The sequence below is a fragment of the Salvelinus alpinus genome, chromosome 3 (assembly GCF_045679555.1).
Source record: "Salvelinus alpinus chromosome 3, SLU_Salpinus.1, whole genome shotgun sequence".
Classification (NCBI taxonomy): Eukaryota; Metazoa; Chordata; class Actinopteri; order Salmoniformes; family Salmonidae; genus Salvelinus; species Salvelinus alpinus.
In genome coordinates, this window is record NC_092088.1 from 15,175,248 (window position 1) to 15,246,142 (window position 70,895).

General features: G+C 44.6%; 5 protein-coding genes across 10 annotated transcripts in view; 3 read left to right on the plus strand and 2 right to left on the minus strand.

The window, feature by feature from the left end:
* The window catches only part of LOC139570083 (voltage-gated potassium channel regulatory subunit KCNG3-like), a 7,494-nt gene extending 2,531 nt beyond the window's left edge, over positions 1 to 4,963 (plus strand). The window contains exons 2-4 of the mRNA XM_071391593.1: positions 774 to 948; positions 1,335 to 1,401; positions 2,099 to 4,963. Of these exons, the coding sequence (XP_071247694.1) occupies positions 774 to 948; positions 1,335 to 1,401; positions 2,099 to 2,683 (827 nt within the window). The 3' untranslated portion in view covers positions 2,684 to 4,963. The remainder of the gene's footprint in view (positions 1 to 773; positions 949 to 1,334; positions 1,402 to 2,098) is intronic.
* An 875-nt stretch (positions 4,964 to 5,838) lies between these two features.
* On the plus strand, positions 5,839 to 8,714 carry cox7a2l (cytochrome c oxidase subunit 7A2 like). Its single transcript, XM_071391598.1, has 3 exons — positions 5,839 to 6,110; positions 6,444 to 6,578; positions 8,252 to 8,714. The coding sequence occupies exons 1-3, from the start codon at positions 6,036 to 6,038 to the stop codon at positions 8,393 to 8,395; spliced, it is 354 nt and encodes a 117-aa protein (XP_071247699.1). The 5' UTR covers positions 5,839 to 6,035; the 3' UTR covers positions 8,396 to 8,714.
* A 1,203-nt stretch (positions 8,715 to 9,917) lies between these two features.
* LOC139570084 (phosphatidylinositol-glycan biosynthesis class F protein-like) lies at positions 9,918 to 15,428 on the minus strand. Of its 3 annotated transcripts, XM_071391595.1 has the most exons (7): positions 15,185 to 15,396; positions 14,652 to 14,914; positions 14,464 to 14,555; positions 14,249 to 14,365; positions 12,159 to 12,267; positions 11,920 to 12,048; positions 9,918 to 10,340 (listed from the first exon to the last, which is right to left on the minus strand). In XM_071391595.1, exons 2-6 carry the CDS (start codon positions 14,877 to 14,879, stop codon positions 11,935 to 11,937), a joined length of 660 nt encoding a protein of 219 aa, XP_071247696.1. In that variant the 5' UTR covers positions 14,880 to 14,914; positions 15,185 to 15,396; the 3' UTR covers positions 9,918 to 10,340; positions 11,920 to 11,934. The 3 variants fall into 3 exon arrangements, with proteins under 3 accessions (XP_071247696.1, XP_071247695.1, XP_071247697.1); XM_071391594.1 differs by lacking the exon at positions 9,918 to 10,340 and having other exon boundaries at positions 11,168 to 12,048; positions 15,185 to 15,428; XM_071391596.1 differs by lacking the exon at positions 9,918 to 10,340 and having other exon boundaries at positions 11,168 to 12,048; positions 14,652 to 14,909; positions 15,185 to 15,414.
* Positions 15,405 to 19,133, plus strand: LOC139570086 (cysteine-rich PDZ-binding protein). The gene is made up of 5 exons (XM_071391599.1): positions 15,405 to 15,624; positions 15,978 to 16,043; positions 16,135 to 16,189; positions 16,282 to 16,394; positions 18,608 to 19,133. The coding sequence occupies exons 1-5, from the start codon at positions 15,609 to 15,611 to the stop codon at positions 18,670 to 18,672; spliced, it is 315 nt and encodes a 104-aa protein (XP_071247700.1). The 5' UTR covers positions 15,405 to 15,608; the 3' UTR covers positions 18,673 to 19,133.
* A 21,330-nt stretch (positions 19,134 to 40,463) lies between these two features.
* LOC139570087 (F-box only protein 11-like) lies at positions 40,464 to 53,578 on the minus strand. Of its 4 annotated transcripts, none has more exons than XM_071391601.1 (21): positions 53,259 to 53,578; positions 51,714 to 51,868; positions 51,243 to 51,324; positions 50,990 to 51,134; positions 50,645 to 50,774; positions 50,391 to 50,474; positions 50,150 to 50,282; positions 49,953 to 50,059; positions 49,754 to 49,865; positions 49,506 to 49,612; positions 46,779 to 46,916; positions 46,464 to 46,681; positions 44,931 to 45,111; positions 44,714 to 44,836; positions 44,470 to 44,555; positions 44,029 to 44,360; positions 43,809 to 43,916; positions 43,198 to 43,278; positions 42,719 to 42,827; positions 42,473 to 42,571; positions 40,464 to 42,250 (listed from the first exon to the last, which is right to left on the minus strand). In XM_071391601.1, the coding sequence occupies exons 1-21, from the start codon at positions 53,344 to 53,346 to the stop codon at positions 42,121 to 42,123; spliced, it is 2,748 nt and encodes a 915-aa protein (XP_071247702.1). In that variant the 5' UTR covers positions 53,347 to 53,578; the 3' UTR covers positions 40,464 to 42,120. The 4 variants fall into 4 exon arrangements, with proteins under 4 accessions (XP_071247702.1, XP_071247701.1, XP_071247703.1 ...); XM_071391600.1 differs by having other exon boundaries at positions 51,714 to 51,871; XM_071391602.1 differs by lacking the exon at positions 43,198 to 43,278 and having other exon boundaries at positions 51,714 to 51,871; positions 53,259 to 53,577.
* Positions 53,579 to 70,895: the final 17,317 nt, after the last annotated feature.

Here is a 70,895-nt window from a genome sequence, read left to right on the forward strand (position 1 = left end):
CTTTTATTGTCCCCAGCATATGGTGCACTTGTGTAATGATCATGCTGTTTAATCAGCTTTTTGATATACCACACCTGTCAGGTGGGTGGATGGTCTTGGCAAAGGAGAAATGCTCACTAACAGGGATGCAAACTAATTTGTGCACTACATCTGAGAGAAATAAGCTTTGTGAGCGTATGGAACATTTTGGGGATCTTTTACTTCAGCTCATGAAACATGAGACACTTTACATCTTGCGTTTATATTTTTGTTCAGTATAGCTTGATCAAATTAATTTACAAACATACCTCAATCACCAGAAGCTAAAATCAACTCAAACAATGTGTGTGTCGCTCTACACTCTCTCTCCTCCGCTGGCAATACTGCACACACTAGAGTAGCGCCTAGGCATCTCTTTGCTCCTTGCACCTTGGAAAGAACCACTGACTAGGGAGAATGGAAGGGGGGGGGGTACTCTTTCCCTGGTCCAGTCAGTGTGCCCCCTCCGCCAAACACCACTGACAGAATAAAAAAATTAATAATAATAATGACAAAAGATGTGCTTAAAAATGTTTAGTAATCAATTAAACATCTGAAAAATAAACAAATAGGACAAATCTGAGTTGCCAAGTGCCTTTTTGCCCCCTATGGGTGTTGGGAGCCCCATCTCAAATGTTAGTTAGATAGTTAAACACCTCTGTCTGTGTCTGTGTCACGGCCTTTGAGTGTGATATGTTTGACACATGTAAAACAGACCTTTGTGTGTGTGTGTGTGTGTGTGTCTCTGTGTGTAGGATCAGGGTGGCTAGAGTGGATGCGTCGGACCTTTGAGGAACCGGGGTCATCGGTTGCGGCTCAACTCCTCGCTTTGCTGTCCGTCATCTTCGTCATCATCTCCATGGTGATGCTGTGTATGAGCACGCTGCCAGATTGGAACACTGCAAAACACAACACAGTGGAAGAGCACAGGTACACACACACACTCACAAAAGCGCACGCACGCAAGCAGGGGTCATTGAATTTCAGTCGAACCGGGGTGTTAGTGTGTGTGAGTGTGTGTATGGGAGTGTGTGTGATGATTGTGGGCTTCTCGGTAAGATTGATCGGTGACAACAAGCAGCCGGATGCTGCACAGCAGACAGCCATTGGCTTTAATTTAAAACATTCAATATCCGCACACACAGACCTCTAATAACCTGGCTGCGAATCAATAAGCAATCAGACGTAGCGACAACAACAGGAGATGTTTTGGCTGGTTAACTCTAACAGTCCTCTTGTCTTCTCTGTGTCTCTCCTTTCCTTTCCCTCTCTGTGTTTCTCTGTGTTTCTCTTTTTATACCTCCTTCTTCTTACAGGATTGTGGAGGCGGTGTGTATCGGTTGGTTCACAGCGGAGTGTGTGGTGCGTTTCCTCGTGGCTAAGGTGTGTTATCTTCTTGGTTCCACACACTAAAATATGATTGTTCCTCAAGGGTTCTTTGGTAAGGGTGATGGTTCTATGTGGAACCATAATGGCTCAAAGAACACTTGGAACTCTTCAATGGTTCTTGAAAGTTCACAAAATGGTTCTTTGTTCTTTTAGTGATAATTAAAATGTAGGGCGGCTCATTCAAATATTTTGGGGTGTGGTTTACGTACAGCTCCTTTTTGTGCAACAATGAGTGAGAGTGTCATTCCAGTTTATCTAGTGTGTTGTGTTTTGTCATTACGTATTATATATGACTGTGGCTAGTGATTGTGTCTTGTGAAAGACTTACGTATGCCTTGTGTAATTTGAGAACAGTTAACTAATTCAGTCAGTGGTTCCCAATTTTCTCCTCAGGGACCCCCATATGTTCCAGAGGTAGCTCACTTGATTCAACTTGTCAATTAACACAATAAAACACCCATGGAATTTTAACAATATAATATGGCTGACAATAATTAAAAACCCTGTATGGTTCTACAAAAGGATCTAAAAAGAACCTTTCAGATTGAGAAAGGTTTTTTATAGAAACATTCTCCATAAAAGTTCTCGAAAGACCATAAAAAATTATTCTATATAGCCCCAAAAGGCTGGAACTTTTCCTTCTTTTTTCATTACATTAATTTTCTAACCCAAAAATCTAAATCTAATCCAGGACAAGCTGGTCTTCCTGTGTCGGCCGCTGAACCTGATTGACGTGGCGGCCATCACACCTTACTACGTCTCCATGGTGATGCCAGGCGGAGCAGGGGGATTGTCAGGCGTCGCCGGGGTAACGCTGAGGGTTCTGAGGATGATGCGTGTGTTCTGGCTGGTGAAGCTGGCCAGACACTTCCTGGGACTGCAGACTCTGGGGATGACGCTACGCCGCTGTCGTCATGAGATGGCCACCCTCGCCATTTTCCTTACCGTTGCCACGGCAATATACAGCGCATTGGCTCAGCTGCTGGAGCATGGCCTCGACCCTGACCACCGTAACCTTGACAACCGCAGTAACAGAGGAGGAGACTATGCCAGCATCCCAGCTGCCGCATGGTGGGCTGTCATCTCCATGACGACCGTTGGTTACGGTGATGTTTACCCGGTAACGGTTGGTGGGCGCATGCTGGGCGGGCTGTGTGTGGTCAGTGGCATCGTTCTTCTGGCGTTGCCAATCACCTTCATCTACCACAGCTTTGTTCAGTGTTACAACGAACTGAAGCTCCGCTCCGCTAGGTACACACATACACACACACACTGAATATACAGACAGACAGACAGACAGACAGACAGACAGACAGACAGACAGACAGACAGACAGACAGACAGACAGACAGACAGACAGACAGACAGACAGACACACACACACACACACACACACACACACACACACACACACACACACACACACACACACACACACACACACACACACACATACACACACACTGAATATATACAGACAGACAGACAGACAGACAGACAGACAGACAGACAGACAGACAGACAGACAGACAGACACACACACACACACACACACACACACACACACACACACACACACACACACACACACACACACACACACACACACACATACACACACACTGAATATATACAGACAGACAGACAGACAGACAGACAGACAGACACACACACACACACACACACACACACACACACACACACACACACACACACACACACACACACACACACACACACACACACATACACACACACTGAATATATATATACAGACAGACAGACAGACAGACAGACAGACAGACAGACAGACACACACACAGACACACACACACACACACACACACACACACACACACACACACACACACACACACACACACACACACACACACACACACACACACACACACACACACACACACACACACCCTCTCATCTACAGCTTTGCCCAGCTGCCTAGTTGAACTGACCCCTTCGGCCCCTCCCCCTGAACATGGAACTTTAATGAACTAATAGACTTTTGGACGTCCCTCGTGTCTCCACCAATCCTGTGCCGCCATCTGGAAGCAGGGTAGATGACAGAAGACACACAAAGACCATAAGTCTATGTTTGCATCATATCTCCATGGAAACTACTTTCGCAGAGACAGCTTTTCCCATTTGTGTAGGTTTCAGTCTGAAATAAAAAAGAGAGAGACAAAGAGAGGATGAGATAGCCTGACAGAGATAAAAGAAACAGACAAAGACAGTCGGCATGAGCTCAGCATAAAAGATCAACAGAGACTGTGTGCGTGTTTGTGTGTGTGAATGCATGTGTGAATTTCTATTGATTTTCTCTTAGCAAACTACAAAGTGACAAATTATGTGTTTCTGGTCTCTATTGTCAACAGGTTTCTCGCCTAGTTCAGTTAATGTATGACTGTCAATCATAGCTGTGACGCTGCTGCTCATACACACACACACACACACACACACACACACACACACACACACACACACACACACACACACACACACACACACACACACACACACACACACACACACACACACACACACACACACACACACACACACACACACACACACACACACACACACACACAGCAGACTGTTCAGACCATAAACTGTAGCTACAGAATTGTTAACGGGATATGTGATGCTCCATACCCATTGCAGATTGGCTAATGGAAAGCCTCACAAGGAATTTTTCAACTAACCTGTTCTTGGAGATACTATAAGGAAGATACTTTTTTCGTTCTCGATTCAGTAAAAAATGTATCTTAGAAATGATTTCTTGCAAAGATGTTTGGAAATGCATGATGTCTGGCTGCTAAAATGGGAACTCCTCACTCGGTGCAAAACGTGAACTTAATATCTTTCTGAATATTCTCCGGTAAGAACAGGTTAGTTGAAAAATTCCTTGCGAAGCTTTCCATTAGCCAATCTGTAACGGGTATGGAGCATCACATATCCCGTTAACAATTGTGTAGCTACATAAACCATAGTTTCAGACTGGACACAAGTCTGCAGATGATTGGCTGCCTGTGCCTGTGAGTCGCTGTGATTCTGAGAGGAGAAATATGTGAACCAAACACACACACACTCCCTCTCATCCCCCTGTTCATCCCTCTCTCACTTCCTCTCATCCGACTCCTTGCTTCCTCCTGCTGCCCCCCCCACCCCTCAACCTTTATGTAGCTGCACTGTTATTAGTGCTTTATGATTGCAATTACAAATGCTTATAAGTTGAACACTCATTCAATCATCCAACTTTATTGGCAAGCAATTTACAGTTGAAGAACATTCTTTGTTTTTGATAGGGAGCATATCTAGGTGCACTTATTTATATCCCAATGTTTAATTGACAGTTAGCCTAATAAACTAATTATAAACCTTTATAAAGATAATCTAATTGTAAAGTTTTACCCTGTCTTCTTTGGTACTGTCACAGTTCCTTCCACCAATTTAATGTTTTCTTTGAACATTTGAAAAACTTTGTAGAAATTTTTTTCCCATCTCAAGAGGTAAAAAATAAAGAAAATAAATACTATAGTAAGTGTCTATTAAGTGCCAAATAAAGTAATAGTGTTGACTGTAACAGGGTTGACTGTAACAGGGTTGACTGTAACAGGGTTGACTGTAACAGGGTTGACTGTAATAGGGTTGACTGTAACAGGGTTGGCTGTAATAGGGTTGACTGTAATAGGGTTGACAATTTCATCTTAAATCAGCCACAATGCCCATTGTGACATAGGGAATGTAAGTGTGTTGTGTGCAACAGGGTGTGGCAGTTGAATGCAAGCTTCACATTATTTTTTATTTTTTTACATTGTTAAAACATTTATAGCCTGTCTATCAATGGGTAACAGAGTTGACGTGTTATGCTCGACACGCTCAGTTTTCCACCACAAAACACCAGAAAATGGCCCCAAACAGTAGAACCAGCTCACCTGCTTTTAAACTATGATTTGGCTTTTAGATGTTCAATGTTTTTTTGGGAAAAATATTTTTAAAGGAATAGTTTCACCATATTAAATCGAGAGTTCAGTTCACATAACAGGGTTGCCCTTGAAATAAAGGAACAGGTGTAGCCTGTGTGATTCAGTAAATCACATAAAATAAAAAAATTATCTTCAGAAATGACTTTCTCAAAGCAACAAAATAACTAGGGCTTTACAATGACGGTGATAACTAGCAGAAATATTGGGGTTATGTGAGTTGAAATCTTCCTAGAAGTCACAGAGGGTGCACAAAGGGAATTCTGAATTTTGGCACTTTAGCAAGTCTTTATTCATATAACAAATCTGATTGATTTAATTATCCGTGTAGTCTATATTAAAGAGCACTTCATTTAATATAACAGGCTTTTTAAATGTAATATTGGTGAACAATTTCAACTTAAAATATCAAAGGGACGCAATACTCTTTGGGATTGTGGTTTGGCCATGGGGTGGACATAGCTGTTACATTTCTGAACGGGCAGTTCAGAGACACCTCAGTGCGTCACTTTCCGTCGACGCTGCCTCGGGAAAGACCCTTTTCGCCGGGTGTTTTTGTCGAGGGAAGCTGTGAGTTTTGTAACAGTAACTACTCGCCATCTGACCTGTCCTTCATCTGGCAACATGACATACTACAAGTTCAGCGGGTTCAGCCAGAGGTTGACAGGGTCGGCACCGGCCACCGCCTACAGTCCGCAGGTAAGCCCAGGAGAGCCCTAGTCGGACAGTGAGAGGCAGGGTACCTGGCGTTAGTGACCTTCATTAACTAACGGTGCTGCGATCGCTGACAGATCAGCGTATCCGAGAGGCCCGAGCCTAAACGTGAAAAATGTATTTCTTTGAGTTGTGTTAATGGGGATATGAATATTAATACTTTTTAATCTTGACAATGGCTTGTGTAGCTAGTTAGCAGCGTCCCTCCTGTCCTCACTGAGTTGACAAGCACCTGGTTATTTTACTTGTAAAAAGGTGCTTCAAAGAGTTGTCCTAACTTGTGTTGGTGTTGAGATAAAACTGTGTGTTCTGTTCCAGGGTCTGAGGTCTGGTTTGCCAGCAGAGCCTCCCACCATGACGTTTGCTACACCCACCAAGATGGTGTCAGAGTCAGGGCCCATGGTGGAATACCTAGGGGTGAACAAGGTGCCATACTTCCAGAGACTGTTCCAGGTACACACACTCACTCACTCCTCTCACACTCCCCCTTTCTCTATCCTCTAAACCTTTTCCCCTTTAGGAGACTGATAAGATTTGGCATGGGTCCCCAGATCCTCAAAAGGTTATACAGCTGCACCATCGAGAGCATCCTGACTGGTTGCATCACCGCCTGGTATGGCATCTGACCATAAGGCGCTACAAAGGGTAGTGCGAACGGCCCAGTACATCACTGGGGCCAAGCTTCCTGCCATCCAGGACGTATACAATAGGCAGTGTCAGAGGAAAGCCCATAACATTGTCAGAGACTCCAGTCACCCATTAGACCATTTTCTCTGCTACCACACGGCAAGTGGTACCGGAGCACCAAGTCTAGGACCAAAAGGCTCCTTAACAGGTTCTACCCCCAAGCCATAAGACTGCTAAACAATTAATAAAATCGCCACTGGACAATTTACATTGACCCCCCCTTCCTATTTGTACACTGCTACTCGCTGTTTATTATCTATGCATAGTCACTTAACCCCCACCTACATGTACAAATTACCTCAACTAACCTGTATCCCCGCACACTGATTCGGTACCGGTGCCCCCTGTATATAGCCTCGTTAATGTTATTCTAATTGTGTTACTTTTTGTTATTCGTTTTTATTTTAGTCTACTTGATAAATATTTTCTTAACCAACAGTGCAGTTCAAGAAGGGTTAAGGGCCTGTAAGTAAGCATTTCATGGTAAAGTCTACACTTGTTGTATTCCGCGCATGTGACAAATAAAGTTTGATTTGAAGCCCAAATCATACAGGGCGGTGTCCATCAACGATGTGAAGTTGTGTGTAGCGAGCATTAATTCACATACACTGCATAACGTAAGTCAGCCATAATAAACAGTTGTATTCTCTCTCGAAATCGCAGTTCCTCGAGTTTTCCAGGCGTAGCCCACCTAGGAGGCTAAATGCCTATGATGGAAATCAACACTCATATTCTGCCATTGTTGTTGTTGCTATTTTTACTGATAAACCCTAGCCCACAGCCCAATATATTTTAAACTACAGCTTTAGCATAGTATCTCTTCTAATTCTTTTCTACAAATCACCCACTCAATATCTAGATCTGATTCAATTCATTTGAAACAAGGCCCTCCCCAAACATGCACTTAATTTGAACTTCATCAATCGAATTGGCTGTAAGCTACAATGGCGATAGCCTATTGTCAATAAATTACTTTGACAATAAATGACATCGATAACGTGATGTGTAACTCCGAAACACAATCCAGTTGATAAATGTATAGAATTTCATTGCATTCATGCATTGTTACACCGTTTATTATAAGCACTATCCTATACATAATGTTGGCACTGGCAGTCAAACTTAGCAACACTAAGTAGACACTTTTTAACTATACATGTCACAATTCAATGTTACAGTGCACGAACACTCTATTTTCGGACAATTTATCGGCTAATTTGACCAGCAATGCTCCGCATATACGCACGGAAAAATAAACGTTCTTTCTAATTTTACGCGCTATATGCTCGTGTCGCCGCTGACGCTCGCGGACGTCTGTTTTCTCTTTTTCACTCTCATGTATTCTATTTCCAGCTGAGCCGGCTCGTTCACGCACGTAAAATAAAACTCTGCCTGTGTGATTTGTGCTTAACAGTCCCCTCTCTCTGTCCCTGCCTCAGACGTCAGATGGCGTTCCAGTCCATCTGAAGAGAGGTGTCCCTGACAGACTGTTGTACCGCACCACCGTGGCCCTGACAGTAGGAGGAGCACTTTACTGCCTCGTGGCCCTCTACATCGCTGCACAACCCAGGAAAACGACCTAAACCCAGTCCAGCCCTATATCCCCAGCCAAGTTCACCAGGGGTCTGTTCAGAAGGGCCCAACATTACAGAAGTGTTCAGATTCTTTATAATATTCTGAAAGTTTCACCTCACTGATGACACCCCTGGCTTGGCCCAGGATCAACTAACCCGACACCTATCACATCATCCACGGCTCAAAGACTGAAACTATACAGAGCAAATATGTTGATAATGAGGAGGAACAAAAATATGAATGTAATTATATGAGAACGTGTGATGTCTGTCTGTCACATTTGTATAAAAATAAGTTGATAAATGTGATAAAACAGTTAAATACCCAGTGATCCTCTGTCCTTTATTGGCATGGTTCCCAAAGCACCCAACTGTGTCTCGTCTGCTCCGAGGCACAGATCTGGGGATGGGTACCAAAGAAATTCTGTAGAATTGAAGGTCCCCAAGAACACAGTGGCCTCCATCATTCTTAAATGGAAGAAGTTTGGAACCACCAAGACTTCCTAGAGCTGGCCGCCCGGCCAAACTGAGCAATCAGGGAGGAAGGGTCTTGGTCAGGGAGGTGACCAAGAACCCGATGGTCACTCTGACAGAGCTCCATAGTTCCTCTGTGGAGATGGGAGACCATCTCTGCAGCACTCCACCAATCAGGCCTTTATGGTAGAGTGGCCAGACGGAAGCCACTCCTCAGTAAAAGGCACATGACAGCCTGTTTGGAGTTTACCAAAAGGCACCTTGAATGATTTGACCTGAATGCCAAGTGTCATGTCTGGAGGAAACCTGGCACCATCCCTACGGTGAAGCATGGTGGTGGCAGCATCATGCTGTGGGGATGTTTTTTAGCAGTAGGGACTGGGAGACTAGTTAGGATCGAGAGAAAGATGAACAGTACAGAGAGATCCTTGATGAAAACCTGCTCCAGAGCACTCAGAACCTCAGACAGGGGCGAAGGTTCACCTTCCAACAGGACAACGACCATAAGCACACAGCCAAGACAACGCAGGAGTGGCTTCGGTACAAGTCTCTGAATGTCCTTGAGTGGCCCAGCCAGAGCCCGGACTTGACCCGTGATTATTATTATTTGACGCTGCTGGTCATCTATGAACATTTGAACATCTTGCCCATGTTCTGTTATAATCTCCACCCGGCACAGCCAGAAGAGGACTGGCCACCCCTCATATCCTGGTTCCTCTCTAGGTTTCTTCCTAGGTTCCGGCCTTTATAGGGGTCTTTTCCTAGCCACCGTGCTTCTGCACCTGCATTGCTTGCTGTTTGGGGTTTTAGACTGGGTTTCTGTACAGCACTTTGTGACATCAGCTGATGTAAGAAGGGCTTTATAAATACATTTGATTGATTGACCCTGAACCCCATCCAACCTGACAGCTTGAGAGGATCTGCAGAGAAGAATTGGAGAAACTCCCCAAATACAGGTGTGCCAAGCTTGTAGCATCATACCCAAGAAGACTCGAGGCTGTAATCACTGCCAAAAGTGCTTCAACAAAGTACTGAGTAAAGAGTCTGAATACTTATGTAAATGTGATAGTTTTTATTTTACCATTTGCAAACATTTCTAAAAAACAGTTTTAGCTTTGTCAATATGGGGTATTGTGTGTAGATTGAGGGGGGGAAACGATGTAATCCATTTTACAATAAGGCTGTGGCTTAACAAAATGTGGAAAAATTCAAGGGCTTTGAATACTTTTCGAATGCACTGAACAACATTGGCTCTCTCTCTGACCGACAGCTTTAGAATGGATGTGACAGACCTATTCCCACACAGCTTTATACAGCCTACAGACTTCTGCACCACAGGTCTGCCAGAGTAAGTGTGTGTTTCTGAAAGACCTCCGTCTGGTGCAGTCTGAGCTGCTGTTCACTTGGCTCTTGGACGCCCTTCGTCTCTTGTGGAGGGGGTGGCTGGCTGTGGTGTTATGCCGGATGCTCCTCTTTGCCTCTATAAGCCATAGAGACATGTCAGGCTCTTTCCTCATTTTATTTGCTAAGGTTTTACATCTACAGGTTCCCTTGGCTTGGCTGACACTAGGCTGCCCAGCTTATTCCACAAGGCTACACATACAATACATCTACCCCGTCTCTCCTCGTCCAATCCGGTGTCTCTCCCTCCTTCACCCTTTCTCTGTGATTGTGTCACGACGACCCACTACAGCTCTCTATCGTGTGTTCTATTGTTCCTTCTCTTAGAGAGAGGGAGAGAGTGACTGGAGAGAACAGCATGTCAGTAACTCTACCTGTCACCAAGACGAGGGAGAAAGCTTGAGGTAAACAGAGAAAAGGCAGTGTGGAGGGGGGAGAGGGTAATAAAAGTGAGGGAGAGCTTGTATGATCAGACCGCTGAAGACAAATGGTCATGAAATATTAATCCCTCTATTAGAGTATTGACTCAATCCACAGCCCATTTCAGAACCCACTCACTCCCTTATTGCACTCCCTCCCCCCTTTTCTCCTCTTTCCCCCCACTCTCTTTCCGCACACTCTACCCCCTTCCCTTTCTCCCTCCCCCGAACACAAGGTAAAGATTGGAGCAGTTCTCCAGGGAGGAACAAAAGACAAATTACCTTTCAGTACACAGCAACACACACACAGCCTTGCCATAGTACAGAAAATGAATCAATGAAGTCGTGATATTGAAAGATGGCAGCTAGAGTAATTGGAGCCGTGTGTAATGCACAGCTGTGGCGGTCACTGTTTTGTTGTCTGTAATTACCCAGTTACAAGCCTATTGGATCAACCATAATCAGAGGAATAGAAAGAAAACGTCTGTAGAGAACTAAGACTTTATTTGTCAAAAGGGGGAAGTCGGGAATCTTTTTTTAGGCAACATACAGGAGAGAATCTGTTCACTCCAACAGTCCAGTACATATTCAGATACCAATGGAATACAGCAGGATTACTACAGGGATAATTAGTCAGCTGCCTGGAGGACTGACATATAAACCATATGCACGTACAGAAACGCACACTCTCCCCCCAGTCCATCACTTCCTCACTCTCTCCCCAGTCCATCACTTCCTCACTCACTCTCTCCCCAGTCCATCACTTCCTCACTCACTCTCTCCCCAGTCCATCACTTCCTCACTCACTCTCCCCCCAGTCCATCACTTCCTCACTCACTCTCTCCCCAGTCCATCACTTCCTCACTCACTCTCTGCCCAGTCCATCACTTCCTCACTCACTCTCTGCCCAGTCCATCACTTCCTCACTCACTCTCTCCCCAGTCCATCACTTCCTCACTCACTCTCCCCAGTCCATCACTTCCTCACTCACTCTCTCCCCAGTCCATCACTTCCTCACTCACTCTCTCCCCAGTCCATCACTTCCTCACTCACTCTCTCCCCAGTCCATCACTTCCTCACTCACTCTCTCCCCAGTCCATCACTTCCTCACTCACTCTCTCCCCAGTCCATCACTTCCTCACTCACTCTCTCCCCAGTCCATCACTTCATCACTCACTCTCTCCCCAGTCCATCACTTCCTCACTCACTCTCTCCCCAGTCCATCACTTCCTCACTCACTCTCTCCCCAGTCCATCACTTGATCTTGTAGGTGAGGTGTTTGCGGTGCCAGTGGATCCAGGCGGGAGCGGCGACTAGCCCAGTCAGGTAGCCAATCACTGCACCCAGACTGCAGGAGACGGGCCACACCTACAGACAATTGTAGATAGAAAATCAATGTGTAGAACAGACAAGGCTTGCTGATATGAAAGTAAGGAATTGTGTCAATCTACTCATGGCCTTTCTGTGTGTGTTCTGACCTGCCAGGGCCGGTCCCAGTCCAATGGGATGGGGAAGGCTCCTAGCCAGGCTCCGACAACACTGCAGCCGACCACCATCTGTAGAGAGGTGTCCCACACCGACATGGCCCTGAAACACACACACAACTATTGTGTATTGTGGTGGCAGCATCATGTTATGGGTATACTTGTCACAGGCAGGGACTATGGAGTTTGTTAGGATCAACAGAAATATGAAAGGAGCAAACGTAAAACGTTACAAGAAAACCTACCTGTCTTCTGAAAACGTAATCCTATGATAGGGTTTTATTTTTCTGCGGAACAATTACACACATTTTTATGTAAAAGACGCACCATAGTGGCTTTCTAAGAGGTGCTGAGTGTTCCTGAGTGGTCTAGTTTCAGTGCTGACTTAAATCTGCTTTAAAATAAAATCAGAGACAAGGTTTAAATACCGCTGCCCATCAATGACTCCCAACCAAATTTACTGAGCCTGAGCGATGTTGACAAAAGCTATGGATATATGTTGCCCTAAGAGTTGTGCAAAGTTGGTAGAATCTTAATGAAAATGATAAACAGTGGTAATTACTGACAAAGGAGCTTCCACCTAGTATTAACTCAGGTGGGTTGAGACTTAACCAATTATGTTTCAGTTAGGTTTTTTTCTTAATTTGGAAAATGTTCTATAATTTAAAAAGTATAGGTTGTGTAGATATGTAGGAAGAATTTTTTAGATTTCATTTTAAGCCAGCAAAATGTGACAAAAGTTCAAGCGGGTGTAGACTATCTATAGGCACTATATAGATATTTAACACACAAATCATCTTCATTGTGAAGCTTGTGATGTAGTTGTGAAGACTGCCTCCTAGTGGACATACGAGAGAGAGCAGCAGAGAGAAAGAAGGAGTTGGAGAAAGAGCTGGGTGACATGGCTTAAAAATCTTTTTTTCCCTAACGTATTCACGATATCTCGAAAAACATATATATATATATTTTCTAAATAAGCTTTGTTGCACAATTAATTATCAATACACTACATTTCAAACAGTCGGGAATAATCAAATGAATTCAGGTACAATTGTACCTAGGCCTAAATATAAGCCTTCAACCCTAATTGAATTATTTGATCAAAATAGTTTAACCTGCTTTTTGTTGTTGCTGCAATAAATCACTTATCTGGCTCTCAAGTCTGTCTATGAAAATGCATTTTTTGTAACAAATGTAAGCTGAAGCATACACAACCACTAATAATGACCAACTTCTGGTAGCAGGTATTATAGGAAATGAACACAGGTCTCAAACAATCTCTCTAGCACAAGCCCACCTGCTAGTGAGTAGCCAGCTAATCTTTATATTTATATTAAAGCCAACTTGTATCTATTTGCTTGCTAACCAGGTAGAACAGTGGAACTGTACACCCGCCTGTCGGTCTCCAACTGTTTGAACAACATTGCCTGTTCCTTATATAAATACGTATTTTTATGCTCATGGCACATTTACAAAACACAGACTAGACAGCCAGCACATAACAGTCTGGCTAAAATGCTGCTAGCGGTACCACAATGCCACACGTGAAAAACTGAGCATACAGTACATTTTTCACAATCATGTTCAGTGATACTCCCGTCTTGTAGGCTCTGCTCTGTTCTACATTTTGGGAGTTGAGACATAAAAAGGATACCTTTACAAAGTTGAAGTTCTCTATTACAGTAAAATAATGTCTCAATGTGTTTTGGTGTCCATATCACCGATTCTGTTGGACCAAACCTCAAACGCAAATAGCGAGTTGAAACCGCTTGTTGTCAGAGAGGAAGAAGATGCTCTTTCATTGTTGTTGTTGTTGTGAGTGACAGGGGGAGGGGATTGGTGTCTATGTGCAAGTGGGAAGGTGCACAGTGCACACAGCACAGACGGAGGAAAGGAGATGAGACCAATAAGACAAACACTCAGAAAAACATAACCTAGATTCTTGCGATAAAGGTATTTGGAACTTTGCTCTAATTTCGAATTATCACCCAGCCCTAGTTGGAGAGAGAGTTTGACTAAAGAGAGAATACAAGGATCAGGAAATGCATGAGACCGAGAGAGTCAGAGGTAGATAGAGGTAGTACCCATGTCGGCTGAACACTCTTATCCAAGCCTGGACGTTGGGCCCAAGGACACAGACACACCTCAGAGTGGTCAGACTGGTCAACAACACCGCCAGAGAGAACGTCTCCAACGCAGTCCTAACACAATGAAAAGAGTCAGAAACAAAGACTTACAACACAATCTGACACACCCAATCGTGGCAGTTGGAAACACACATACTCTTGGCAGAACTCACTCCAGTAGCGGTGCTCCATACAGGATCACTACAGTGTGGAAGGACAGACAGGAGAGGAGCAGGTAGAGACAGGAACGTACCAACCTAGACACCTGAGGGAGCGGAAGAGGAGATTATCAGCTTATACTGTTCAGTACTGGTCTGATATAAAACTGATCATAACCTCAGATGTGTGTGTGCCTCTGTACCTTGTAGGTGATAGTGTGTTTCTTGGTGGGAGAGCTGACCCCCAGCAGCCAGAACAGGGTGATGTTGACCACGGCAACGGCCCCGGCAACAGAGTACAGCCACAGCAGGTGTGTCCCGTACACAGAGAAACCTGGCACTAGCACCGCTGGCACCACTGTCGCCATAAACACCCCTGACGCCATGATGGCGTGGCTGGACGCCATCTGTCTGATCTCCTGGTCCCACATGGTGTTGGAGAGAGGTCTGGTCAGGTCTACCTGTACTGAGATAGGAAATATGGTATCATGTTACATCGACTGAAAGGAAAAGACGTAGCCGTTACAGGGCGAGTACACAACCACCTGTACAATAAAGGCATGGTTAAAACATGCAGACTCAGGGCTGGCAGACAGAGCTGGTTGCATTGTTAATCATTCATCATAATAGTTTGAACCACTAAACCCCCTGGCAATAACGTTAACAGCTATTAGCACAAAACAAACTAACTAGGGAAGATACAAGCAGTGCCAGTGGATATTCTGAATCGCCTTACATTGAGAATCTCTTGCTTCTGAGATGTTGCGACGTTGACGTTTTTTGGCTGCTAGCTACTGTTTTTGTGGCCTAGCTAGCTTCATCCTTAGACATATGACAGTAGCTACTATTCTAAATGAGACAAATTATCTATACGTGAAAGTTTTTCTACATTTCACATAGACACGGACGATAATGTAGTGTTCATTCATCAGACTCACTTCCGTAAACACGGTGCCGAGCAAGGTCAGATGCTTGGACCCACCCTACATTGACTGACATATCTGGCAGCCAATAAGGATTTACCCCACCTGGGAGATCAACAAATCAGAATCGGATGTCCCAGATTAACAGGAAGTTTACAATCTTTGTTGACACACGAGCTACACATTTAGGTACAATTTCTTAGCGAAATTGTTGATTTTTGTCTAAACAAAGAAAAGATGGTTTGCGACAATTGTAAGTACGACCTTTTCAGGATTATTAGAATTTATGTCCGTAAACCATGTTATAAAGCTTACGTTAGAAAACGATGCTGTGTTAGCCGATGGCAGTTATCTTAACGTTACTCTGGCTAGTTAGCTGGCTAGCTAACGTTAGCTGATTCTGTTTATCTGAGCAACAGTATCTAGCTAGAAACTATTGCAGAAGGCTTGTTTTGTTGTTTAGTCTACGTAATTAACATGCCCTATTGTGTATGCGAGAACGAACGAGAAGTGCTTGTGTTCCCATCTCGCCCCATCTTTTTTCTTAATTTCTCCTATTTCTTAACTTTTCTTCCTCGTCCTCTATCTCTTCTCTTTTTCTCTCAGGTGAGAAGAAGCTGGGCAGGGTGATAACTCCAGACACATGGAAGGATGGAGCGAGAAACACTACAGGTAGAGTATTGTAGTTACAGAATTTTGTATTACAATGTTTAGAATTCTTTGATACTCCTAATTCATTACAGTATTGTATTATGTTTATTAGAGAGCGGAGGGCGGAAGCTGAACGAGAACAAGGCTCTGACATCTAAGAAGGCCAGGTAAGACCGTTGTTGTTTTTGTTGAATGATGGGAGCGGGTTGATGTTGTAGATGGTCAGTAATATGTCACAGTAATATGATTATGTCAACAGGTTTGATCCTTATGGGAAGCCAGGAAAGTCAGGCTTTGGCATCTGCAGAATCTGCAAGAGCTCTGTTCACCAATCAGGATCTCACTACTGCCAGGGCTGTGCCTACAAGAAAGGTATTATATCTACCTAAGCACACACAACATGTTTTATTACATTTTGGTTTCTCTTTCAGAAGCAAATTGTGTGACACTTTCACCTGATAACAATCTCCCTTATCTGGTTTGGCAGATGATTGGATGGCTTTTAAACATCTTCGAAATATGGGTGTGGCTATGATCCGTAAATTGAAAGCAGACCACTACCTGAAATATACTTCACAAAATGTAAATAATCCATCCAAATTTTGGCAAGTAGTGAAAGGTTTGGAGTGCAGAAAAGATACACAGCTTCCTAAACAATTGTTGGTCGACACACAGATTGTAACTGAGAGAATCTCCATTCTGAAAGCCTTGAACCAGCATTTTTTAGATGCAGGCAGTTTATTTGAAAAGGTCAAAGGTATAATTGAGCCCCCTATAAATTTACCTGACACCCCTGTGCACTCCTTCACCAGGTTCTCCTTTTCATCCTTCTCTGTTTCAGAAGTGTGTAAAGCCCTGAGAGAAATTGATTTTAAAAAATCCCCTGGCCCTGATGAACTAGACCCCCGCCTCCTACACCTAGCCGCAGACATCATTGCTCCCCCTTAACATGTATTTTTAACCTCACGCTTGATGTTATGGAAATCTGCTTTTGTACTGCCTCTCCTGAAAGGTGGAGATCCCTCGCTAACTATCGACCCATATCAAAATTGTCTGTACTGTCAAAGGTACTGTAGTCCTTAGTTAGTAGGCAGCTAAAGACCTACTTCCAAGAAAACAACATCTTAAATGGAATGCAACCAGGTTTTAGGTCTGGCCACAGCACTGTTTCAGCAACATTGAAGGTTTTAAATGACATCCACTGTGCTCTTGATAAGAAGTTACATTGTGTGTCTGTTTTTATTGATATGTCGAAGGTTTTTGACACCGTGGACCATGCTGTGTTAGTGCAAAGGTGAACATGTTGTGGAATTACTGGTCATGCTCTAGATTGGTTTATAAATTACCTATTAAATCATACACAATGTGTAATGGCGGATGGTTGTAAATCTGAGTCCATAGAGGTGTGCTCAGGTGTTCCGCAAGGTTCTATTTTGGGCCCACTGTTGTTCATTTTGTATATCAACAACATTGGGGATCTTATTGAAACAGCGGATGTTCATTTTTATGCAGATGATACGGTTCTTTATTCAAGTGGTAGTAGTTTATCTTTAGCTTTTGAAAAAGCCCAAAGAGCATTTAACATCATACAACAGAATCTGTATGATTTAAAGCTGATTCTAAATTCGGGTAAAACAAAATGCATGGTATTTTCAAATGCCAGGCATGTTACAAATCATGTCATTGCTACATTGGCTGGACATACTATAGAGCAAGTTAAAGTGTACAAATATTTGGGTGTGTGGGTTGATGATAAGCTGAGCTTCACTGTGCATGTAGAGAACTTGATAAGGAAGCTCAAGCTGAAAATAGGATTTTATTACCGGCACAAGGCTTGTTTTTCTTTTGAGGCCAGGAAGGAGCTGGTACGATGTACATTACTGTCGGTTTTAGATTTTAGTGATGTTTTATATATATATATATATATATATATATATGCAGGCCTCAGCCACTACCCTGAGAGCACTTGATTCAGTGTATCATGCATTACAAATCAGAAACGTCTAACACATCATTGTGATCTCTACAGCGCTGTTGGCTGGTCGTCATTGACCTTGCGTAGGCTTAAACACTGGTATACACTAATTTATAAGGCCATATTGGGTAAAATGCCATTTTATCTCTGTTCTTTTTTAGTCAGGTCAGTAAATTAATATCAATTACGGTCCCATTCTGATTTGCTTCTAACAGTACCAAAAATTAGAACAGGTCATGGTAGAAATAGTTTTAGTTACTCAGCACCGTGGTCCTGGAATTCTCTCCTGAACATTTTAAAATGTGATGATCTAGTTTCGTTGGTGGAGTTTAAACACTTGATCGGTGGATATATCATAGAGTGTAATTGTTTTTAGGCCAGCTGTTTTTAGTCAAGATGTTTGTGTTTTTAATGTAATATGTAATTGTTGTACTGTATGTGTGTTTATAGTTTTGTTTAATGTTGTGTTAGTGTATGTAAGTTGTTTTGTCTGAAATGTTGTTCCCCCTGCTGCTATTGGACCAGGTCTCTCTTGGAAAAGAGATATCTCAATGAGAAAAAACCTGTATAAATAAAGGTAAAATAAAAAATCTCACTTTTTGTTTCTCAGGTATCTGTGCCATGTGTGGGAAAAAGGTTCTGGACACCAAGAACTACAAGCAGACCTCTGTCTGACAGGCTTCTGACAGGCCAACCAGGATGACCGGAGGGAGAGGGGAGAAGATAGAGGTGGAGGAAGGTGTGCACGAGGAATGACGACTTTATCCTGTTGTTTAGACCCCCTGTCTAAAACACTCATAGCAGAGTTGCAGTCAAGGGGTTTTTACTCTGTGTGTATGTATGTATGTATGTATGTATGTGTGTGTGTGTGTATGTGTGTGTGACAGATGTGGAGCAGAGTTTCCCTCCCTATTGTAAAGCTCCTATAATTTTCAGCTTTGTAGCAGCAATACGTGGCCAGCACTGTTCCACACACCAAATCGGAGACTACTTTTAGTTTTAATACCTGGACTGATGGTTTCTCTCCTGTTGTGTCAAATCTGCTCTGATTCAGGAGTTTCCTTTTATTGATTCTTTGTGAATTATATGAAGTGTTATGTTTTGAGTGCATTAAAATATTCAATATGTAACGGCAATGACATGATTATTTATTACCTTTGTGTAGTTTCAGACGAAAGACCAAAACATGACAACAAGTCTGTCTGTTCAGTGTACATGGTCTTATTCAGTAGGCATGATCACGAGTCATTACCCTCTTCTGTCTTGCCGTGTTCACCTGCTAGTCGTTTTCTCTTGAGATTTCTGACTTTCTAACTGGTTTAACGTGGCACATGTATAACTACAACCAGCTAGCTAGTCGGAAAGGTCTTGAGTTTCCTAATTCCGACTAGCACGTGAACGTGGGATCTCTGTCAGCTTTATGCCCCACAGTGATTGGTTTAGAAACTCTGACATCATCATGATGTGAAACAGGATGCTGTAACTTCCTGTGCAACCCAGGGTCAGGTTAGAGAACAGAGGTTGGCTAGGTCATTGACATTTAAATGTCCCGTCTGCCCTCAGGCTCTCCACTCTACCCCACCATACACACATCCAGCCTGTTACACAGAAAGGAAGAGGCAAACCACTGCCGTCGTATTGATATCCTTTTATTGAGAACACACACGATTCATGAAAACAAATATGGCAACATAGAGAGAGGAAAACATTGTTGCACATATTAAGAAATTAACACAGTGTACAAAACATTCCAACAACAAACACCTTCCTAATATTGAGTTGCACCCCCTTTTGCCCTAAGAACAGCCTCAATTCGCCAGGGCATGGACAACAAGGTGTCGAAATATTCCACAGAGATACTGGCCCATGTTGACTCCAATGCTTCCCATAGTTGTGTCAAGTTGGCTGGATGTCCTTTGGGTGGTGGACCATTCTTGATACACACAGGAAACTGTTGAGCGTGAAAAACCCAGCAGCGGTGTAGTTCTTGACACAGTCAAACCAGTGTGCCTGGCACCTACTACCATACCCCGTTCAACGGCACTTCAATCTTTTGTCTTGCCCATTTACCCTCTGAATGGCACACATACACAATCCATGTCAGTTATCTCAAGGCCTAAAAATCCTTCTTTAACATGTCTGCTACCCTTCATCTACACTGATTGAAGTGGATTTAAAAGGTGACATCAATAACGAATCATAGCTTTCACCTGGATTCACCTGGTCAGTCTGTCATGGAAAGAGCAGGTGTTCCTAATGTTTTGTACACTCAGTGTATCTATAGTAGGACACTTTGACTTATAAACTAGTGGGGGGGTAATAAAGCCTATTTGTGGGAAAAACATTATTCTGATTGGCTGGGCCTGGCTCCCAAGTGGGTGGGCCTATGCCCTCCCAGGCCCACCCATGCCTGAGCCCCTGCCCAGTCATGTGAAATCCATAGATTAGGGACTAATTTAAATTGAGTGATTTCCTTATATGAACTGTAACTCAATAAAATCTTTGAAATTGTTGCATGTTGCATTTATATTTTTGTTCAGTGTATTATATGTACAGTAGAATGTTTTAAGATTGTCAGGTTTCTAACTGAGGCTAGCTGAAGGCACCAAGTTTTACACACACACACACACACACACACACACACACACACACACACACACACACACACACACACACACACACACACACACACACACACACACACACACACACACACACACACACACACACACACACACACACACACACACACACACACACACACGTCAGGGGTCAACATGCAGTTGGTCATGTTCGACTGTTGATCTTCTGAACCCCACGCATCACTAAACACATGTGCACGCACACACACACATCATTATAATATACACACCAACACCAGAAAAGCCATGTTTCTCTCTCATGGATAACATGTGATTTGTAAGTCCAGAACTTCAAGCAGCTTAAAGCAGTTTGAAACACATTCCGAGTTGAGTGAGAGAGAGAGAGTGTGAAGTACTCATGCTGCCTCTATAACCACGGGAACTCCAGCTGGCTGTAGTGCCTCAGATATCGCCATGGCAATCTGCTTGGTCAGATGCTCCTGGACTGGGGAGGGGAACAGTGCACATGCACAGAATGTTAGATATTTATGTAATGTTCTAAGGTAATATGTGTATGTATATGTCCTTTGTACCATATGCACTATGTATGTATATGTAAATTAGCGTGTGTGATATTTCCGGTTTTTATTTTTAATACATTTGCAAATATTTCTTAAACCTGTTTTTGCTTTGTCATTATGGGGTATTGTGTGTAGATTGATGAGGGAAAAAACGATTTAATCAATTTTAGAATAAGGCTGTAACGTAACAAAATGTGGAAAAGTCAAGGGGTCTAAACACTTTCCCAAATGCACTGTATACTGTTTGAAGAAGTTTGGAACCACCAAGACTCTTCCTAGATGAGCAATAGGGGGAGAATGGCCTTGGTCAGCGAGGTGACCAATAACACAGTGGTCAGTCTGATAGAGCTTCAGAGGTCACTCCACCAATCAGGCCTTTATGGTAGAGTGGCCAGACGGAAACCACTCCTCAGTAAAAGGCACATGACAGCCCGCTTGGAGTTTGCCAAAAGGCACCTAAAGGACACTCAGACCATGAGAAACAAGATTCAAGATTCAAGTACAGAGCGATCCTTGATGAAAACCTGCTCCAGAGCGCTCAGGACCTCTGACAGGACAACAACCCTAAGCATACAGCCAAGACAATGCAGGAGTGGCTTCAGGACAAGTCTGTGAATATCCTCGAGTGGCCCAGCCAGAGCCGGGACTTGAAAATAGCTGTGCAGCAACGCCCCCCCATCCAACCTGACAGAGCTTGAGAGGATCTACAGAGAAGAATTGGAGAAACTCCCCAAATACAGGTGTGCCAAGCTTGTAGCATCATACCTAAGAAGACGTGAGGCTGTAATTGCTGCCAAAGGTGCTTCAACAAAGTACTGAGTAAAGGGTCTGAACACTTATGTAAATGTCAGATTTCTGTTTTTAATTTTTAATAAATTAGCTAACATTTTTAAAAACCATGTTTTTGCTTTGTCATTATGAGGTATTGTGTGAATATTTGTCACGGCTGTTGAATGAAGAGGACCAAGGTGCAGCGTGGTGAGCGTACATATTCCTCTTTTATTGGAAATGCCAACAAAAACAATAAACAATACAAAACAAACCGTGAAGCTTAAGGCTATGTGCCACAAACAAAGTCAACTTCCCACAAAGACAGGTGGGAAAAAGGGCTACCTAAGTATGGTTCTCAATCAGAGACAACGAAATACATCTGTCCCTGACTGAGAACCCTACCCGGCCAAAACATAGAAATACAAATAATATAACATAGAATACCCACCCCAAATCACACCCTGACCAAACCAAATAGAGACATAAAAAAGATCTCTAAGGTCAGGGCGTGACAATATTGATGAGGGGAAAACACATTTTTCATACATTTTAGAATACGGCTGTAACGTAACAAAATGCAGTGTTGTAAAGTACTTAAGTAAAAATACTTTAAAGTACTACTCACAGTTTTTGCCGATTGCTAACACACTGAAAGTGAATGCTTAGACAAAAGCATCAAAACCTTAACTTTTGTAACCATGCCTTAAACAAAGGCACCAAAAGTCCAAACACATTTTCTGCTTTGCACTTTGTTTGCAGTTCTGCAACACACTGGCAAAACACTACACACTGTTTCTTACATTAGACACTTCGTTCAAGAATGACATTTCTTGCAATCAGTTGGAAAACACACATACCTGAAATTGGCAACATCCCCACACACACATGAAAACATGTATACAGTAATTGAACACCAATTAGTCTGAGCCTTAGCACTATAAATAGACCTCAGGTAAGCTCACCTCTTTTGTGAGAACTTTGCAAGTGTAACCGTTGTGAAATGGCTAGCTAGTTAGCGGTGGTGCGCGCTAATAGCGTTTCAATCGGTGACGTCACTTGCTCTGAGACCTTGAAGTAGTTGTTCCCCTTGCTCTACAAGGGCCGCGGCTTTTGTGGAGCGATGGGTAACGATGCTTCGTGGGTGACTGTTGTTGATGTGTGCAGAGGGTCCCTGGTTCGAGCCCAGGTAGGGGCGAGGAGAGGGACGGAAGCAATACTGTTACACAAATATGGAGGCAGCGAGAGCGAGAGGAAGAGGGAGAGAGATAGGAGGAGGATTAGGACAAGAACAAAGAAGGGGACCAGGCAACAGACGGAGACATATTTCCGACGACATTAGGGCCACTTTGGTGGACCATGTCATAAATCATGGCCTGACGATGAGGGAGGCTGGGCAGAGAGTCCAGCCCAACCTGAGTCGTTACACGGTAGCATCCATAATACAGACATTTAGACTGGAGAACAGGTATGTCTTCAGCTTTCTACACTAGACTGTAATTGTTGCACATCATTCTGCATCACCGTACAATACAATGTAGTCCTACAATATTAGGTCTATGCTCCCCAGTGATAAAAAAAAAATAGGTATAGTGCTGTGAAGTACATGTAATACAGTTTTGATGTTACTGTGTACAGGATGACAGAACAGTATGTTAAAAAGAACCTCACCAATGACAAGCACCTGCCTTGCCTGTAGCTTGTAGTTTTGACTGAATGTGTCTGACCCAAACCACCCCCCACCCCTATCCTTGTGTGAAAATGTAAACATTGTAGTCCTGTGTTTTGAGTAACACCATATTCACGGTACAGTGAATGCATTTTCTGTTACAGAGAGTCCTGGACTTTGATGCAGCTGCACAGCCTCATGAGTTCATTGAATCCAGCTTCATCAATGACAATCTAGCTAAAACCAGGCGTCGGGGCCGAAATGTTACAGAGCCGTTGTGAATGTCCCTGGGCAGCGCGGGGGAAATATCACCTTGTGTGCCACCATTAGTCTGCAAGGAGTTCTCCATCACCACGCCACCCTGGGTCCCTACAATACTGCACTCATAATCATATTTCTGGAAGCACTACATAATGCAGCTGTACAGGACGGACCAGAGCAGCCCAGGTTTGTTGTCATCTCGGATAATGTTAGTTTCCACTGGGCTGCTCTGGTCAGGGACTGGTTCACCAACCACAATAACTTCACAGTTGTATACTTGCCCCTTTACTCCCCATTTCTCAATGGAAAGTGTATGACCGCCAACCACATGCCTCTTCTGCAAGCAATGGAAGAGGCATGCAGAGACATTGAAGTGGGGTCAGTCCAGGGTTGGATATGGGGCAAGGCAATATTTTCCCTGTTTCCTAGCCAGGGGTGACATTGCTTGTGATGTGGATGAGGTAATGTGGCCAGACCCTAACAGAAGGCGGGATCCATAAACCATTCACCCCATCCCTTACAATACTATTTTTTGTTTACCATTGCCCTGTAATTTTACAGTAATAATGTTTCTTTCCGTGAGCTTACAATAACATATTGTATTGATTACTGTACTGTAATTCTACTTTTCTTTGTGTTTTTGTTGTTGTTGTAAAAACAGGAAACGGCAAAAAAATAAACTGTATATTTTTTCTGAAGCCTTTCTATTTTTGTGTTAGTTGGAATGTGAGTAGATGTACTGTACTGGAACAATCTTTCACAGAAGCCTGTATGAGAACATTAAAAAGGTATACAAAGTACTAAAGACAGCAGTGTTTTGTATAAAGTACATCAGTGTGTTGCTGCTTTGAAAGAGTAATTCAAATGGTGCATGTCTGTAACATTTTGTTGCAAAAATACCATTTTGAAAAAGGATTGTTAGGTTTTGATGGCAGAGTTTCATTTTGACATAGAAGAGACATGTTTATCTCTAAGTGTTGTGTCTTATTTGACTTGTGTGTAGAGTTTTGACACAATGAGCCAAATTCCGCAACAAGTGTGTAAGCAATCGCAAAAGACGAAGTTGTTTTTTTGGGTATCTGTACTTTACTTTACTATTCATATTTTTGACAAGTTTTACTTCTACTTTTGATACTTATATTTTAGCAATTACATTTACTTTTGATACTTACAGTTGAAGTCGAAGTTTACTTACACTTAGGTTGGAGTCATTAAAACTAATTTTTCAATCACTCCACAAATTTCTTGTTAACAAACTATAGTTTTGGCAAGTCTGTTAGAACATCTACTTTGTGCATGACACAAGTCATTTTCCCAACAATTGTTTAGACAGATTGAAGATGCTGGAGGAAACATGTACAAAATATCTATATCCACAGTAAAATGAGTCCTATATCGACATAACCTGAAAGGCCGCTCAGCAAGGAAGAAGCCACTGCTCCAAAACCGCCATAAAAAGGCCAGACTACGGTTTGCAACTGCACATGGGTACAAAGATCATACTTTTTGGAGAAATGTCCTCTGGTCTGATGAAACAAAAATAGAACTGTTTGGCCATAATGACCATCGTTGTGTTTGGAGGAAAAAGGGGGAGGCTTGCAAGCCGAAAAACACCATCCCAACCGTGAAGCACGGGGGTGGCAGCATCATGTTTGTGGGGGTGCTTTGCTGCAGGAGGGACTGGTGCACTTCACAAAATAGATGGCATCATGGGGGAGGAAAAGTATGTGGATATATTGAAGCAACATCTCAAGACATCAGTCAGGAAGTTAAAGCTTGGTCGCAAATGGGTCTTCTTAATGGACAATGACCCCAAGCATACTTCCACAATTGTGGCAAAATGGCTTCAGGACAACAAAGTCAAGGTATTGGAGTGGCCATCACAAAGCCCTGACCTCAATCCTATAGAAACTTTGTGGGCAGAACTGAAAAAGCAAGCAAGGAGGCCTACAGACTTAGTTACACCAGCTCTGTCAGGAGGAATGGGCCAAAATTCACCCAACTTATTGTGGGAAGCTTGTTGAAAGCTACCCAAAACATTTGACACAAGTTAAACAATTCAAAGGCAATGCAACCAAATACTAATTGAGTGTATGTAAACCTCTGACCCACTGGGATTGTGATGAAAGAAATAAAAGCTGAAATAAATCATTCTCTCTACTATTATTCTGACATTTCACATTCTTAAAATAAAGTGGTGTTCCTAACTGACCTAAGACCGGGAAATTTTACTAGGATTAAATGTCAGGAATTGTGAAAAACTGAGTTTAAATGCCTTTGGCTAAGGTGTATGTAAACTTCCGACTTCAACAGTAAGTATATTTAAAACCAAATACTTTTAGACATTTTCTCAAGTAGTATTTTACTGTGTGACTTTCAATTTTAATTGAGTCATTTTCTATTTGAACTCGAGTATGACAATTGGGTACTTTTTCCACCACTGACAAAATGTTGAAGAAATAAAGGGGTTTGAATACTTTCCGATTGCAGTGTATAGTATATATGTAAGCACTTTCTCTCGCCGTCTGTCATTCTTACCTTGGAGCCTCCGACTGTAGATCTCAACAATCCTACAGACACACACAGTAAACAGTTGCTACCACAGCAAAGACACGCAAAGACACGCAAAGACACACACACACACACACACACACACAGTTAGGAAAGGTGTATGTTTGGAGAGGAATAGAAGGGTAGCTAGGATATGAGCCCGGTCACACCAAATTCAATGCAGTATTTGACATTCGTCCAGATCCCCATGATGTCGGAAGATGCTTTCAATACTGGCCACTAGGGGAAACGGTGAGCAGTATTACCATCAAGTAGGTTCGCGGCTTGATAGGGCGTTGTGAATGGGGATGGCGGATGAAGGTAAGCCACAAGCTCCAAGGATCGCGGGTTCACAAATGTTTTGGTTTGTTTGTTTTAACCCTATCCCAAACCTTAACCCTCAACCAATCTGAAAAAAATAGTAAACTTAACTGTCAAAAAAATATGTTTATCCTCCCCCCTGGACAAACGTTGAATACTGAAGTCAGACCTTGTCAGACCATGAGATCTTGTTGATGATATACAGTGATGATATACAGTACAGTGAGGAAGGGAGACAGAAGGAGAGAGCTTGTGATAAGAGAAGTGTGGCTCGAACTGGTCTGGAGGGATTTTCTCATGCTCTGGGAGCAGTTAGGTCTGGGTATTGTCCCTCTGTGTTTGTTTGTGTCTGAAGTGAGACAGGATATTAGCAGTAGGGCTAACACTATAAGCCAAACAAACTGAAATAACACTAACACTCCGGTAACCCAACACTAACACTCCAGTAACCCACACTAACACTCCAGTAACCCACACTAACACTCCGGTAACCCAACACTAACACTCCAGTAACCCACACTAACACTCCAGTAACCCACACTAACACTCCAGTAACCCACACTAACACTCCAGTAACCCACACTAACACTCCAGTAACCCACACTAACACTCCAGTAACCCACACTAACACTCCAGTAACCCACACTAACACGCCAGTAACCCACACTAACACGCCAGTAACCCACACTAACACTCCAGTAACCCAACACTAACACTCCAGTAACCCACACTAACACTCCAGTAACCCACACTAACACTCCAGTAACCCACACTAACACTCCAGTAACCCACACTAACACTCCAGTAACCCACACTAACACTCCAGTAACCCACACTAACACTCCAGTAACCCACACTAACACGCCAGTAACCCACACTAACACGCCAGTAACCCACACTAACACTCCAGTAACCCACACTAACACTCCAGTAACCCACACTAACACTCCAGTAACCCACACTAACACTCCAGTAACCCAACACTAACACTCCAGTAACCCACACTAACACTCCAGTAACCCACACTAACACTCCAGTAACCAACACTAACACTCCAGTAACCCACACTAACACTCCAGTAACCCACACTAACACTCCAGTAACCCACACTAACACTCCAGTAACCCACACTAACACTCCAGTAACCCACACTAACACTCCAGTAACCCACACTAACACTCCAGTAACCCACACTAACACTCCAGTAACCCACACTAACACTCCAGTAACCCACACTAACACTCCAGTAACCCACACTCACACTCCAGTAACCCACACTCACACTCCAGTGACCCACACTAACACGCCAGTGACCCACACTAACACTCCAGTAACCCACACTAACACGCCAGTAACCCACACTAACACGCCAGTAACCCACACTAACACTCCAGTAACCCACACTAACACTCCAGTAACCCACACTAACACTCCAGTAACCCACACTAACACTCCAGTAACCCACACTAACACTCCAGTAACCCACACTAACACTCCAGTAACCCACACTAACACTCCAGTAACCCACACTAACACTCCAGTAACCCACACTAACACTCCAGTAACCCACACTAACACTCCAGTAACCCACACTAACACTCCAGTATCCCACACTAACACTCCAGTAACCCACACCAACACTCCAGTAACCCACACCAACACTCCAGTAACCCACACTAACACTCCGGTAACCCACACTAACACTCCGGTAACCCACACTAACACTCCGGTAACCCACACTAACACTCCGGTAACCCAACACTAACACTCCAGTAACCCACACTAACACTCCGGTAACCAACACTCCAGTAACCAACACTAACACTCCAGTAACCAACACTAACACTCCAGTAACCAACACTAACACTCCAGTAACCCACACCAACACTCCAGTAACCCACACCAACACTCCAGTAACCCACACCAACACTCCAGTAACCCACACCAACACTCCAGTAACCCACACCAACACTCCAGTAACCCACACTAACACTCCAGTAACCCACACTAACACGCCAGTAACCCACACTAACACTCCAGTAACCCACACTAACACGCCAGTAACCCACACTAACACGCCAGTAACCCACACTAACACTCCAGTAACCACCACTAACACTCCAGTAACCCACACTAACACGCCAGTAACCCACACTAACACGCCAGTAACCCACACCAACACTCCAGTAACCCACACCAACACTCCAGTAACCCACACTAACACTCCAGTAACCCACACTAACACGCCAGTAACCCACACTAACACTCCAGTAACCAACACTAACACGCCAGTAACCAACACTAACACGCCAGTAACCCACACTAACACTCCAGTAACCACCACTAACACGCCAGTAACCCACACTAACACGCCAGTAACCCACACTAACACGCCAGTAACCCACACTAACACGCCAGTAACCAACACTAACACGCCAGTAACCCACACTAACACTCCAGTAACCACCACTAACACTCCAGTAACCCACACTAACACGCCAGTAACCCACACTAACACGCCAGTAACCCACACTAACACGCCAGTAACCCACACTAACACGCCAGTAACCCACACTAACACTCCAGTAACCCACACCAACACTCCAGTAACCCACACCAACACTCCAGTAACCCACACTAACACTCCAGTAACCCACCCCAACACTCCAGTAACCCACACTAACACTCCAGTAACCCACACTAACACGCCAGTAACCCCCACTAACACTCCAGTAACCCACACTAACACTCCAGTAACCCACACTAACACTCCAGTAACCCACACTAACACTCCAGTAACCCACACCAACACTCCAGTAACCCACACTAACACTCCAGTAACCCACACTCACACTCCAGTAACCAACACTCCAGTGACCCACACTAACACGCCAGTAACCCACACTAACACTCCAGTAACCCACACTAACACGCCAGTAACCCACACTAACACTCCAGTAACCAACACTCCAGTAACCCACACTAACACTCCAGTAACCCACACTAACACTCCAGTAACCCACACTAACACTCCAGTAACCCACACTAACACTCCAGTAACCCACACTAACACTCCAGTAACCCACACTAACACTCCAGTAACCCACACTAACACTCCAGTAACCCACACTAACACTCCAGTAACCCACACTAACACTCCAGTATCCCACACTAACACTCCAGTAACCCACACCAACACTCCAGTAACCCACACCAACACTCCAGTAACCCACACTAACACTCCGGTAACCCACACTAACACTCCGGTAACCCACACTAACACTCCGGTAACCCACACTAACACTCCGGTAACCCACACTAACACTCCGGTAACCCACACTAACACTCCGGTAACCAACACTCCAGTAACCAACACTAACACTCCAGTAACCCACACTAACACTCCGGTAACCCACACTAACACTCCGGTAACCCACACTAACACTCCGGTAACCCACACTAACACTCCAGTAACCCACACTAACACTCGAGTAACCCACACTAACACTCCAGTAACCCACACCAACACTCCAGTAACCCACACTAACACTCCAGTAACCCACACTAACACTCCAGTAACCCACACTAACACTCCAGTAACCCACACTAACACTCCAGTAACCCACACTAACACTCCAGTAACCCACACTAACACTCCAGTAACCCACACTAACACTCCAGTAACCAACACTAACACTCCAGTAACCAACACTAACACTCCAGTAACCCACACCAACACTCCAGTAACCCACACCAACACTCCAGTAACCCACACTAACACTCCAGTAACCAACACTAACACTCCAGTAACCCACACTAACACTCCAGTAACCAACACTAACACTCCAGTAACCCACACTAACACTCCAGTAACCAACACTAACACTCCGGTAACCCACACTAACACTCCGGTAACCCACACTAACACTCCGGTAACCCACACCAACACTCCGGTAACCCACACCAACACTCCGGTAACCCACACCAACACTCCGGTAACCCACACTAACACTCCAGTAACCCACACTAACACTCCAGTAACCCACACTAACACTCCAGTAACCCACACTAACACTCCAGTAACCCACACTAACACTCCAGTAACCCACACTAACACTCCAGTAACCCACACTAACACTCCAGTAACCCACACTAACACTCCAGTAACCCACACTAACACTCCAGTAACCCACACTAACACTCCAGTAACCCACACTAACACTCCAGTAACCCACACTAACACTCCAGTAACCCACACTAACACTCCAGTAACCCAACACCAACACTCCAGTAACCCACACTAACACTCCAGTAACCCACACTAACACTCCAGTAACCCACACTAACACTCCAGTAACCCACACTAACACTCCAGTAACCCACACTAACACTCCAGTAACCCACACTAACACTCCAGTAACCCACACTAACACTCCAGTAACCCACACTAACACTCCAGTAACCCACACTAACACTCCAGTAACCCACATTAACACTCCAGTAACCCACACTAACACTCCAGTAACCAACACTAACACTCCAGTAACCAACACTAATACTCCAGTAACCCACACTAACACTCCAGTAACCCACACTAACACTCCAGTAACCCACACTAACACTCCAGTAACCCACACTAACACTCCAGTAACCCACACTAACACTCAGGTAACATTAAAGGCTTCAGTTCCGCTGAACCGAACGATGGGCTCACATACTCCCTTAAAAGACCTTCGCTTGAAAAATGAGAAAAAAGTGGCAATAGTACTGCTTGTCTATTTTGGGATGCCGTAGCCAGTATACTCTTCCTCAAAATGGTCAGAATTTTTCATTAAAAAATCGAAGAAATCTGTTATTAATTTTGACGTTTTTGCCGAGGGGGATCTTAGTCGCGCAATTTTACATCTAAGATGTTTGTTACAGTAATCCTCAATGAAAAAAGGTGCATGAAAACGAGTCTTCTCTCATTGAATGACATACTTTATTGAAGAAACCCAACTGTTGACCAGTCTTCCACAAAGGGGCATAGACTTCGCCTACCGACTTCGGCTTGCCTCAAGAAAATATTTTGTGCCCGAACACCCGAAAAAAAAACATTACCAAAGTCCAAAACTAACACAAACGAACAAAATGTAGTCATAATAAATGCACAAACTCTTCCGAACTGTTTTGGCTGAGAAGAATGTGGAAGCCCTAAGCTCTCTCACCTCCAACCACCTGTTAGTCAACCTCTGGTCTGTGAACCAGCAGCATGTGATGTTGCTGACAGCTCCACTCTCCTGGAGCAGTACAGAAGGAGAGGGTGGGAGTTTGGGTTCCTGGACGTCCGGTTTGACACTCGAATGACATGGGCGGAATATATTAACAGAGAAGTTGTCAAAAGAATGAACATATTGAATGTGATGCCTTGCCTGTCAGGAATGGAATGGGGGGCAGATGGAGTAGAGAGATAGAGAGATGTTGCAGCCAGCAGAGAGGAACGTGGTTCATACACACAGTAATATATGATATTATCATCTGTGTTGCCATGGCATTGGTTACCCTGGCAACATTAAGAGGGCAGATCTGTCATTTCTCACTGTAAATAAATATGACACACACACAAACACCAAGTCGAACACAGAACATGTAGAGAACTTCACCAACAAATTATAATCGAGAACTGTGCAGATTTACTATGTTACATCTACCCCTGAGTTGCAGCATTACGCTATGTCATCCAAACAAGCCCACCCCCCCTCTTTCTTCTCACACACACACACACGTCATAATAGTTCTCACTTTTCATCTCTTTCTTTCGGGAATCTGACCCAGTTTGAGGATGTTCTAGAGCGAGAGAGAGCGAGAGAGAGCGAGAGAGCGAGAGCGAGAGAGAGAGAGAGAATGTGAGTGAGTGCGAGCGAGCGAAAGGGAGTGTGTGAGTGAGAAAGGGAGTGTGTATATATCGCATGTGTGTGTGCGCTTATGTATAATCTGTGTGTGTGTTGGAGAGTGGTGGTGTGTTGCTGTCAGTAATAAAGACGTGACCCAGGACCTCAAATGACTGCTACGGACCAGGAAAGGAGAGGCCGATGCCTGCAGCGTTCTGCCTGAACTAGACAAACAGGTAACACACACACACCAAGGTGCCTCGTGCCTGTCGGTGCCCTTCGGTCTGGGATGCAGCAGCTTGATAAGCCAGCATGCATTTCCATTAGTAGAGCTCTTTATATAACTCCACTGCTCGCGGGTAATCTGACCATTGTTGCCCAACACAAAACACACTCAATTTACAGTATAGTGTGTCTGTGTGTGTTCCATGGTAGCCAAATGTGTCTGGCAGAAGTGGTTCGTTACTTGGAACTGCTGTCTGACCAATCAAACTTCAGCTTGACCTCAGCCAGTACATGAGACAGGACAACGCTGCTGTACAGGCCCTCAACCTCTTCAAGGTAAGTGTGTGTGGCTGCACAACTTAGCCGTACAGCCCTCAACGGTGACGGCATAGTGAGTAAACATGGCAGTTCAGGGTAACACCGAAGATTGTGCCCTCTCTTCTGCTGCCACCTTCATGTCTTTTCTATTACTATAAACACTATACTGTTGTGTGTGTAGATTGGACCTGGTAGTGTGTCTAGTGAATGAAAGTGAGGTCATAGACTCTTCAGGACAATCTGTTGTGGCAGTTCCCCACCGCTTGTCCAATAAGGGTTTCCTTTATTTAACTAGGCAAGTCAGTTAAGAACAAATTCTTATTTACAATGTCGGCCTAGGAACAGTGGGTTAACTGCCTTGTTCAGGGGCAGCACAACAGATTTTTACCTTGTCAGCTTGGATCTAGCAACCTTTCGGTTACTGGCCCAATGCTCTAACCACTAGGGGACACACGCACGCACTAACTCTCTCTCACACTAATTTCACTCCAGTCGTCACCATGAGCCCGTCCTCCCCAATTAAGGAGCCACCAACCTCCTGTGAAACACACTGTCTAAGATGTACACACACACACTAACTCTCTAGCACCATCCTATGTTCTAGGAAGGCACCAGATGCTGTTGAAGGAAGTGTTGATCTCTCCTCTCAGAGACATGCGGGCTGATTTCAAGTACAGAGAGACGATACAACAATGGATATGAACCAGGTAAAGAGAGAGTGTGTGTGTGTGTGTGGAGAACCATGAGTCCCTAGTGAAGGCGTCGTTTGACATGGTGCTCTCTGAGCTGAGGGAGAAGATGAACACACTGGAACAGCCTGCAGACGGAACAGCACAGCACATGAACTGGACACATACACAATTTAATAGTGTGTGTATGTGTAGGTCTGGATGCTGAAGAGGAGATGAGTTTGACAGTGTGTTGGGGTTTTACCTGAAGGTGACCTGTAAAGAGGAGAGGAGTCTGACAGCGTGTTGGGTTTTACCTGAAGGTGACCTGTAAAGAGGAGAGGAGTCTGACAGCGTGTTGGGGTTTTACCTGAAGGTGACTTGTAAAGAGGAGATGAGTCTGACAGCGTGTTGGGTTTTACCTGAAGGTGACCTGTAAAGAGGAGATGAGTCTGACAGCGTGTTGGGGTTTTACCTGAAGGTGACCTGTAAAGAGGAGAGGAGCCTGACAGCGTGTTGGGGTTTTACCTGAAGGTGACCTGTAAAGAGGAGAGGAGCCTGACAGCGTGTTGGGGTTTTACCTGAAGGTGACCTGTAAAGAGGAGAGGAGCCTGACAGCGTGTTGGGGTTTTACCTGAAGGTGACCTGTAAAGAGGAGATGAGTCTGACAGCGTGTTGGGTTTTACCTGAAGGTGACCTGTAAAGAGGAGGAGTCTGACAGCGTGTTGGGTTTTACCTGAAGGTGACCTGTAAAGAGGAGGAGTCTGACAGCGTGTTGGGTTTTACCTGAAGGTGACCTGTAAAGAGGAGAGGAGTCTGACAGCGTGTTGGGGTTTTACCTGAAGGTGACCTGTAAAGAGGAGAGGAGTCTGACAGCGTGTTGGGGTTTTACCTGAAGGTGACCTGTAAAGAGGAGAGGAGTCTGACAGCGTGTTGGGTTTTACCTGAAGGTGACCTGTAAAGAGGAGATGAGTCTGACAGCGTGTTGGGGTTTTACCTGAAGGTGACCTGTAAAGAGGAGATGAGTCTGACAGCGTGTTGGGTTTTACCTGAAGGTGACCTGTAAAGAGGAGAGGAGTCTGACAGCGTGTTGGGGTTTTACCTGAAGGTGACCTGTAAAGAGGAGAGGAGCCTGACAGCGTGTTGGGGTTTTACCTGAAGGTGACCTGTAAAGAGGAGAGGAGCCTGACAGCGTGTTGGGTTTTACCTGAAGGTGACCTGTAAAGAGGAGATGAGTCTGACAGCGTGTTGGGTTTTACCTGAAGGTGACCTGTAAAGAGGAGATGAGTCTGACAGCGTGTTGGGTTTTACCTGAAGGTGACCTGTAAAGAGGAGAGGAGTCTGACAGCGTGTTGGGTTTTACCTGAAGGTGACCTGTAAAGAGGAGAGGAGTCTGACAGCGTGTTGGGGTTTTACCTGAAGGTGACCTGTAAAGAGGAGAGGAGTCTGACAGCGTGTTGGGGTTTTACCTGGAGGTGACCTGTAAAGAGGAGATGAGTCTGACAGCGTGTTGGGGTTTTACCTGAAGGTGACCTGTAAAGAGGAGATGAGTCTGACAGCGTGTTGGGTTTTACCTGAAGGTGACCTGTAAAGAGGAGATGAGTCTGACAGCGTGTTGGGGTTTTACCTGAAGGTGACCTGTAAAGAGGAGATGAGTCTGACAGCGTGTTGGGGTTTTACCTGAAGGTGACCTGTAAAGAGGAGATGAGTCTGACAGCGTGTTGGGGTTTTACCTGAAGGTGACCTGTAAAGAGGAGAGGAGTCTGACAGCGTGTTGGGGTTTTACCTGAAGGTGACCTGTAAAGAGGAGATGAGTCTGACAGCGTGTTGGGTTTTACCTGAAGGTGACCTGTAAAGAGGAGAGGAGTCTGACAGCGTGTTGGGGTTTTACCTGAAGGTGACCTGTAAAGAGGAGGAGTCTGACAGCGTGTTGGGGTTTTACCTGAATGTGACCTGTAAAGAGGAGATGAGTCTGACAGCGTGTTGGGTTTTACCTGAAGGTGACCTGTAAAGAGGAGGAGTCTGACAGCGTGTTGGGGTTTTACCTGAAGGTGACCTGTAAAGAGGAGGAGTCTGACAGCGTGTTGGGGTTTTACCTGAAGGTGACCTGTAAAGAGGAGATGAGTCTGACAGCGTGTTGGGTTTTACCTGAAGGTGACCTGTAAAGAGGAGAGGAGTCTGACAGCGTGTTGGGGTTTTACCTGAAGGTGACCTGTAAAGAGGAGAGGAGTCTGACAGCGTGTTGGGTTTTACCTGAAGGTGACCTGTAAAGAGGAGATGAGTCTGACAGCGTGTTGGGTTTTACCTGAAGGTGACCTGTAAAGAGGAGAGGCTTCTCTGTGGCCTCTATCTCCACCCCATCCCCTACACCAGGCCTCCTGGCTGTGGACTGCAGGGGTCTAGAGCTCCAACAGGCCATGCCCACCCTGCCTGGAGTCAAGACATAGCCTTCGTACCTAATGATATAGTATATTCTTCATACAGGGGGAGCAGAGCTTATATAGTGCCGTCAGAAAGTATTCAGACCCCTTGATCTTTTTCACATTTTGTTACTTTACAGCATTATTCTAAAATGGATTAAATTGTTTTTTTTTTCTCAATCTAAACACAATACTCCATAATTACAAAGCAAAACAGCATGATGATCCCCACAGCATGATCCTGCTACCACCATGCTTCACCGTAGGGATGGTGCCAGGTTTCCTCCAAACATGATGCTTGGCATTTAGGCCAGAGAGCTCAATCTTGGTTTCATCAGACCATCAGACCATGGTCTGAGAGTCCTTTAGGTACCTTTTGGTAAACTCCAAGCAGGCTGTCATGTGCCTTTTACTGAGGAGTGTCTTCCGTCTGGCCACTCTACCATATAAAGGCCTGATTGGTGGAGTGCTGCAGAGATGGTTGTCCTCCTGGAAGGTTCTCCCATCTCCACAGAGGAACTCTAGTGCTCTGTCAGAGTGATAATCGGGTTCTTGGTCACCTCCCTGACCAAGGCCCTTCTCTCCGATTGCTCAGTTTGGCCAGGCGGCCAGCTCTAGGAAGAGTCTTGGTGGTTCCAAACTTCTTCCATTTAAGAATGATGGAGGCCACTGTGTTCTTGGGGACCTTCAATTCTGCAGAAATGTTTCCTCAGATCTGTAGCTCAACACAATCCTGTTTCTGACCTCTACGGATAATTCCTTCGACCTCATGGGTTGGCTTTTGCTCTGACATCAACTGTCAACTGTGGGACCTTATATAGACAGGTGTGCGCCTTTCCAAATCATGTTCAATCAATTGAATTTACCACAGGTGAACTCCAATCAAGTTGTAGAAACATCTCAAAGATGATCAATGGAAACAGGATTCACCTGAGATCAATTTCGAGACTCATAGAGACGGGTCTGAATACTTACATAAATAAGGTATTTAAGTTTTTTCCCTTTTTATTTCATACATTTTAAAATAAGGCTGTAATGTAACAAAATGTGGGAAAAGTCAAAAGTCTGCATACTTTCCGAATGCACTGTATATCATCACACACACACACTGCTCTTTTTGTCTGTGTGTAGAAGATGGTGGTGAACACTTCAACATGAATGTCGATAATCATAAATGTTTCATATGAGGTGACAATACAGAATATCTCCTTTTATTTGAGGGTATTGTCATATCTGATTGACCATTTAGAAATGAAAGCACTTTATGTATCTAGTCCCCCCATTTGAAGGTGTCATAAGTATTTGAACAAATTTCACTTACAGTGTACTAAAGTAATTACAAGTTTAGTATTTGGTCCCATTCACCATTGGACAACACATAATCCAAAACAAGCTGTAAATGCATCCAACAACTTTGTAGTCACATGCTTGATGTAGTCATTGCGTGCTAGGAATATGGTATATTTCAGGTATATTTCACTGGTCACCCCCAAAGCCAATTCCTACCGCCTTTCCTTCCTGTTCTCTGCTGCCAATGACTGGAACGAACTGCAAAAATCACTGAAGCTGGAAACTCATATCTCCCTCACTAACTTTAAGCACCAACTGTCAGAGCAGCTCACAGATCACTGCACCTGTACATAGCGCATCTGTAAATAGCCCATCCAACTACCTCATCCCCATACTGTTATTTATTTTGCTCCTTTGCACCCCAGTATCTCTACTTGCACATTCAGCTTCTGCACATCTATCACTCCAGTGTTTAATTGTTATATTGTAATTATTTCACCACTATAGCCTATTTATTGCCTTACCTCCCTTATCCTACCTCATTTGCACACACTGTATACAGACTTTTTCTATTGTATTATTGACTGTATGTTTGTTTATTTCATGTGTAACTCTGTGTTGTTGTTTGTGTCGCACTGCTTTGCTTTATCTTGGCCAGGTCACAGTTGTAAATGTGAATTTGTTCTCAACTAGCCTACCTGGTTAAATAAAGGTAAAATAAAATAAAAAATAAAAATCGGACCAAATACGGTTGACTACTTTGGTGCACTAAGTGAAATTTGTCTAAATACTTGACGTCTTCAAAATGGGGGGGGGGGGGGGGGACTAGATCTATAGTGCTTAAATTTCTAAACGGTAAAACAGGTATTTATTAATATGCTCTCAAATAATAGGTGACATTCTGTACTGTTCCGTCATGAGACATTTGATCTCAAATCCAAAATGCTGGAGTATAGAGCCAAATTAAAACATTTAGCATCACTGTCCAAATACATAAGCATTGCAGTGTATGTAGCTCATTGGCTTGTAGAGTATTGTTCCAGTCGTTTCTAGAGGTGAAATCTCTGCCGGCCGCCACCACTACTGACCAGGAGGTAAAAGCGGAGCTGAAAGCCATTATGGTGGAGGTTGTTGCCCATAACACATCACCGAGCTCCATGCAAGTTCAGACCTTCTACAGTAGTTGTAGCCCATGATCCGTTTTCCTTTTCTGCGTAGTCTTTCCTCACCGTCTTTCTACTTTCATAAAACATGTAACCATGTTTCCAATTAAAAATCCTGTTCAAAATGTTTAAATCGTTCTGTATTTTCTTTTGGACAGTAATGATGGTTGCATGAATAAACCCTTTACCTCTCAGCTGAGACGCCAGATCTCTGGAGAGATCAACATCCCGAGGACACTAAACATCTAGTTTTAGAGCATATTACATGGCAGTTAAAATTGGAAGAAACTACTGACGAACAGTCTACTTTATACACATGAATAAAAGTTGGGTAGATCATAAACAATAAATCTTACGTTTTCACACGAAGTTCAAGTTATAAATAACGTTAGTGTGATTTGACACATGCATAATTCATGACCAAACCTGAGTGTGAGAACATTTTATACATGAAGCCCCATCTTAGCCTGGCTGACGCGAGAGAGAGCAGTGACACACTGGTCTGGTCAGGAGTCCGTTGTTGGTGCAATATTCACACACAACTTTACTTGAGCTTGCTGCACAAGAACTCACTACTGTAATGGTCCAGGTTACAAAGTGGCTCAGTGACTCGTGTTTGCATCTCAATGTGAAAAGAACTGTTTGCATGTTCTTCACAAAGAGGGCAACAGATGCTACTGAGCCAGATGTCTACGTGTCAGGGGAGAAGCTCCAGGTGGTATCTGATTTTAAGTATCTTGGCATCATACTTGATTCCAACCTCTCTTTTAAAAAGCATGTGAAAAAGGTAATTCAAATGATCAAATTCAACATAGGAAACTTACGATTTATACGAAATTGTTTGACTACAGAGGTAGCAAAACTGTACTTCAAATCTATGATACTCCCACACTTAACATACTGCTTGACTAGTTGGGCCCAAGCTTGCTGTACAACATTAAAACCTATTCAGTCTGTCTACAAACAGGCTCTCAAAGTGCTTGATAGGAAGCCCAATAGCCATCATCACTGTTACATCCTCAGAAAGCATGAGCTCCTGAGTTGGGAAAATCTTGTGCAATACAATGTCTTGTATTCAAGATCCTAAATGGCCTGGCTCCCCCTCCACTCAGTATTTTTGTTAAACAGAAAACCCAAACATATGGCAGCAGATCCACAAGGTCTGCCATGAGAGGTGACTGTATAGTTCCCTTAAGGAAAAGCACCTTTAGTAAATCCGCTTTCTCTGTGAGAGCTTCCCATGTCTGGAATACACTGCCATCAGACACACATAACTGCACCACATATCACACTTCCACAAAATGCATGAAGACATGGCTAAAGGTCAATCAGATTTGTGAACATAATCCCTAGCTGTGTATTGCCACTTTCCATGTTGTCTGTAGCTTGTGAGGTGTGGAAACACTTTGTTGCTTTTATGAATTTTGTCTGGCTGCTTTTTGTTCTATGTTGCTCTGTCTGTATGCTATGTCTTGCTTGTCCTATGTTGCTCTGCGTGTGCTCACTGCTCAATGATTGTCTATATTGTAATTGTTTTTAATTACCTGCCCAGGGACTGCAGTTGAAAATTAGCCGGCTGGCTAAAACCGGCACTTTTACTGAAACGTTGATTAATGTGCACTGTCCCTGTAAAAATAAAATAAACTCAAACTTTGATTGGATTTTAGTTTGCTTGTTTGTCACCAAAGGTTGTATTGCAAGGGAGGCTGGTGGGAGGAGCACAGGGTCGTTGTAAACGGGTTGGACGGAATTAAATCAGTCGGAAAATCAGACACACGGCTTATCTAATAAAGTTTTATTTTCTTACAAACGACCAGTTTCCCGTATTTTTTTTTTTCTTCCTAGGAAATTAAACCTTTTTTGAATTCATACTAGCATCTACATAATGGTTGTATTAATACTTCACAATATATTAAGTCTAGGGTTGTGTGCCCTGGTCAGACGTTATTGATGCGTGCCAGATCTTATGCCTGGGAAGGTATTCTACGCATCAATTAACCACATATGTAATAGCAATCTGGTTCCCGACGGCACAGTCGCCGACGTGGCACGCAGCGTCTGAGCAGGGGCACACCACCTTGATGTCATGGTACACATGCATACGATCCAGGCTGTATGAGGAGCCACAGTTACCAGAATACAAAGAGAGAAAATGAGGGGGGGGGGAGAGATCAGGGTAAGGAAGAGAGAGGGGGAAGTAGGGAGGGAGGTGGGGGAACGAGGAGGGGAGAGAATATGAGAGGGAGAGATGGGGAAGGGGACTGCAGAACGACTCGTCTGTCCCAGTTTGAAAAAGGCCTGATGCCCCGTATCTGACCCTCTCCAGAAACACGGACTGCATATGAACACAAACATGCACCCTTCCAACACACACACACACACACACACACACACACACACACACACACACACACACACACACACACACACACACACACACACACACACACAATCTTCCACCAGTCCTACATCTACTAGCCTGGAGAGAGTCTTTAGTGTTAAACGTGATTCTCTTTCACAGAAAGAACAAATCCACTGGGACATGAACAGCTACTGCAGGAAGCCTGGGGTCAACACAACAAACATTTAGAATTATAATATATAATAATAAAAAGACATTCAAATACAGTAAGATTTTTTGCTTGTAAATACAAAACTACATGAGAAAGCATTAAAATAATATCTGTTGATCAGAATAACATATTATAAAAGCAGAGGTACTTGATCAAAGTCCCTCTCTTCCGTTAGCAGTACGTATGTATATATCAGCCATCCACTGCCTAGTAACAGATGCCTCTGAACAGGAAGCGTTTTCTCAGTGGGTGGGGCTAAATCTCCTTTCTTCCTGTCTTGGGAGGAAGTTCGATTCCCAGGATCCTGGAGTCGCCGAGAGGTCACAGGCAAAGGAAGTCTCATTGGCCACTCCGACATTATCACAGTAGCCACTTCCCTACCCTCTCCACACTCACTCTCCATCCTCTACCTGGCCATTTGGCGTCCAGAGATGCAATGGTGAGAATCTCATGTGGCCGTTCAGTACGAGTCAGTTTCTCATCACCGTAGACCAGAGGCTAATCCAGACCAGACCAGTCAAATTCAGACCAGCTTCATAGTTCCCTTTAGAAGAGACTCCCAAGTGCATCACTGTCTCGGTCTCTCTCTGAATCTCAGGGTTCCTCAATGCCAGTCCCTGCTGAGAACACCGTATTCAGTCTCTGAATCTCAGGGTTCCTCTATGCCAGTCCCTGCTGAGAACACCGTATTCAGTCTCTCTGGCTCCCTATGGCCAGCGTGTGTGAGTGGTGTATATGTCTGTGTGTGCATATATATATATATATATGAGTGTGTTATGAATGTGTGTTATGTAGTGTGTGTATGTAGATTATAGGGTGTGTGTTTATGTAGTGTGTGTGTGTACATGTGATGTGTGTGTGTGTTCAGTTGTGTTGCAGTGTATTGGACTCTATGGGCGGGGCTGAGTCGTAAAGTGTGTCCGTGTCGTGTGTGGGTTCTCCAGCCAGAGTACAGGGGTTGGACAGAGTTCCCGCTCCACAGTCACAGAAAAACCTACGGAGAGAGAGATGGGGGTAACACGGATTACAAGACAGGAGAGGGCGTGAGAGAAAGAACGATCCAAAACATAATGAAAACATATAGAAGTTGTTATCCTGTTATTCTAAAAAGATTCTCGTCGAAAGATAGTTCGGACAGTCCTTCAATTCTTTTGAAACAAAACGCCACAAGTGGGACCATCTAGTTGGTAGTAAACGGTTGGTGTGTGCTACTCACCTATCGTGCCGTATAAACTCCACGTCGTGTCCTTGGTGACACTTCTTGATGCAGTTTACACAGATGGCGTTCCGGTCTGTCGTATTGCAGGTGTGACACCTGGACACACACAGGTCAAAGGAAACATCAGTGGAGTAACTGCTGTGTACCTGTGACTAAATGTCGTCTGTGTACTTGTAGGAGTCGTGCATGGGCTGGTGTGTGTCTGTGTACTTGTAGGAGTCGTGCATGGGCTGGTGTGTGTACCTGTAAAAGTCATGCATGGGGTAGGAGGTGTAGCTGGAGATCTTGTAGAGACATTGTCCTCTGCTCACAGCTTTCTCTATGGCATCCTGGTTATTCATTATCTTATTATCTGGAAGAGAGGCGGAGCAGAGGATGAGAGCCTGTCCACTTGATAGACATTCCCAAAAGATCACATATCCAGAGAGCGACCAAGAACCTTTTTCTATACAGTCTAAGCCAGCCATAGTCACTGCGCGTCTCACGGCAACCCTATTGGCGTCTCTCTGCAACAATCTGAATGAATGTGTTGTGCAAGTTATTATTCAGTCAGCTGAATGTGCTGCTTAATTAGTACACAGAACCATGGTTACGCCAGTAACCTCCAGTATCCACTATTAGCAGCTGGGACAAACAGAGATAATATTCCTAGGAATTTGACTATAGCTGTTGAACAGAGTATGACCTCATTCCTGAAAGCAAAGACTCTCAGGAACACATACGTGTCTTCTGCTTCCATCTACGACGAACACAAGCTGTGTAGGACTCGTTAGAAGGGAGAGTGATGAATCTGCACAGAATGACTGGGGGAAATGAACTGATTAAAACCATATACTTCCTTCAGACTGAAATTGAACAAATATCTTTGTGCTATAACTTTAGAGATAATGGCAATAAGGCCATATTCAAAAGATTCATCAAATAATTTAGTAACATTTGTTTCTAATAGCCAAGTGTCCTACAATGGAGAATGAAATAGCTTGTTTGTCCATGTTAATTAGTATCTATAAATATCATGTGTGAATTTATTTGAATTCTTGCCCCCCCCCCAACCCCCTTTCTCCGATGGGTAGCCTATGGTGGCTCGTCCAGCGAGTTTGTTTCACAAGTGGATCCCTCATAAATATACTGACTACCACTGGTCTGGTCTGTTAGCGCTACATTACCCTACCCTGTTAGCGCTACATTACCCTACCCTGTTAGCGCTACATTACCCTACCCTGTTAGCGCTACATTACCCTACCCTGTTAGCGCTACATTACCCTACCCTGTTAGCGCTACATTACCCTACCCTGTTAGCGCTACATTACCCTACCCTGTTAGCGCTAGCTACCTTTCATGGTGACGTTCACCCCCGAGGCGAGGAACAGGCCTCCGAAACGGTTGTTGAAGATCTGGTTCCCCTCCAGAGTTGCAGTGGCGTGGTTGGTTATCTCGATACCTGAGACAGGAAATGACATCCTCAACACAGGTGGCGGACGACGAGTAGGTTACAGTATTGACCAGTCAGTACAGTAAAGTTCATGTAAAATCTTTACACACGGGCAGCTCACCTGCAGCAAAGCCGTCAAAGATGCGGTTCTTGCGGAGGACCGGGTGGCTGTTGGTGCTGATGAGGACCCCGGCCTGGGCGTTCCTGAAGATATCGTTCTCCTCCAGGAGACCTCTCCCTCCGTTGAAGATACAGATGCCTCCGTCTCTCCCGTCGTGGATCTTGTTGCGCCGCAGCGTGGGGTTGCTGTCCGTCTTAATCCACACGCCCGCCATGGCGTTGTCGAAGATCTCATTGTCCTCGATGAAACCCAGACCGGAGTTGTAGACCAGGATGCCTCCGTTCTGTCCTCCCCAGATCTTGTTGCGGCGGATCTTGGGGTTGCTGCCCGTCCTATAGACAACCAACAGTGTTAGTAAAACCGTCATCTAACATTAGTCAAACGTTATCGTACCCACCGTGTGTCCTGCGTTGGACTGGCGTGTGAAGAGGCAGGACGTACCGTATTTGAACGCCGGAGTACATGTGATTGTAGATGTCGTTGTCTTCCAACACCCCATGGCCGTTGTCATAGAAATAGACACCAACCTGAGAGGGAGAAAGGGCGTTAGGTCGGACTTCTAAACTATTTAGAGTCCAGACACTAATGAGACAGGCCTCCAATTCTCACGGGATACAAGAATATCCCTTTTGTACTTGTTCTTCCATCGATAACGGTGAGAGAATGAGTGTGGGCTGTGTGTTACCTGTTTGCCGCTGTGGATGCGGTTTCTGCGGAGGACAGGTGTGCTGCCGGTTGTCACCCAGACTCCTGCCAGCGTGTTGCTGTACACCTCGTTCTCCTCGATCACACCCTGGCCCTTCTCATGCTGAACACACACAACACTTAGCAAAATCTCCTGAGATGCACAAGCCCAAGGATCTATACGAGTAAAATCATTTGAAGAGTGTGTGTTTGTTTACCACGTAGATGCCGCCATGCTGTCCGTCGTGGATCTTGTTATGGCGTACAATTGGGCAGCTGTTGGTTCTGATTTGGATTCCTGCCAGAGCGTTGCCATGGATATCGTTCCCCTCGATCAGGCCACGCCCATCGCCAAATATGTACACGCCCCCTTGGTTACCATTAAAGATTGCATTGCCCCTAGAGACGGACAGAACGTCAACAAACAGCCCATAATACTTAGAGAGGGGTTAGTGTCTATAATTTCATAGAGTAGTTTTATGTGTGTGTGTTTCCTGCATCGTAGTGCAACTATGCGTGTGTGTAACAGTATTGTAGGGGTGTGTGTGTACTGTATCGTAGGGTTTACTATGCGTGTGTATGTGTGTGTGTACCAGTATTGTAGGTGTGTGTGTGTGTGTGTACCAGTATTGTAGGTGTGTGTGTGTGTGTGTGTGTGTGTGTGTAACAGTATTGTAGGTGTGTGTGTGTGTGTGTGTACCGTATCGTAGGGTTACTATGTGTGTGTATGTGTGTGTGTACCAGTATTGTAGGTGTGTGTGTGTGTGTGTGTACCAGTATTGTGTGTGTGTGTGTGTGTGTGTGTGTACCAGGTTTGTGTGTGTGTGTGTGTGTGTGTACCAGTATTGTGTGTGTGTGTGTACCAGTATTGTGTGTGTGTGTGTGTGTGTGTGTACCAGTATTGTGTGTGTGTGTGTGTGTGTGTGTACCAGTATTGTGTGTGTGTGTGTGTGTGTGTACCAGTATTGTGTGTGTGTACCAGTATTGTGTGTGTGTGTGTACCGTATCGTAGGGTTACTATGCGTGTGTGTGTAACAGTATTGTAGGTGTGTGTGTGTGTGTGTGTACCGTATCGTAGGGTTACTATGCGTGTGTGTGTAACAGTATTGTAGGTGTGTGTGTGTGTGTAACAGTATTGTGTGTGTGTGTGTGTGTGTACCAGTATTGTGTGTGTGTGTGTGTACCAGTATTGTGTGTGTGTGTGTGTGTGTGTACCGTATCGTAGGGTTACTATGCGTGTGTGTGTGTGTGTGTGTGTGTGTGTGTGTGTGTAACAGTATTGTAGGGGGGTGTGTGTGTGTGTGTGTGTGTGTGTGTGTAACAGTATTGTAGGGGTGTGTGTGTGTGTGTGTGTGTAACAGTATTGTAGGGGTGTGTGTGTGTGTGTGTGTGTGTAACAGTATTGTAGGGGTGTGTGTGTGTGTATGTGTACCGTATCGTAGGGGTGTGTGTGTGTGTACCGTATCGTAGGGGTGTGTGTGTGTGTGTGTGTGTACCGTATCGTAGGGGTGTGTGTGTGTGTGTGTGTGTGTACCGTATCGTAGGGGTGTGTGTGTGTGTGTACCGTATCGTAGGGGTGTGTGTGTGTATGTGTGTGTGTGTGTGTATGTGTGTGTGTACCGTATCGTAGGTGTGTATGTGTGTGTACCGTATCGTAGGTGTGTATGTGTGTAACAGTATCGTAGGGTTACTATGCGTGTGTATGTGTGTGTGTAACAGTATTGTGTGTGTGTGTGTGTGTGTGTGTGTACCGTATCGTAGGGTCGCTGTTGGAGGTGATCCAGACTCCAGCGAAGTTGTTGGCGTAGATCTTGTTTTCTATAAACTGTCCTCTTCCTTTCTCATGCACATAGATGCCCCCTGTCTGGCCATGGTGGATCTCACAGCGAACCACTGTAGGGTTAGCATACGCCTTCACCTCAAAGCCTGCTATACGATTCCTGTGGATGTTACAACTCTCAAAATAACCCTTAGGGGAGAGAGAGATACTGTCAGCATTGCAATGTACAGCACCAATGTAAAAACCTGGGAAATGGAGGGTGAGAGGTTATAGGTCAGCGAGTTACCATGCCGTGGTCGAAGGTGAAGACTCCTACATCTCGGCCGTGGTGGATGTGGTTTCGTCTGATGATGGGGTTGCCGTGGTTTTTTACCCAGATTCCCGCCAATGCATTATTACTGATCTCATTATCCTCATAAATACCCTGCAACACATTATCACAACATTATCCTCATAGATACCATGCAACACATTATCACACCATTATCCTCATAGATAACCCGCAATACATTGTCACATCATTATACCACAGCATTGTTGAATACTCGTTTCTGATTGGCCAGAAGGGCATTAAAACCAGAAAACGGGACAGTTGGGAAAAACATTGCGACACCTTGCAATCATGATGCAATATGCTCCTACAGTCGTGGTCAAAAGTTTTGAGAATAACAAATATTAATTTCCACAAGGTTTGCTGCTTCAGTGTCTTTAGATATTTTTGTCAGATGTTACTATGGAATACTGAAGTATAATTACAAGTATTTCATTAGTGTCAAAGGCTTTTATTGACAATTACATGAAGTTGATGCAAAGAGTCAATATTTGCAGTGTTGACCCTTCTTTTTCAATGCTTGGAGTTTGTCAGAATTTGTGGGTTTTTGTTTGTCCACCCGCCTCTTGAGGATTGACCACAAGTTCTCAATGGGATTAAGGTCTGGGGAATTTCCTGGCCATGGACCCAAAATATCGATGTTTTGTTCCCCGAGCCACTTAGGTATCACTTTTTCCTTATGGCAAGGTGCTCCATCATGCTGGAAAAGGCCTTGTTCGTCACCAAACTGTTCCTGGATGGTTGGGAGAAGTTGCTCTCGGAGGATGTGTTGGTATCATTCTTTATTCATGGCTGTGTTTAGGCAAAATTGTGAGTGTTCCCACTCCCTTGGCTGAGAAGCAACCCCACACATGAATGGTCTCAGGATGCTTTACTGTTGGCCTGACACAGGACTGATGGTAGCGCTCACCTTGTCTCCTCCGGACAAGCTTTTTTCCCCAAACAATCGGAAAGGGGATTCATCAGAGAAAATGACTTTACCCCAGTCCTCAGCAGTCCAATCCCTGTACCTTTTGCAGAATATCAGTCTGTCCCTGATGTTTTTCCTGGAGAGAAGTGACTGCCCTTCTTTGCTGCCCTTCTTGACACCAGGCCATCCTGCAGATGGACTCACACCTGCCTGCTGCCATTCCTGAGCAAGCTCTGTACTGGTGGTGCCCCGATCCCGCAGCTGAATTAACTTTAGGAGACGTCCTGGCGCTTGCTGGACTTTCTTGGACGCCCTGAAGCCTTCTTCACAACAATTGAACCGCTCTCCTTGAAGTTCTTGATCCGATAAATGGTTGATTTAGGTGCAATCTTACTGGCAGCAATATCCTTGCCTGTGAAGCCATTTTTGTGCAAAGCAATGATGACGGCACGTGTTTCCTTGCAGGTAACCATGGTTGACAGAGGAAGAATGATTCCAAGCACCACCCTCCTTCTGAAGCTTCCAGTCTGTTATTCGAACTCAATCAGCATGACAGAGTGATCTCCAGCCTTGTCCTCTTCAACACTCAAACCTGTGTTAACGAGAGAATCACTGACATGATGTTAGCTGGTCCTTTTGTGGCAGGGCTGAAATGCAGTGGACATGTTATTTGGGGATTCAGTTCATTTGCATGGCAAAGAGGGACTTTGCAATTCATCTGATCACTCTTCATAACATTCTGGAGTATATGCAAATTGCCACCATACAAACTGAGGCAGCAGACTTTGTGAAAATGTATATTTGTGTCATTCTCAAAACTTTGGCCACGACTGTACACATGCAAACCATACTTGCTACAGTTACAGAAAGCTAAACCAACAACCACACACCAAAATTGGAAACATAGTAAACGCAGGTCCAACGATGAAAAACGTAGCTAGCAAGCGATTTGTTTTTGCAAATAGATCTTTTTTTTTAATAGCATCTGATCTAGCGTGGTGAGTGATAAACATGAATTTATCTGGTCGCTACTGTTGCAGTCACGATGCAAGTGGCGCTATGCTGTCAAATCCTTCTACATGTTTCTAGTTTGACCCGCTGCTTTCAGCATCTTATTTTTTTTACATTTTAATTCAGTTGCCATGTTGGCAGGTTTGCTAGCAACAACCTATTTAGCTAGCTTCTAGCCTAGTGTTTGATATGCAATGCGATCTCCTCGTAACGAACAGTGTTGACGAGTGTCCTGATGAGAAGGCACACTCTTGTAGCTATGCCAGGCAAAAACATTACTGTGTTAGTCGTAGCTAGTTGGCTAGCTAGCAAGCAAGGGATAAGAATGTTGCCAGAGAGCATGGCAACGGAACATAAAGAACCAACGACTGGGTAGCGCCTATAAATATCGAACTAATCGAATGAAAGACTAGATCACGTCTCTAGCAACCAGAAGATGAGAAAGTATGAATTCACTTAAACATTTAAATATCAACGAATACATTTAATTTCTACCAGTAAATGTGTGCTTTAACATGGTTTTCCTTGGCAACTGTGGTATACGCCGCTGCTCCTCCGTACATTACCTTGGCAAACGGACTCGGCTCCCCCTCGTCCAATATTTACAAGGTAATGAACAGAACGTGGGCGTTTCTCCCTTACTTATCCCCATAGATACCGTGCAATACATTATCCTCATAGATACCGTGCAGGAATACACAGTCAGAGAGGGTGTTTAAGAGTGGTCAGTGGTGTATATGGTCGGTGATGTGTTTGTTTACCTGTGCATGGTCGGTGATGTAAAGTCCAACGTTCTCACAGTCGCTGATGTTGCAGTGTTTGATGGTAGGACACGCCCCCTGGCCGCTCACACACACAGCCGAGCCCACTGGAGTAGAGAAACTACTTTACCCAACATGCCCCACTGGAGACAAACTACATTACCCAACATCCACACACTGGAGAAAATCTAAACAGGCAAAACACAGGCAAAACACACAAGCCCGACTGCGGACTGTGTGCACATTACCTGTGCAGGTAGATCTGATGATACAGTGGTCTATGTTGGGAGAACAGTTGACAGTGATCTCCAGACAGTGGTGGGCGTTGTGGTGCTGAGCTGACTTATCATCTGGGTTAAACTGAAGATGAAACAACAGGTTAGAGGGGAGATGTGGGGAGAGTGTGTGTGTGTGAGAGAGAGAGTTGGATCTGTGTTAGCAGCGTACCCTAATGGTCATGTATCCTACGTAGGCGTCCTCCGATCCCTCCATGAAGACAAACGTTGAGTCTCTGGTGTTCTCAATAACCACTTTATCAGACACCTTACCAGGAGCTACACACACAAAAAGAAAGGCAATTTCTACCACTAGATAATACAGACAGAGGTAGAAAGAGCAAGAGACAGACAGACCACACACAGTACCTGCTCCAATCATGGTGATAGGGGACTCTATGTAGATCCACTCGTCAGTGTAGATCCCAGAGTGGACGAAGATCAGCCCATCAAAATGACTCTCCTGCACCCCTCCTAACGCATCTTCTATGGTGTCATAGTACTGGAGACAGACACGGTTACATCAAATCAGGCTAGAATGGAGCTGGCTCGCAGCCATATTGAAAAATGTGCTTTCAGTAGACCATGAGTATAATGATGTGTCTCTTACCAGCATATTCTCCCTGCCTTTAAACCTCCCAGGGTTGCTGTAGAAATGTTCAGCAAAGCCTGGCTTCACATGGGCTCCTTTATACTGCAACACAATTTTACAACAATGTTAAAATAACATTAACACAATGTTTGTCTAACCACACACATACACCAGTATAATACATAGAGTAATACAAATTTTTATGTAACCGGCTAATTAACAGAATTCATGCCCTAATGGAAAACACTGACACACACACACAGTCTACCCACCAGTTGTTGAAAGCTGTCCTTCCAGGGGTTTGGGTGGTCGTGTTCCTCAGGGCTGACCTGGTAGAACTTTCCTGGCTCGGGGTGCATCATGGGACGGGTGTACTCAAACACCTCCATGTACAGACGCTTCCTGGACACACACAGAAAAGGCAAAAGGTCAACTTCAGGCATGGAGGGATGCACAAATGAACTGCCTTCATGTCAGTGTGGACCAATAACGGTCGATAGTGACAGATTGTTTTGGGGTGAAATATCAGTTAACTATTACGTTAACTACAATGGGCAAGAAAATATGTCTTTGTTTTCCCTTCAGTATAGAGTCACAGTCCACTGAAGATTGTGTACCAGAGTATAGGGTCGTTGGCTAGCTCGCTGAAACGTTTGCAGACGCAGGCAGTCTGACAGAGGTCCTGCTCCAGGAGATATGAGAAAATCTTCAGAACCACCTCATCTGGAAGCTTCTGCTGCAGGTACTGCTCTGCTAGAGCCGCTAGACACACAGTTTCCATTAGTATGAATAGATGATACATACAGTTGTAGAAAGAGCCATGCAGACACCTCACGTCATTGACTTGAACGCCTAGACACACATTCTTACCTGGCAGGTCGTGGCTCCTGCCAGAGACCCTGGCTCGTTTGGCTCGGGGACCGAAGGGTTCTGTCGTCGAGGTGGACGCTCCCTGTGTCAGAACACATATCAGTAACAAACACACAGCTACCTCCCCCAATGACTGAGACACTAACACACACACATTCTGTCTCTCTCACACCAATACTGTCCTCTACCATTCTCCCGAAATGTACACTGGTGCCAGTGGGAGTTTACACTGTTTCATAAATAATGTATCAGAATAACATAACATATGCCATTTAGCAGACACTTTTATCCAAATCGACTTAGTCATGCATGTATACATTTTACGTATGGGTGGCCCCGGGAATTAAACCCGCAACCCTGGTGGTGCAAGCACCATGCTCTACCATCAGAAATACAGGACCACAAACCAGTCCTTTTAAATCAATGAAGGGATGTGAACAAACACAGAATGGTGCTCTCTCTCGGACTGACCTCCATAGCGGTCTTGCTGGGGCAGGCCGCTGCAGTACTGGAGGCTGTTCTCTTGGGCAGTAGAGACTTGCGTCGGAGCTGGTAGGGGCTGTTCCCAGCTGCAGGCCCAGACTCCTCCACAGCCACCTCCGCTGCTGCAGCTGGAGCCTCCTCATCTGCTGGACACAGAGGACACAGTCAGAACAAAGTCTGACACATATAGGCTGCGTTTACACTGGCAGCCCAATTCTGATCTTTTTTCCACTAATTGGTCCTTTGACCAATTACATCAGATCTTTTCCATAGCTGATCTGATTGGTCGAAACACAAATTAGTGTTAAAAATATCAGAATTGTGCTGCCTGTGTAAACACAGCGCAAAGACACATACATCTTCTAGTTCAACAAACAAACACCAGCAGGCAGATGCCATTTAAACAACACCATCCACCCACACAGACTAATCACTACTGCAGTTGGTAAGGGTGTAAAGGGCTGATTAAAAACACATTTATTAGTAATGACAGCTGATCAATGTCATTCTAGTCCACCTCTTCTAAAACGATTTTAGGTCATTCATAGACTGGGTGGTGTCATAGATGTGTTTAATATATGACAGGGGTAGGCTATTGTATTACAACGCTGTGTGGGTGACATATTATGGTTGGTGATTGATAACTGCAGATGCGTCCCTGCGGTTTGACTACCAGAATAGGGCCCGACTGAGCCCCACAATGTCCTTCCCTAGCTGGCCAACGGCCTCTTGCCCATCACACTGCGATAACAAAGCCACAGCCCCTATAAGCCCAGAAAAGTTGACCTGCAGGTAACCGGGCCGACCAGACCTGCACCGATGAGTCAAAACTCAACTACGTAGGTACTACTGTTCGCTAGTAAATCTGCCATGTAAACAAACACAGCTAACTAGCCAACGTTAGCGCTCAGTTAGACATAACTGGTTAGCTTAACTAGGTAGTTAGCTTGTTAAATTAAATGTCTGATGAGTGTGAGTCACGCAGTTAACTAGCTGGTTGACTGCTTAACAAGAAAATGTAACGTTACTTGTCTAAATTGCGGCTGATCGTTCATCGCTAAAGTAGACATTCATAGCTTGTCGTTAGCGAGCTAAAGTAACTAGCTAGTTACTGGAGTATGGGCAGCACACCCCAAAAATGTCAGTTCAAAATACAACGCAGATTAATTTCGTTAGAAGCCGATGATAGCTAGCTAGTAACGTTACTGCCATGCCCATTCCCAATCTGTCAAAGTCAGTGGGTTCGCCATGGTCGACGTTATGGATGGCTGCATAGTTATATGGGTTAGTTAACGTTAGCTAGTCAACGCGTTAGCGAACTACGCAGCAGGGAAGTACTCACGCTACCCCCCAGCCCCACTGGTAGCCACAGTCACTCAAGCCAAACAAAGCGCGGCCTGTGCCACAGAGGTACAAGCCTCGGCTTTGCCTAAATAACTCTCGTGCCAGGCAGCTGAGGCTGGGGTCACTGTGGAACCTTGCCGCCCTGACACGACTACAGCCCTACAGTGCTCTGGCGATGGTCCCTCTCACCTCGGTCCCCCTCGTTCCGGTCGGGCTGCACCGGGCGCGGCCTTGAGACTCGCCTGGGTCTCCGGTTGGTGGCTCTGACGGAGTTCATTTTTTGGAGAGTCTGTTGTTAAAATACAGAACGCTTTCCTCGACCATCCGCTTCACGCTTTAACACCAGGCCTCGACTACAACCCGGCGAGCCTCTCTCTCAAACCACCCAGCGCGCTATCTATCTACCCGGGTGTAGTTAGTGTTTTTCGGACTGCTCGCTACCAGCTCCGTATCTAACAGGAGGAGCCATTAACTCACACAGGGACAGTCGGAAAAAACACTGGAGGATGTCTGCCACCAATCACACCCTGGACTCACAGCGACCTCCTGTGGCCAAGCATACACAGGTCCTCTTGAGAACACTGCCCTCGTGTAGATTGGAGTGCAGACTTTGGCTCCAACGCTACACAACACACCTGAATAAGTAAGTCAAGGTCCTGTGGAGCAGTTGCTTAGCTGAATCAAGTGTGATAAAGCAGGAGGGGAGGGAGAGGATCTCTGCTTTGCATAGCCGCAGGGCGTTTTTGGTTAGGATAACCACACAACAGAGGCAGTGGGCCAGAACCAAACGTATGGCTATAACCCAGGATAGGCAGTGGGCCAGAACCAACCGTATGGATACAACCCAGGATAGGCTACAGGATAGTAGAGTGGGCACGCTGATCAGTCAAAGCAATGGTCAGTAACATAATTGATATAATTGAGGACAAAACCAGCGACCTCTAGCCTGGTACTGTAGCACTTGTATGTGTGTGTGCTACTTCCATGCTCAAGATCATGTTTTAGGGCATTCGCTTGCGCAGATGTTGCGTGTTAATGGGTAAGTGGCTACTGTACTGCATACTAAACCTAGTCGCCTGGTTGTGAATCTGATCACTAGGGGACGGTCTAGAAATATGGTGCAATGTTGCCCTCTAGTTGTCCTTTGATGTGTACATAACAATACACTGAACAAAAATATAAACGCAACAATTTCAACGGTTTTGCTGAGTTACAGTTCATAGAAGGAAATCAGTCAATTGAAATACATTCATTAAGCCCTAATCTATGGAATTCACTTACCTGAGAATACAGATATGCATCTGTTGGAAGTCTGTCCCCAAACAATTTGATTTGCTGGTTTTAAGCATTCAACTTTCAAATAGCTCTTTGTTGACTGTTGCTGGGTGCTATCGTCCTCCATCAGCACCGGCCTGTACCCTACCTGACCTAAGCTCTCTCCTGGCCCCTTACACTAAGTCTGAATTTGTCCTGCTTGGTGACCTAAACTGAGACATGCGTAAAATACCTGACCAAGTCATTAAGCAATGGGACTCCCTAAATCTATTCTCAGATTATTACCAGTCCCACAAGGTATGACTCCAAACACCCAGAAAAGGCTACTCTCCTTGATGTTATCCTCACAAATAATCCTGATAGGCATCAGTCTGGTGTTTTCTGTAATGACCTTAGTGATCACTGTTTTACAGCCTGTGTTCGTAATGGCTGCTGAGTGAAACGACCTGTTCTGATTTGTCATAGACACTTGGTAAAAAACTTTAATGAGCAAGCCTTCCTTCATGAACTGGCCTCTGTAAATGGTATAGAATTAGGTTGATCCACTCTGTCGAAGACGCTTGAACCTTATTTTTTAAATATTTTCAGTGGTATTGTTAACAAACACACCTCCATAAAGAAAATGAGAATTAAAAACAGGTTCAACCCCTTGTTCGACCGTGATCTTGCAGAGTTACTCCACCTCAAAAATTGCATTTGGCGAAAGGCTCGGCACACGCATTCTCAGGCTGACTGGCTCTCGTTCTGGCAAATGAGAAATAAGTGCACTCAGGCTATCCAGAAGGCCAAGTTAGTTACTTTTAGGAGCAGTTCTCTCTCTGTGGGTCTAACCCCAAGAAGTTCTGGAAAAAGGTTAAAGACCTGGAGAATAAACCCTCATCACAGCTGCCCATCTCCCTTAATGTTGATGATGTGGTTGTTACTGACAAGAAGCACATGGCTGAGCTCTTTAATCACCACTTCATTAAGTCAGAATTCCTATTTGACTCAGCCATGCCTCCTTGCCCGTCCAACATTTCCTCATCTCCCACCCCTTCTAATGCGACTATCCCCGATGCTTCTCCCTCTTTTTCCCCTGCCCCACTACGAAGTTTCTCCCTGCAGGCAGTCACTGATCCCAAGGTGCAAAAGGAGCACCTCAAAAAAACATCTGGGTCAGATGGTTTAGACCCTTTCTTCTTTAATGTTGCTGCCCCTATCATCACCAAGCCTGTCTCTGACCTTTATAACCTGTCTCTCCTCTTTGGGGAGGTTCCCATTGCTTGGAAGGCAGCCACAGTTTGTCCTTTATTTAAAGGGGGAGATCAAGCTGATCCTAACTGTTATAGGCCTATTTCTATTTGGCTCTGTTTATCAAAAGTGTTGGAAAAACTTTTCAATAATCAACTGACTGGCTTTCTTGATGTCTATAGTATTCTCTCTGGTATACAATCTGGTTTCCACCCAGGTTATGGATGTGTCACTGCAACCTTAAAGGTCCTCAATGATGTCACCATTGCCCTTGATTCTAAGCAATGTTGTGCTGCTATTTTTATTGACTTGGCCAAAGCTTTTGATACGGTAGACCATTCCATTCTTGTGGGCTGGCGAAGGAGTATTAGTGTCTCTGAGGGGTCTTTGGCCTGGTTTGCTAACTACCTCTCTCAAAGAGTGCAGTGTATAAAGTCAGAAAATCTGCTGTCTCAGCCACTGCCTGTCACCAAGGGAGTACCCCAAGGCTTAATCCTAGGCCCCACTTTCTTCTCAATTTACATCAACAACATAGCTCAGGCAGTAGGAAGCTCTCTCATCCATTTATATGCGAATGATACAGTCTTAAACTCAGCTGGCCCCTCCCCGGAGTTGTGTTAAACGCTCTACAACAAAGCTTTCTTAGTGTCCAACAACCTTTCTCTACCCTTAACCTTGTTCTGAACACCTCCAAAACACAGGTCATGTGGTTCGGTAAGAAGAATGCCCCTCTTCCCACAAGTGTGATTACTACCTCTGAGGGTTTAGAGCTTGAGGTAGTCACCTCATACAAGTACTTGGGAGTATGGCTAGACAGTACACTGTCCTTCTCTCAGCACATATTAAATCTGCAGGCTAAAGTTAAATCTAGACTTGGTTTCCTCTATCGTAATCGCTCCTCTTTCACCCCACCTGCCAAACTAACCCTGATTCAGAGGACCATCCTTCCCATGCTAGATCACGGAGACATAATGTATAGATCACCAGGTGTTCTTTACCATTCGGCCATCAGATTTGCCACCGAAGCTCCTTATAGGAGACATCACTGCACTCTATACTACTCTATAAACTGGTCAACTCTGTATACCCGCCGCAAGACCCACTGGTTGATGCTTATTTATAAAACCCTCTTAGGCCTCACTCCCCCCTATCTGAGATATCTACTGCAGCCCTCAACCTCCACATACAACACCCGTTCTCCCAGTCACATTCTGTTAAAGGTCCCCAAAGCACACATCCCTGGGTCGCTCCTCTTTTCAGTTCGCTGCAGCTAGTGACTGGAACGATCTGCAACAAACACTCAAACTGCACAGTTTTCTCACAATCTCTTCATTCAAAGACTCAATCATGGACACTCTTACTGACAGTTGTGGCTGCTTTGTGTGAGGTATTGTTGTCTCTACCTTCTTGCCTTTTGTGCCTTTGTCTGTGCCTAATAATGTTTGTACCATGTTGTGTTGCTACCATGTTGTTATGTTGTGTTGCTACCATGCTGTGTTGTCATGTGTTGCTGACTTGCTATGTTGTTGTCTTAGGTCTCTTTTTATTTAGTGTTGTATCTCTTGTCGTGATGTGTGTTTTGTCCTATATTTATATTGTATTTTAAAATGTATTTTTAATCCCAGCCCCCGTCCCCGCAGGAGGCCTTTTGCATTTTGGTAGGCCGTCATTGTAAATAGTTAAATAAAGGTTCAATAAAGAAAATACCTTAAAAAAAGGACGAATTGTGTCCTTGCAACATGGGGCTGTGCATTATCATGCTGAAACATGTGATGGCGGCAGATGAATGGCACGACAATGGCCTTAAGGATCTCGTCACGATATCTCTGTGCATTCAAATTGCAGTAGATAAAATGCAATTGTGTTCGTTGTCTGTAGCTTATCCCTGCCCATACCATAACCCCACCACCACCATAGGGCACTATGTTCACAACGTTGACATCAGCAAACCGCTCGACCACACCACGCCATACACGCTGTCTGCCATCTGACCGGTACAGTTGAAACTGGGACTAATCCGTGAAGAGCACATTTCTCCAGCGTGCCAGGTGAGTATTTGCCCACTGAAGTAGTTTACGACGCCAAACTGCAGTCAGGTCAAGACCCTGGTGAGGACGACGAGCACGCAGATGAGCTTTCCCTGAGACGGTTTCTGACAGTTTGTGCAGAAATTCTTCAGTTGTGCAAACCCACAGTTTCATCAGCTGTCCGGGTGGCTGGTCTCAAACGATCCTGCAGGTGAAGAAGCCGGATGTGGAGGTCCTGGGCTGGCGTGGTTACATGTGGTCTGCGGTTGTGAGGCCGATTGGACGTACTGCCAAATTCTCAAAAATTATGTTGGAGGCAGGTTATGGTAGAGAAATGAACATTAAATTCTCTGACAACAGCTCTGGTGGACATTCCTGCAGTCAGCATGCCAATTGCACGCTCCCTCAATTTGAGACATCTGTGGCGTTGTGTTGTGTGACAAAACTGCACATTTAAAATGTGCCTTTTATTGCCCCCAGCACAAGGTGCACCTGTGTAATATTCATGCTGTTTAATCAGCTTCAGGAGAAATGTTCACTAACAGGGATGTAAATAAATTTGTGTACAACATTTGAGAGAAATAAGCTGTTGCATATGGAACATTTCTGGGATCTTTTATTTCAGCTCGTGAAACAAACACTTTACATGTTGCGTTTAAATTTTTGTTCAGTATAATTTGGTGGGTGCTTATATTTGTCCTATTAATACACGTGATTTTGAAATGTGTTTTTTTGCATTTCCCAACTCTTCCTGAGTGGGGTCACAGGCAGTATCAACGCCGACCCTGGAGCAATTTAGGGTTTAGTTCTTGCTCAAGGGCACACCGGTAGAATTGTCACCTTGTCGGCTCGGGGATTCAAACTAGCGACCTTTTGGTACAGGACTAACGCTCTAATCGCTAGGCTACCCCGCTGCCCTGGTAGGTGGTAAGTGTTAGTAGCTAGGCCTAGGGACTGGGGGTTGATTTGGGACTGGGTATCAGTGTTTTTCCACATTCAGGTGGACTCATGGACCCGCCTTGCACCTGCAACCTTGAAATAACATCTTTAGAGTGTGTGTGTTTGATAGACTGTGTGTGTATGAGGCATATCTACCAGCCATTTCCGTCCTCATGATAAACCGGCTGCGTGCAGCTGTGTAACCTCCTCTCACTCACTCTCTTTCGCTCTCTCACACACACACACACACACACACACACACACACACACACACACACACACACACACACACAGAAGGGTTGGGGGATTGGTCTTTGACCTTGAACAATTTGGATGTGCTGAAGGACAGAATGTTTCTGATAACACAAGAAATGAATCAAGTGCGTGGGTGAGGGTTAGTTTTGGCTTCTCTCTGTGCTGCCAGTACACACTATACCGAACACTTTCAACTTTCTAGGCTAAATTAGGCGCATCTCCAAAACTCAAAGCACCTCAAATACTTTGGAGTTGCATTTGACCCGGGTCTGCAAACAACAACAAACAAACACAAACATCTTTATATATCTATTAAAAAGATTAAACATATCTTGAACTTTATATTGAGAAGACAGGGGAAATGTGACCCGCCAAACTTTCGCTGCAACTTCCCAATGGTCTCGGGAGGCGAAGGTTGAGTCATGCGTCCTCCAAAACATGACTCGCCAAACCGCGCTTCTTAACACCCGCCAGCTTAACCTGGAAGCTGGAAGCCAGCCGCACCAATGTGTCGAAGGAAACACCGTTCAACTGACGACGAGGTCGACCTGCAGGCGCCCAGCCCACCACAAGGAGTCACTAGAGCGCGATGAGCCAAGTAAAGCCCCCCCGGCCAAACCCTCCTCTAACCCAGACAATTGTGCGCCGCCCAATGGGACTCCCGATCGCGGCCGGGTTGTGATACAGCTCAGGATCGAACCCGGGTTTGTAGTGATGCCTCTAGCACTGTGATGCAGTGTCCTAGACCGCTGTACCACTCGGGAGGCCCCATCAGATGTAAAAGTTTAAACTCAACAGTGTACGTCTCTGTTTCTCTTCACGTCTCCAGCAGTGTCAAAAGTGCCCCTAAAAGTGCCCCACAACAGTAAATAAAACCAAAGTTCACACGATCGGCCCAAAACTTAACAAGACTTTTAATTGTCTAAACCAAATCAGGCCACTATTTCACATCTCAACGCAATACGTCAAACTAATTAAGTAGATTGTACAACAAAGAATTCAAACCAACAGTGCCTCTTAAATAATTGACAGGTTTCTTTCTTTGAAGTTTAAACATGAAAGCAAACATTTGTTTGATGCAATGCAAAACAACATAGTAAAAGGTAGTGTTTCTAATACATCGTTTTAACAGGGTTTTACATTTTTTATATGTTAAGCTAATATTGGTGATTTACCACCACATGCAGTGCTGGAGTATTGAACCAAACCTTTTGTGTCATTCATTTATTGTGTCTAGTAGATGGTGGTGAAATTGTTTGAAGACGTTCACAAACAAGCCAATTTGAAGAAGAAGACAATGCTCTGATCATGGCTGATCTGCTACTGGATCCTGGACTTCCTGACGGGCCGTCCCCAGCTGGTGTGGATAGGCAACAAAACGTCCGCTATGCTGGCCCTCAACATGGGGGGCCCTCATGGGTGTGTGCTTAGTCCCCTTCTGTACTCCTTGTTCACCCACGATTACATGGCCACGCACGACTCCCAACACCATCAAATTTGCTGACGACACAGCGGTGGTAAGTCTGATCACAGACGGCAGTGACAGCCTACAGGGAGGAGGTCAGAGACCTGGCAGTGGGGTGCCTAGACAACACCTTCTCCCTCAACGTCAGTAAGACCAAGGAGCTGATCGTGGACTACAGGAAACAGGCGGGCAAGCAAGCCCCCATCCACATCGAGGGGGCTGTATTGGAGCGGGTCGAGAGCTTCAAGTTCCTTTGTGTCCACATCACTAACGACTTAACATGGTCCACACACACCCACACAATTATGAAGAGAGCGTGACAGTTTCAGGAGGCTGAACAGATTTGGCATGACTCAAAAAGTTATACAGCTGCACCATTGAGAGCATCTTGACTGGCTGCATCACCGCTTGGTATGGCAACTGCACCGCCCTCAACCGCAAAGCGCTACAGAGGATTTGTTGAGAGAATGCCAAGAGTGTACAAAGCTGTCAAAGAGTGGCTACTTAGATTCTTCAAACATATAAAATATATTTTGATTTGTTTAACACTTTTTTGGTTACTACATGATTTCATATGTGTTATTTCATAGTTTTGATGTCTTCACTATTATTCTACAATGTAGAAAATAGTAAAAATAATGAAAAACCCTTGAATGAGTAGGTGTGTCCAAACTTTTGACTGGTACTGTATATACTTATATATATAGTGTTTATATATATATACAGTGGGGCAAAAAAGTATTTAGTCAGCCACCAATTGTGCAAGTTCTCCCACTTAAAAAGACGAGAGAGGCCTGTAATTTTCATCATAGGTACACTTCAACTATGACAGACAAAATGAGAAAAAAAAATATCCAGAAAATCACATTGTAGGATTTTTTATGAATTTATTTGCAAATTATGGTGGAAAATAAGTATTTGGTCACATACAAACAAGCAAGATTTCTGGCTCTCACAGACCTGTAACTTCTTCTTTAAGAGGCTCCTCTGTCCTCCACTCATTACCTGTATTAATGGCACCTGTTTGAACTTGTTATCAGTATAAAAGACACCTGTCCACAACCTCAAACAGTCACACTCCAAACTCCACTATGGCCAAGACCAAAGAGCTGTCAAAGGACACCAGAAACAAAATTGTAGACCTGCACCAGGCTGGGAAGACTGAATCTGCAATAGGTAAGCAGCTTGGTTTGAAGAAATCAACTGTGGGAGCAATTATTAGGAAATGGAAGACATACAAGACCACTGATAATCTCCCTCGATCTGGGGCTCCACGCAAGATCTCACCCCGTGGGGTCAAAATGATCACAAGAACGGTGAGCAAAAATCCCAGAACCACACGGGGGGACCTAGTGAATGACCTGCAGAGAGCTGGGACCAAAGTAAAGCCTACCATCAGTAACACACTACGCCGCCAGGGACTCAAATCCTGCAGTGCTAGACGTGTCCCCCTGCTTAAGCCAGTACATGTCCAGGCCCGTCTGAAGTTTGCTAGAGAGCATTTGGATGATCCAGAAGAAGATTGGGAGAATGTCATATGGTCAGATGAAACCAAAATAGAACTTTTTGGTAAAAACTCAACTCGTGTTTGGAGGAGAAAGAATGCTGAGTTGCATCCAAAGAACACCATACCTACTGTGAAGCATGGGGGTGGAAACATCATGCTTTGGGGCTGTTGTTCTGCAAAGGGACCAGGACGACTGATCCGTGTAAAGGAAAGAATGAATGGGGCCATGTATCGTGAGATTTTGAGTGAAAACCTCCTTCCATCAGCAAGGGCATTGAAGATGAAACGTGGCTGGGTCTTTCAGCATGACAATGATCCCAAACACACCGCCCGGGCAACGAAGGAGTGGCTTCGTAAGAAGCATTTCAAGGTCCTGGAGTGGCCTAGCCAGTCTCCAGATCTCAACCCCATAGAAAATCTTTGGAGGGAGTTGAACGTCCGTGTTGCCCAGCAACAGCCCCAAAACATCACTGCTCTAGAGGACATCTGCATGGAGGAATGGGCCAAAATGGGCCAGTGTGTGAAAACCTTGTGAAGACTTACAGAAAACGTTTGACCTCTGTCATTGCCAGCAAAGGGTATATAACAAAGTATTGAGATAAACTTTTGTTATTGACCAAATACTTATTTTCCACCATAATTTGCAAATAAATAAATTAAAAATCCTACAATGTGATTTTCTGGATTTTCTTTTCTCATTTTGTCTGTCATAGTTGAAGTGTACCTATGATGAAAATTACAGGCCTCTCTGATCTTTTTAAGTGGGAGAACTTGCACAATTGGTGGCTGACTAAATACTTTTTTGCCCCACTGTATATATATATATATATATATATGTGTGTGTTTCATGCGCTGAAATAAAATATCCCAGACATTTTCTATACACACAACTTTTTTCCCCCTCACATTTTGTGCACAAATTTGTTTACATCCCTTTTAGCGAGCATCTCTATTTTGCCAAGATAATCCATCCATCTGACAGGTGTGGCATTTTGAGAAGCTAATTAAACAGCATGATCATTACACAGGTGCACCTTGTGCTGGGGACAATACAAGGCCATTCTAAAATGTGCAGTTTTGTCGTACAAAACACAATGCCACAGATCTCTCAAGTTTTGAGGGAGCGTGCAACCGCCATGCTGACTGCAGGAATGTCCTGCCGCCAACATTGATTTAGAGAATTTGGCTGTGCGTCCAACCAGCTTCATAACCGGAGACCACATTTGGTTGACTTTTGTAATGAAAAGAAAATGTAACAGACATATTTAGGAAACTGAACGAACTGAACACAAGCATGCAGGGGAAATATAAAAATATATAAAATCCGTTTGACTGTGATCCTGGCTTATTTGACATGCATGTTAGTGAAATCGAACAGCTGATCAAGCTCTCATGTGACCAAATGCTGCAGACAACGCATTCACGGATCACTATGGAGGAGTTCTGGTTCCTGTCTCAAAGGGAATACTGTGTCGTCTCCCTCCGAGCATTAAAACTCACGGTACGCTGATTCAGCTCTCGTCTGCATTAAAAACAAACATCGATCGAAGTTGGATGTGACAGGAGAGATGAGGTGCGCACTGTCGATCACGCCCCCTGACTTGGAGAAGCTCCGACGCGACATGCATCAAGCACACCCATCTCATTGCTGGTGGTGAGATAAATAGATTAAGTCAGACTAATTTGCAATTGACTGTCATATAATTTTCAGATATCAAAATGGGGTCGCGGGCCAAAAAGGTTTCGGAATCAGTCCGCTAATCCCTACACTCTGACCCCTAAACCCTACCTTCTGACCACCCCCTAAACCCTACCTTCTGACCACCCCCTAAACCCTTCCCTCTGACCCCTAAACCCTACCCTCTGCCCCCTAAACCCTACACTCTGTCCCCTTCCGCTACCCTCTGACCCCTTCCCCTATACCCTACCCTCAGTCCCCTTCCCCTAAACCCTACCCTCTGCCCCCTCCCCTAACTCTGAGGATCTTGCAAAGCTCTACAAGTATTGAATAAATCAAAATCAATATGGATATAGATGAACTATTACTGCAAAACAGTAACCTTGCTCTCTGATAGGCTGGGTGAAATCAAGGATACGTTCCCATCCCTCACTCCATTGTATAAGCTGCCAGGGCTTATGGTGTAGGAGCTGGGGGGTAGGGTGTAAGGTGTTGAGGGTAGGAGGTAGGGGACCAGTGAGTGTGTTCAATCTGTGTTTGTATCTGTGTGTTTAGTCTGATGTGTCAAAACCATGGACCACGAGCCACATTGGCAAGAGGCCCTGAAGTTTGAATATACTGTACACTGCATTCCCCTTGACTTTTTCCACATTTTGTTACATTACAGCCTTATTCTAAACGGTGTGGTCAGCATGTTATTCTAAAATATATACTTATTTTTTTACTAATCGTTCTACACACGATACCCCATAATGACAAAGCTAAAACAGATTTTTAGATTTTTCCCCCCTCCAAATTTCTTAAAAAGAAAAACCGGAAATATTACATATACATAAGTTTACTTTCCGAATGCACTGTGTTTATGTCTGAAGGGAACAATGTGGAACGTTCCATAACACTACTCTCCTACATGCACGCACACACTGTCTTCTGTCCTCCTCCTTCATTCTCTACTCCTCCATTCTCTTCTCCCTACATCCCTCTATATCTCCCTCCTCTCTTCCCCACTCTCCATGCACTCGTATTGTTCCGGGGCTGGAGGGCTGTGTGTGTATGTTGTGGTCAAGGACACCAGATAATTTGGTCCTTATATAATAACACATTTACAAAAACATTTACAAACCTTTAATAAGGTAATGGATGAGGGAGAGAGAGAGAGAAAGAGAGGGAGCGAGAGAGAGAGAAAGAGGTAGAGAGAGAGAAAGAGAGGTAGATAGAGATATGGAGTGAGAAATTAAAGGGTCCACAGTGATGAAAGCAAAACTGCACTGTCAACCTTCACCATAAGGGGGAGAAAAAGAGGGAGAGAGAAGAAATGAGAGATGGAGATGGGAGAGAGAGGCAGGCAAGGTAGTGATTGAGTGAGAACGGGGAGGAGAGAAAGAGAGAATGGGGTAAAGGGAGAGATAAAGAAATGGAGTGTTTTGCAGGAAATGTATAAAAATAACTGCACTTATTTTAATATTTTATAATAGAAATCAGGGTAACTTCACTTGGGTAATATTTTATTGACTCGTTAGATCTTCAAAACTATTTTTCATAATAAATGTCCGCTTTATGTTCTTCAAAGAACTGCAACAATAAAAATAAAAGTAAAATACGGTAGAAAATGTATAAAATTAAAAGGCTAAACAAACACTTATATGAACAATACCACAGCTCAATGCTTCTTCTTTACTTCAGATATAGAGCATAGAGGAGACGGAGAATGAGAGAGAGGAAGAGAGGGGGTAGACTAGAGGGAGAGAGGAAGAGACGGGTAGACTAGAGGGAGAGAGGAAGAGGGGTAGACTAGAGGGAGAGGGGAAGAGAGAGGTATACTAGCGGGAGAGAGGAAGAGAGGGTAGACTAGAGGAAGAGAGGGGTAGACTAGAGGGAGAGGGTAGACTTGAGGAAGAGAGGAAGAGACGGGTAGACTAGAGGAAGAGAGGAAGAGAGGGGTAGACTAGAGGAAGAGAGGGGTAGACTAGAGGGAGAGAGGGGTAGACTAGAGGGAGAGGGTAGACTAGAGGAAGAGAGGAAGAGACAGGTAGACTAGAGGGAGAGAGGGGATAGACTAGAGGGAGAGAGGAAGAAAGGGGTAGACTAGAGGAAGAGAGGGGTAGACTAGAGGGAGAGAGGGGTAGACTAGAGGGAGAGAGGGGATAGACTAGAGGGAGAGAGGAAGAGACGGGTAGACTAGAGGAAGAGAGGGGTAGACTAGAGGGAGAGAGGGGTAGACTAGAGGGAGAGGAAAAGACGGGTAGACTAGAGGGAGAGGAAAAGACGGGTAGACTAGAGGGAGAGAGGAAGAGACGGGTAGACTAGAGGAAGAGAGGGGTAGACTAGAGGGAGAGAGGGGTAGACTAGAGGGAGAGAGGGGATAGACTAGAGGGAGAGAGGAAGAGACGGGTAGACTAGAGGAAGAGAGGGGTAGACTAGAGGAAGAGAGGGGTAGACTAGAGGGAGAGAGGGGATAGACTAGAGGGAGAGAGGAAGAGACGGGTAGACTAGAGGGAGAGAGGAAGAGACGGGTAGACTAGAGGGAGAGAGGAAGAGACGGGTAGACTAGAGGAAGAGAGGGGTAGACTAGAGGGAGAGGGTAGACTAGAGGAAGAGACGGGTAGACTAGAGGGAGAGAGGGGATAGACTAGAGGGAGAGGAAGAGAGGGTAGACTAGAGGAAGAGAGGAAGAGACGGGTAGACTAGAGGAAGAGGAAGAGACGGGTAGACTAGAGGAAGAGAGGAAGAGACGGGTAGACTAGAGGAAGAGGAAGAGACGGGTAGACTAGAGGGAGAGGAAGAGAAGGGTAGACTAGAGGAAGAGAGGAAGAGACGGGTAGACTAGAGGAAGAGGGAGAGAGGGGTAGACTAGAGGGAGAGGAAGAGAGGGGTAGACTAGAGGAAGAGACGGGTAGACTAGAGGGAGAGGAAGAGACGGGTAGACTAGAGGAAGAGGAAGAGACGGGTAGACTAGAGGAAGAGAGGAAGAGACGGGTAGACTAGAGGGAGAGAGGGAGAGAGGGGATAGACTAGAGGGAGAGGAAGAGAGGGGTAGACTAGAGGAAGAGACGGGTAGACTAGAGGGAGAGGAAGAGACGGGTAGACTAGAGGGAGAGGAAGAGACGGGTAGACTAGAGGGAGAGGAAGAGAAGGGTAGACTAGAGGAAGAGAGGAAGAGACGGGTAGACTAGAGGGAGAGAGGGGATAGACTAGAGGGAGAGGAAGAGAGGGGTAGACTAGAGGAAGAGGAAGAGACGGGTAGACTAGAGGAAGAGAAGGGTAGACTAGAGGAAGAGGAAGAGACGGGTAGACTAGAGGAAGAGACGGGTAGACTAGAGGAAGAGAGGAAGAGACGGGTAGACTAGAGGGAGAGAGGGGATAGACTAGAGGGAGAGGAAGAGAGGGGTAGACTAGAGGAAGAGGAAGAGACGGGTAGACTAGAGGGAGAGGAAGAGACGGGTAGACTAGAGGGAGAGGAAGAGAAGGGTAGACTAGAGGAAGAGAGGAAGAGACGGGTAGACTAGAGGGAGAGAGGGGATAGACTAGAGGGAGAGGAAGAGAGGGGTAGACTAGAGGAAGAGGAAGAGACGGGTAGACTAGAGGAAGAGAAGGGTAGACTAGAGGAAGAGGAAGAGACGGGTAGACTAGAGGAAGAGACGGGTAGACTAGAGGAAGAGAGGAAGAGACGGGTAGACTAGAGGGAGAGAGGGGATAGACTAGAGGGAGAGGAAGAGAGGGGTAGACTAGAGGAAGAGGAAGAGACGGGTAGACTAGAGGGAGAGGAAGAGAAGGGTAGACTAGAGGAAGAGAGGAAGAGACGGGTATACTAGAGGGAGAGAGGAAGAGAGGGGGTAGACTAGAGGGAGAGGAAGAGACGGGTAGACTAGAGGGAGAGGAAGAGACGGGTAGACTAGAGGGAGAGAGGAAGAGAGGGGGTAGACTAGAGGGAGAGAGGAAGAGACGGGTAGACTAGAGGAAGAGAGGGGGTAGACTAGAGGGAGAAAGGGGGTAGACTACAGGGAGAGAGGAACAGAGAGAAATAGAGATATATGGAAAGATAGAGTTGGAGCGAGGGAAATAATTAGTTACATTTTTCCGTCTCATTTTTCGGTTGTTACTACTTGTTCTTTAATGCTTTATGTCCCGCCCCCAGTCGGATGCCCATGCAACCATGTGATTGGTTGGCAATATTGCTTGGATGACCTGGGGGAGTTCACTGACAGCAAATAGAATGAGCAGATCAGAAACAATGGAGAGTTCTGCCCATTCTGGACAGTGCATTTCTATCTCCTTTGTTCTTACAGTTAGGCTGTGTCTCAAATGGCAGGCTGTGCACTACTTTTGACCAGAGCCACGTAGGGTTAGGATCATAGGCCTCTGGTCTAAAGTCATGCACTTTTAGAGGAAACGGGTGCCATTTTAAGACACATACACAGTCTTACACGCTCTGAATGACATCATACTCACCCCCGCAACCTTCTCCACAGAGCCCGCCCTCACACACACACACTTACACACTCTCACTCACTCACTCACTCACTCACTCACTCACTCACTCACTCACTCACTCACTCACTCACTCACTCACTCACTCACTCACTCACTCACACACACACACACACACACACACACACACACACACACACACACACACACACACACTTCTGCCTGGCTGGGATTGATCACCTGGACAACGGGCGGGACAATCAACCAATGAGGTGAAGCAACAGGATGCACGGAGAGGGAGGGCCAATGACAGTAAATCAACTCAAATTCTCTTAGCCAATGGCATCATGAACAGCTCTATCGCTATAGAAGCACATGATAACACGTAATATTCAGTTTTGGATTATTTTACAGACATTGTTGATATAAAACACTCATCAGAGCAGGTACAGTCGTACATGTAATGTCTATAGTACAGACTGTAAAACAGGGCTGGGCCTGTGGCAGGTGAACATATCCTGCCTTTACACCAGGGTTACTCACTAAACCGCACCCCGACACAAACACACAACCCGGCCTCTCAGAGACACCTCTGTTGGTCAGTATCTGCTGTGTTGGGAGGTGAGGGAAGGTTGATTGGGTACAAATGAAGTTGTTGCGTGTCCTGTATCTGTCCCGTCTTCTTATTGATGATTGATGTATGATCTTGCAATAATAATATATGCCGTTTCTCAGATGCTTCTATCCAAAGCGACATACTTTTTAACTTATGGGTGACCCCAGCGGGAATTGAACCCACAATCCTGATGTTGCAAGCGCCATGCTCTACCAATGGAGCTACAGAGGACCACCATGTGTTGATCCAGTTGTTATGTGTTGTCTGTCTGTCATTATTAAGCCCAGTAATAATGGCCTGTTGGGGCGTAAATGAAGTTTATTACGTTGAAGTGAATAAACCAGGTGGTAGATTATTATAAACCCAGTTGGTAGGTCAGGTGGTAGATTATTATAAACCCAGTTGGTAGTTCAGGTGGTAGATTATTATAAACCCAGTCGGTAGGTCAGGTGGTAGGTCAGGTGGTAGATTATTATAAACCCAGTTGGTAGTTCAGGTGGTAGATTATTATAAACCCAGGTGATAGGTCAGGTGGTAGATTATTATAAACCCAGTTGGTAGATTATTATAAACCCAGTTGGTAGTTCAGGTGGTAGATTATTATAAACCCAGTTGGTAGTTCAGGTGGTAGATTATTATAAACCCAGTTGGTAGTTCAGGTGGTAGATTATTATAAACCCAGTTGGTAGGTCAGGTGGTAGATTATTATAAACCCAGTTGGTAGGTCAGATGGTAAATTATTATAAACCCAGTTGGTAGGTCAGATGGTAGTTTATTATAAACCCAGTTGTTAGGTCAGATGGTAGGTCAGGTGGTAGATTATTATAAACCCAGTTGGTAGGTCAGATGGTAGTTTATTATAAACCCAGTTGGTAGTTCAAATGGTAGATTATTATAAACCCAGTTGGTAGTTCAGATGGTAGATTATTATAAACCCAGTTGGTAGTTCAGGTGGTAGATTATTATAAACCCAGTTGGTAGTTCAGGTGGTAGATTATTATAAACCCAGTTGGTAGGTCAGGTGGTAGATTATTATAAACCCAGTTGGTAGTTCAGGTGGTAGATTATTATAAACCCAGTTGGTAGTTCAGATGGTAGATTATTATAAACCCAGTTGGTAGTTCAGGTGGTAGATTATTATAAACCCAGTTGGTAGGTCAGATGGTAGATTATTATAAACCCAGTTGGTAGGTCAGATGGTAGATTATTATAAACCCAGTTGGTAGGTCAGATGGTAGATTATTATAAACCCAGTTGGTAGGTCAGGTGGTAGATTATTATAAACCCAGTTGGTAGGTCGGGTGGTAGATTATTATAAACCCAGTTGGTAGGTCAGGTGGTAGATTATTATAAACCCAGTTGGTAGGTCGGGTGGTAGATTATTATAAACCCAGTTGGTAGTTCAGATGGTAGATTATTATAAACCCAGTTGGTAGTTCAGATGGTAGATTATTATAAACCCAGTTGGTAGGTCAGATGGTAGATTATTATAAACCCAGTTGGTAGGTCAGATGGTAGGTCAGGTGGTAGATTATTATAAACCCAGTTGGTAGGTCGGGTGGTAGATTATTATAAACCCAGTTGGTAGTTCAAATGGTAGATTATTATAAACCCAGTTGGTAGTTCAGGTGGTAGATTATTATAAACCCAGTTGGTAGTTCAGATGGTAGATTATTATAAACCCAGTTGGTAGGTCAGATGGTAAATTATTATAAACCCAGTTGGTAGGTCAGATGGTAGTTTATTATAAACCCAGTTGTTAGGTCAGATGGTAGGTCAGGTGGTAGATTATTATAAACCCAGTTGGTAGGTCAGATGGTAGTTTATTATAAACCCAGTTGGTAGTTCAAATGGTAGATTATTATAAACCCAGTTGGTAGGTCAGATGGTAGATTATTATAAACCCAGTTGGTAGGTCAGATGGTAGTTTATTATAAACCCAGTTGGTAGTTCAGATGGTAGTTTATTATAAACCCAGTTGGTAGGTCAGATGGTAGATTATTATAAACCCAGTTGGTAGTTCAGATGGTAGATTATTATAAACCCAGTTGGTAGGTCAGATGGTAGATTATTATAAACCCAGTTGGTAGGTCAGGTGGTAGATTATTATAAACCCAGTTGGTAGTTCGGGTGGTAGATTATTATAAACCCAGTTGGTAGGTCAGGTGGTAGATTATTATAAACCCAGTTGGTAGGTCAGATGGTAGGTCAGGTGGTAGATTATTATAAGCCCAGTTGGTAGGTCAGGTGGTAGGTCAGGTGGTAGATTATTATAAACCCAGTTGGTAGGTCAGATGGTAGGTCAGGTGGTAGGTCATGGCTGTGCTGGGTTTAGGAGTAACCCATGTAGTCTCTGCTCTGTTAGCAACACATGGAGTAAGATAATTCAACGTGCAACAATTTCCC

Excerpts from the sequence above, each read along its gene's own strand:
- LOC139570084 (XM_071391595.1), bottom strand. The coding sequence starts at position 14,879 with ATGTGGGACCAGGAGATCAGACAGATGGCGTCCAGCCACGCCATCATG. Across the intron at positions 14,556-14,651 it reads AACACACTATCACCTACAAG|GTGTCTAGGTTGGTACGTTC; the intron begins GTACAGAGGCAC and ends CCGCTCCCTCAG. Across the intron at positions 12,049-12,158 it reads ACTGGGACCGGCCCTGGCAG|GTGTGGCCCGTCTCCTGCAG; the intron begins GTCAGAACACAC and ends AATTGTCTGTAG.
- LOC139570086 (XM_071391599.1), top strand. Across the intron at positions 16,044-16,134 it reads TGGAGCGAGAAACACTACAG|AGAGCGGAGGGCGGAAGCTG; the intron begins GTAGAGTATTGT and ends TATGTTTATTAG. Across the intron at positions 16,395-18,607 it reads GGGCTGTGCCTACAAGAAAG|GTATCTGTGCCATGTGTGGG; the intron begins GTATTATATCTA and ends TTTGTTTCTCAG.
- cox7a2l (XM_071391598.1), top strand. The coding sequence starts at position 6,036 with ATGACATACTACAAGTTCAGCGGGTTCAGCCAGAGGTTGACAGGGTCG. Across the intron at positions 6,111-6,443 it reads CCACCGCCTACAGTCCGCAG|GGTCTGAGGTCTGGTTTGCC; the intron begins GTAAGCCCAGGA and ends GTTCTGTTCCAG. Across the intron at positions 6,579-8,251 it reads ACTTCCAGAGACTGTTCCAG|ACGTCAGATGGCGTTCCAGT; the intron begins GTACACACACTC and ends TCCCTGCCTCAG.
- LOC139570087 (XM_071391600.1), bottom strand. The coding sequence starts at position 53,346 with ATGAACTCCGTCAGAGCCACCAACCGGAGACCCAGGCGAGTCTCAAGG. Across the intron at positions 45,112-46,463 it reads AACAGCGACCCTACGATACG|GGGCAATGCAATCTTTAATG; the intron begins GTACACACACAC and ends GTCCGTCTCTAG. Across the intron at positions 42,828-43,197 it reads TAGATGGAAGCAGAAGACAC|ATAATAAGATAATGAATAAC; the intron begins GTATGTGTTCCT and ends CCTCTCTTCCAG.